General features: G+C 49.8%; 1 protein-coding gene across 1 annotated transcript; it reads left to right on the top strand.

Annotated features, from left to right (window-relative positions):
• Positions 1–2,276: 2,276 nt before the first annotated feature.
• LOC112868156 (O-acyltransferase like protein) lies at positions 2,277–56,610 on the top strand. The gene is made up of 15 exons (XM_086682860.1): positions 2,277–2,313; positions 3,555–3,694; positions 5,019–5,097; positions 12,835–12,976; positions 13,970–14,187; positions 17,781–17,963; positions 18,915–19,017; positions 24,209–24,310; positions 31,258–31,423; positions 32,849–32,928; positions 38,669–38,782; positions 40,297–40,429; positions 43,749–43,935; positions 49,684–49,826; positions 50,595–56,610. The coding sequence occupies exons 1-15, from the start codon at positions 2,277–2,279 to the stop codon at positions 50,718–50,720; spliced, it is 1,953 nt and encodes a 650-aa protein (XP_086538986.1). The 3' UTR covers positions 50,721–56,610.
• The last annotated feature ends 651 nt before the right edge of the window (positions 56,611–57,261 follow it).

A 57,261-nucleotide genomic window follows, 5' to 3' on the forward strand; every position in this document is an offset into this window, starting at 1 on the left:
AGATGATACAAAGTGTATCAACTGTACGTGCAGGTTTTAATTTATGGAGGTGACTGAGTGCCAACATCGAGAGGTCAATGCCCTTGAAAGATTTTTATTACGTTTCCCACGATGGGGGCCTGCCACGCTGCGGGGGCCACATGGGGAGGCATTTGCTGTCTCTAAGAATCGGCTAACCGTAGAAATGGCCACGGAGGCCATAAATGTCAGAGCATCACAAATATAGAAAAAAGGAAAATATAGTTAATATAGATATTGGCCCCATGATGAAGGGATGCCAAATGAAAAAACCCAGAATCTACGAACACAGAATAAGAGGGGTCCCCTATCTTTCATTCACTTCTCCCGGATGGTTGCATCGAACATAATCCTAGTACACTATAAAAAAAAAAAATCACCATTGGTACAATGCGTGTGTATAGCTCTATGCCATTTTAGCGATGTGTAGATTTTGTAACCCACATCACCGTCAAGACCCAGAACTTTCCATCACCACCAAGATCTGCTTCGTGTTGCCACCTTACAGGTGTGCACAACCCCTCCCTCCGCTGTCACCGACCCCTGGCAACCAGTATTATGGTTGTTCCAGAAAATAAAAAGGGCAAAAGTTGTGTACCACGCTTTATAAATTCTATCATAGCTTTGATTCCAAAACGAGAAAAGGACAAAAAAAAATGTGGCCTAAGAATTGATGAGGAAGAAATATGACTGAGAAACTGATCAGAACGCTCAGCATATGGGTCAGAGACCAGAACCAGTTATAAAAATCTGTAGCATTTTTCCACACCCGCAACAATCAATTGGAAAATATATTTGAAAATAAAACACCAAGAAAAATAGCCAACTCTACACTATCTGGGAATTGTTTATATAATCTGTTTTCAGATGACCAAGGAAAAAATGTGAAATTTTAAGTAAGGACGCAAAAGAGCTGGGGTAAATTGTCTGACATCCAATGATGGCTTAACACAAAAATGATGTCGGGGCGCCTGGGTGGCTCAGTCAGTTAAACGTCCGATTTCGGCTCAGGTCTTGATGTCACGGTTCATGGGTTCGAGCCCCACATCAGGCTCTCTGCTGTCAGCGCAGAGCCCACTTCAGATTCTCTGTCCCCCTTTCTCTTTGCCCCTCCCCCACTCATTCTCTCTCTCAAAAATAAACATTTAAAAGAAAAAAAATGATGTTAACTTCCCCCATATATCTATGAATTTGAAGCAATTTCAGTCACTATTCTAGTTGGATGTTTCAAGGGGCTCAATAAACGTTTCCTGAATTTTTTCTGAATGCAAACTTTCTGAAATTTGTATGAATGCTTAATGGTGTGCAAATTAACTAGTTCAAGTTTGAAAAGAAAACGAAAGGCGGAATACTCAAAATACTACAAATCCATAATAATAAAAACCACATGGTTATTATTTATTTATTTATTATTGGCTTCATAGGCTTGTGACCTCTGCAGTCACATAGGACCCCCACTTAAGTGGGCCCCATGCTTGCTTTCAGTGCGATTTGCTGTCACTGTCTCGAAATTCTTAATAATTTTTTTTTTAATTTTTTTAATGTTTATTTATTTTTGAGACAGAGAGAGACAGAGCATGAACGGGGGAGGGTCAGAGAGAGGGAGACACAGAATCTGAAACAGGCTCCAGGCTCTGAGCCATCAGCCCAGAGCCCGACGCGGGGCTCGAACTCACGGACCGCGAGATCATGACCTGAGCCGAAGTCAACCGCTTAACCGACTGAGCCACCCAGGCGCCCCTCGAAATTCTTAATAATTTTTAAACAAGAACCCTGCACTTCATTTTGCATTAGCCTTGCCAACCATGTGGCCCGTCTCAACGGGAACAAAGATGTTTCAAAGACCAGGACAGAAAGTACGGGCTCCAAAGAATGGATTTCTGTCCGGCAAAGGACACCAGGGATAAGGAACTGACAGATAACTGAAACTAAATGCCTTCAATGACTCAGGTAGACGAGGGCCGATATAGAGAATAACCAGGAACTCTTGCAAAGCAAAGAGCAAATCCGTTAAAAACAGGCAAAGGGTTGCAAGCGGAAAACAGAAGAGAAAACTTAAATGGCAGGCTGACCAACAAAAACATCCCAACTGATTTGCAATCAGAGAAATGAAAGGTGCAACAATCGGATGGCATTTTACGCCCATTAATTGCCAAAAATGAGAAAGCTGGAGCAGGCAACAAGGCAGAAATCAGCACCCACCCGGAGGGTGTCCTGGGGCAGTCGCTCTGGAGCACAGGCTGGTGGGAATTACCAGTATGGGTTTACCTTGTGACCCAGCAACCCCACTCACAGGTGCGTGTATGTGAGCTAAAGCCTCACGTAGGTCGGTATGGGGACGCTCTGGGTGCTTCTGTGGGTCGGAGGCCGTCTGTGTCCATCACCCAGGGAACAGCTAAGTGTGAGATGTTGATGAATTATTACGGGTGGTGAGAAGGTCTGGACTCGGTGAGCGCAGGAACGCCATAAGGAGAACAAGAAACACCTCAAACGTAGCACAGCACGACCCGTGTAGAAACAGATCTGAAGCACAAAGTCACGTATATAAATTGTAAATACATTTGCACAAAACGAGGACACCTACGAATAAAAGCACAGACATCAAGCGTACGGGGGTAGGGGTAACAGGGAAGGGAGAGAGGGAAAAAAATGAAAGGAAGTGGATTATTTAAAATGAAGGACACGAGGACCCACAAGGACGTACATGAACATAAACAAAAAAAAGGAGCACTTTGCAGGACCAGGGTGAAGAGTGTCATTAACTGTGCAGCTGATGACTGCACCGTTCTGCTCTTGAGGGTAAAAACAAACAAACAAAATGAACTGTCTAAGGTCCCACAAAACTGGATAAAAAATTTTAAAGACTGAATATTGTCTCTTGGCTGTATGGGGGGGGGAGGGAGAAAGAAAAGCTACTGATTTTTAGCCATGTCTTTTTACTCAAAGCATGTTTTATTTATTTATTTTTATTTTTTAATTTTTAATGTTTATTTTTGAGAGAGAGAGAGAGAGACAGAGAGACAGAGCACGAGCCGGGGAGGGGGCAGAGAGAGAGGGAGACACGGAATCCGAAGCAGGCTCCAGGCTCCGAGCCGTCCGCACAGAGCCCGACGCGGGGCTCGAACTCACAAACCATGAGATCCTGACCTGAGCTGGAGTCGGATGCCCAACCGACTGGGCCACCCGGGCTCCCCAAAGCATCTATTATTTAAAAGAATTCAAATTCTTCATTTTTTCTCAGCAGCAGACCGGGCAACCCACACGAGAACCTGTATCATTCTTCTCCCTCGGTGAAGACGGAGCTGTGGGCACAAAATGCAGGCTCAAAGAGTGGCCTCTGAATTCATCTCTTCCCACCCCCCCACGCCCCCTCCACTCCCTCCCCCCCCCACTCCCTCCCCACCCCCTCACTCCCCTCCCTGCCCCCTGTCATCTCAGATTGATGGTTCTGGAAGGCGGAGCTGAGTGCCTGTAAATTCATTTGAAAGTGACACGAAGAAGCTAACCTTGCCTACTTCTTTTGCTTTGAAATTCAGTGTATGACTCGGTCGGGAAGCTTGGGAGCAATATTCTTAACGGAAACGTGGACAGGCTGGGATCGTACAGCGAGTGCCTCTCCGCCCGGGCTCCCTCGGGGCGCTTCCAAGGACAGTACTGCAAGTTTCAGATCCTGCAGGTGAGTGCGGGATCTGCCCTCGTGCTCTCCAAGGACAACTGAACTTCGTGACCGGGAACCCCAGACAGCTCCGTCGATTGCTTTCCTTAACAAAACACCCCCCAAATCTATTACGATGTTTTGCAAAAAGTTACACCTAAATCGCACCCGCATGTTCTGAGTGTGCGACACTATAGGAGGGCAGTTGTCCGCATTCCACACAGACCTTCAGATGTTCCTCCCGCCATATTGTACGGGGGCAAGACTTCTGGACGACCTTCATGAGGAATCCAAGGTCAAGCCCCAGCGGATGTTTCTGGCCATCAACTCCTGACTCACCATCTGTTTGGGGAATACCAAAGGGAGGGAAGACTTCCCATTACCCATAATCCTGTCCCAGAAACAGAGCTCTGAGACATGTGTTTGAGACGGGCCTGGACTTCTGTGAACACATCAGTACATCAGTTGACTGAGGTCACAGGGCTCACTCCCTGCAAGGCATGTTAATTCTTCCACTGCTGGAAAATAAAACCAGGGACAGCACAGCCTCTTATTCGATACAAAAATAGGCTTGATGATGTTGTACGACACTAGAAGAAAATACACGTTGGCTAAAAACAGTCATATAAAATAGCAGTAAGAAATCCACTCTTTCTGATATTAATGCTATAAAACGGTCTTGCGATGGTTGAGCACTGGCCATCGACAGATTCTCACCCACTTGTCCCCCAGAGGGCTGTGACAATGATTGCTTGAGGGTTTAATCAGCGTGTACAAATGTCACGTCCTATTTTCGAAGCAGATTAATGGTTTTGATATCAGAGCCAAAGGCCAGGCCCATGCAATCATGTAAATTGCATGTTTAGAAGCAGCATGCCAGAAATTTTTATTTATAATTTGATCTTTCCTTCATTGGGACAGGCATTCTCATCATGGGCTTGATTTATGAATAAAATCTTTATTTGATATGCTGTGTCCTGTTACAAAGAGATGGCCACGTGGCAATTCTGTTGAAAATCCTAAGGACCGTCGACCCCTAGGACAGTTTGCCCTGTGGGAGAGAGGTGAACGGGGGGCGGATTACCCCGCACTGGTGGCGGCTTTTAAACTAATCAGCTGCGTACTTTGATGTAAATACAAGTGCATCTGACCTTCTGCAGGTTTACTCCAACCACCCTGTAATGGGGAAACCATCTCCAAAGATGTCAGCACACGTCTTTCGACACCTGTCTCCCCCCCGTCCTAATCTTAATTCTTGGGCAGCACAACAGCAGCCTTAGAAATGATCGTGTGCATGTGTCACGAGCACCAACACGAAAGAACGTTGTGGCTTCGTGTTTTTCAGGATGGAGCTGCATACAGCGTGGGAGTGTGTGTCCCTGATTCTTGCACCGAAGAGGACGTGACCGTGATGTCTCGGCTGGGTAGGTCCTAGTGAGACTGTTGTCTCCGCGTAACGTTTGAAGACCCCCAACTCCTTGGAGCCGAGAAAGGCCCTTCTTTCAGGAACGAACTAACCTTTCGTCCTGATTAAGGCCAACAAACTGAGTGAGAATAATGGGGTTTTGGGGATTTGGAAACGGAGGTGTTGGAATAGGCAAGGGGTAGGTAGGAAGGAGGATGGAGGTAGGATTGAGAGAGAGAGAGAGAGAGAGAGAGAGAGACAGAGCGTGAGTGGGGGAGGGGCAGAGAGAGAGGGGGAGACACAGAATCCGAAGCAGGATCCAGGATCCAGGCTCTGAGCCATCAGCACGGAGCCCGACTCACAGACCGCGAGATCATGACCTGAGCCGAAGTCGGACGCTCCACCGACGGAGCCACCCAGGCGCCCCCTGCACAATAAAATTTTAAATTTCAACAATCTTCCCTCACCCACAGTGGCCTGGTTCGGCCTGAAAAAAGGAGGGGGCGGTATCCGGTTCCATATTGTGAGTGTTCTCTGCTGTGGCCCACGTGTGGAAGTCTGGCAGCTGCCAAATCCAGAAGGCCATTCTGAACTGGGATCGTGTGACGCCAATGTGTTACGAGGGTTCAGGGCTGGGACCCCCGCGTTTTTTCCGAGTCGTCACCTCCCAGCTGTGTGATCCTGGGCAAATCGCTCCCACTCCCCGTGCCTCAATCCCTTCCTCTGCAGGGAGAGGGGTGGACAACGAAGTTCCGCGTGACTCCAGCTCCCCGCGGCCTTGCGGTCGCTTCTGACCTTCGCCTCTCAGAGTGAATCCATTTGAGTCCTCATGGACGCTGGGTTGATTTCCTCTCTTTCAGAATTTTCAAAGGAAGAGTTTTGAAGCCCAGAAGTTTAACTACTAGCATCTCTTGTATTTATTCTGGTTGTCCAAATAAGAACTAACACGACACGTTAAAAGGAAGACACTATTTCTCTACCCGCAGGACACTTCGGACACCACATGCGTGGGTGCCCCCCTCACGTTGTACAGTTCTGACGCGAACTACCTGGAGGCCGTGCTGACCCCACAGGTCAAAGGCTCATTCCCACAAGACCGTCCCCCACTTCAGACACCAGTCCCAAGTAGTGGGTCCCGAGGTTGCCCACGCTTCGGTCTGATGGAGCGGTCAGTCAGGGGTCCCCACCGTACCCTCCTCAGGTTTGCGAATTTGCTATCCTGGCTCACAGAACACAGAGAAACACTTTACTGTTACTTATTACTGGCTTGTTATAAAGGACAAAACTCGGGAACAGCCAAATGGAAGAGTTGTGCAGGGCACGGAATGTGGGAAGGGGCGTTGAGCTTCCCTGCCCTCTCAGGGTGCACCCCCATCCCAGCACCTCGTATTCCTCAGCCCAGAAGCTCTCTGAACCGCTTTGTTTAGGACTTTTATGGAGGTTCCATTACGTAGGCACGATTTTTTTTTTTTTAATATTTATTTTTGAGAGAGGGAGAGAGAGAGCGCACACAAGTGGGGGAGGGGCGGAGAGAGAGGGGGACAGAGGATCCGAAGCGGGCTCCGCGCTGACAGCAGAGAGCCCCGTGTGGGGCTCAAACTCACGAACTGTGAGATCATGACCCAAGCCACAGTCGGACGCTCAACCGACTGAGCCACCCAGGCGCCCCGACGGGTAGGCACAGTTGATGAAATCACAGACCATTGGTGATTGACTCAATCCGGTCCCTCTCTCCCTCCAGAGGTGGGGGATGGGCCGAAGGTTCCAATCTTCTAGTCCCGACTGGTGCCCCCCAGAGTCATTTTATTAGGCATCAACTCAAGTCTGCTTGAAAGGGGCTTATTATGAATGAGAACAAACACTCCTCCTATCCGTGTCACTCAGGAAATTCCAAGGGCTTTATGAGCTCTGTGCCAGGAACCCGGGACGAAGACCAAATTTAGATTTCTTATTATATCACAACCTCACACACGTATTTAAAATCTTTCAAGTGTCGATGTTGCGGTTAGTTTTCAATAAGCTTAAATTGTCCTCTGACTTTATGATCCCCCCTATAGCTTCAGGTACGGGGTCTGTCTACCCAGCCAAATATTTTATGTGCTGTTGAAAAGAAAGCCAATTGTTATAAATTAAATTTCAATTTCAATTCTTGCTGGATAGGCCATAAATAGCCTAGCAACAAAGATAAATGCGTGGAGTCGTTATTAAATTAGCAGTTCGAGTGAATAAATGGCTCGCTAAGTCTGAGTTAACGTTCATTATTATTTAAGAGATTTATCAGCTAGCCTGGTTTTTCTGGCCAGTGCTAAGCTCGTTAGCCAGAGTGGACATTAGAATAAAGTGGAAGGTTCCATGCTATTGTGGATACAAAGATATTCTGATGAGTGTCATTGAGGAACCGGAAAAAGGAAGGGTCCTGCTTAGGGAGGGCAGGGCTGACTGATAGGGTGGGTATATTAGGGAAGCTTCGTTCTCCAGCTTCTGCACGGAGAAGTGGGAGCCTCTTTGCCTAGGAGAAAAGGTCTCCATCCGGAAAGGATTTGTCAGCTATTCCCCAAAGCTTTTTTTTTTTTTTTTAAACCCTTTTGAAAAAAATGTTTATATTTATTTTTTGAGAGAGAGCCTGAGCAGGGGAGGGGCAGAGACAGAGGGAGCCAGAATCCCGGAGCAGGCTTCCCGCAAAGCCCGACGTGGGGCTCGAACGCACGAATCGAGAGATCAAGACTTGAGCGGAAGTCGGGCGCTCAACCGGCTGAGCCCCCCCAGGTGCCCCGGCTGTTCCCCAAAGATTTTTGATGGAGTTGCCAGTATTTCCTCTACAGATGTGGGGGCAGACAGCTCGGCAATAGCGGGCGGAAGCTGTTTGTGCAAGGACTTAACACGTGGCGACCGTAGCAGACAAGCCAAGAAGAAAAGAGCACAAGACTGCAGACAGAGGGGAAAAGATTCTGGGCAGGTCAGGGTGTGTTACCGAGTAATACTCCACTGTATATATATATGCCTCATCTTCTTTATCCATTTATCCATCGATGGACATTTGGGCTCTTTCCATACTTTGGCTATTGTCGATAGTGCTGCTATAAACATGGGGGTGCACGTGCCCCTTCGAAACAGCACACCTGTATCCCGTGGATCAATGCCTAGTCGTGCAATTGCTGGGTAGTTCTCTATTTTCAATTTTTGGAGGAACCTTTTCCAGAGTGGCTGCACCAGCTTGCCTTCCCACCCACAATGCAACAGTAAATGTCAGGCAAATCTGACTGGAGTTTAATGGAGAGGCAAATAATTACCTGGTCACAGGGACAGCGCAGAGCTGAGAAAGAAGGGGCTTGGGTTAAGGAAGGGTCTGTTAATGCTGAGGTAGCCAATTTAACCCAGACTCAACTATGAAGAATTTCCCTTCTTTTTTTTTTTTTTTAACATTTATTTATTCTTTTTTTTTTTTATAATTTTTTTTTTAACATTTATTTATTTTTGAGACAGAGAGAGACAGAGCATGAACAGGGGAGGGGCAGAGAGAGAGGGAGACACAGAATCTGAAACAGGCTCCAGGCTCTGAGCTGTCAGCACAGAGCCCGACGCGGGGCTCGAACTCACGGACCGCGAGATCATGACCTGAGCCGAAGTCAGACGCTTAACCAACCGAGCCACCCAGGCGCCCCAACATTTATTTATTCTTGAGAGAGAGTGTGAGCAGCGGAGGGGCAGAGAGAGAGACAGAGAATTCGAAGCAGGCTTCAGGCTCCGAGCCATCAGCACAGAGCCCAACTCGGGGCTCGAACTTAACCGACCGTGAGATCATGATCTGAGCTGAAGTCGGACGCCCAACTGACTGAGCCACCCAGGCGCCCCATGAAGAATTTCCATTCTTAGGAACTCACTCTCAGTCTGCCTCCTGTCCTTACGGAAATTTCATGACATCGTATGGTGGCCACAGTGTCTCTCCTGGCAGTGGCCGAAAGCAGTGAGAAGTGGGCTGTTCACAGTCAATGTGGAACCATCCCTTATATCCGTCCTCTTTCTTATGCTCTGTTAGGCTAATTTCATCTCCCCTTGCCTATTACAATTAGGATTATGAGGCCTCCACGGAACCGGGGGCGTGGCACTTCAAGGAGTGACTTCTTCCCCCTCCCCCCACGATCTCACTGGAAGTCCCCGAGCCCTGATTGAGCAAATGGAGCTATTTTAATGAATAACTCCCTGAACTACCCACAGAAGCGCCTCGGAAGGACTGAGGATCAGTCCTGAGGATCACAAGGAATCCAAAACATTTCACAGGATACCATTTTGTGTTCTCGGTTCAATGCAGAAAATATGTCCTGAGGACTCTTACATCTGGCCTCTGTGTGCCATCGCGTGCGTGTGCCGAGGGGGGAGAATCAAAAGAATTGGGAGTTCTCATTTTGAGAACCCTATAATTTAGTTAGTAAGGGGAGTGTGCGTGCCCGACGTGAGCCCCTGTCAGGAAATACACGCTGGAGCTCATGCCAACTGCTAGGGACAGGTAGCCGTGCAGAGGAACTTTGGGGGGGCCCGCAGGGTTGAGGGGGAAAGAGCCACCTGGGATAGCGTGAAAGGGGACGTTTGTAGCGTGGGCTTGAGCTGCCTGTGTCAGTGAAGGGGGTGCTGATGGTATGTGGCGAGACATTGGTGGGAAACAGATCAGACAAAGGTTCCCTATTCCCCTGTAGAGGCCTAGAATCTGACACAGCGTAGACCCTTCTGCACAGGCTGCCGATTGGTTTAATCAACTGGCGGGCTTTAGCACGGGGAGTGGGGATTCTCCTCAGTGCTGCTAGGACCGAGGACATTGACTCCGGTCACTTGGTGAGGGAGGACGAGCCCAGGAAACCCAACTGTCCGCAGGCAGCCCCCCATTCGAGAGTCTTGGCCTGGTCCCCCCACCGAGTGCTATCTCATCAAGGGCAGCGATCTGGCGAGTCTCTGTGAGAGCTGGCTGGGGCCGCCTTGACAAATACCACAGACTCCAGGGCTCAACAGCGACATTTCTTTCTCATGCTTCTGGCGACTGGAAGTCCAGGATCAAGGCGTCAGGAGGGCTGGTTTCTTCTGAGGGCTCTTTCCTGGGCTTGCAGACGGCCACCTTCTCGCTCACTGTGGGCTCACCTACGTGTGTCCAAACTTCCTTTCATTTAAGGACACCGGTTGGATGAGATAGTGTGATGGCTCCGTTTTCATTTAATCACCTCTCCCTAAAGGCCCTGCCTCTAAATACCGTCACATTCTGAGGTCCTGGCTTCAACATATGAATTTAGAGGGGACACGGTTGTCTCTAGGGGGTCTCTTTTCAGAGCCCTTTGAACTTGATTTTGGGACCTCCGGGGCTCAATTCTTTTCTACTCATTCTCTTCCTCTCCTGCCCCTGAGGCTTTCCTGTGATCACCTGCAAAGAGGGTGGGCACCTTGGAGGAGGGGAGTGGTAGCTGCAGTGTAGCCCTTAGACCTAGGTAAGAAGGACCCTGTCCTCGGCGCCCTGCTTTAGAGACCAGGCCTCCGGCTGGGCCTCCTCGTGGGATGTCTGTAGGGTCACGGGACATGCCCACCTTCCCCTTCTCTCCCAGTCACGCTGAGTGTCTAGAATTCCCTGCCCCTCTGGCTCCCGGCCCCCCTCCAAGGGGGGGGGGATGGGGGAGGGCTAGGGAGGTGGAGCTTAGGTTATCCACACCCCACAGCTAAGGCACTTGGTGGTGTAGGAACAGGGAAGAGGTGGGGGGAGAGAAAAGTGTTGGAGGTAGACGGGACATGAGACTCCACTGTGTCCAACCCACCCTTCCTCATTACCCAGAGGAGGAAACGAGACCCAGAGAGGTGAAGTAACTTGCCCAGGGTCCCACAGCAAGCTGGCTCAAACCCAAGCCTCCTGCACGCAAATCTAGCCAATACGTTGCGCTACGATGGGGTGGCAGGAGGACGCAAAAAGGCCACACTCTTCAGGTTCACGCGACCCGAGTGAGATTGTCCCTGCCCCTTAGCAGCAACATAGAGACAACCAACATTTACTGAACGCTTACCCTTCCAGGAACTTGCTGAGTGCTTTCTAGTTAGTGCTGCACCCCTCGCAACAACCCTGTGAGGGGCGATTGTTTTCATTTTACCAAGGGGGAAACCGAGGCACAGAACCGCGAAGTAACGTGTCCCACGGTCATAAAGGGTAGATGCGGGCTCTCAATGCAGAGGCTGCATTCTTTAAATTTTTTTTTTTAACGTTTATTTATTTTTGAGACAGAGGGAGACAGAGCATGAACGGGGGAGGGTCAGAGAGAGAGGGAGACACAGAATCTGAAACAGGCTCCAGGCTCCGAGCGGTCAGCACAGAGCCCGACGCGGGGCTCGACCTCACGGACCGCGAGATCGTGACCTGAGCCGAAGTCGGACGCCCAACCGACTGAGCCACCCAGGCACCCCCAGAACCTGCATTCTTAGCCACCATGCTTAGGTTCGTGAACTTATCCAAGGAGAATTTTCCTTGTCTGTAAAATAAGATAAATAATGGGCGCCTGGGTGGCTCAGTCGTTAAAAGCGTCTGACTTTGGCTCAGGTTCGTGAGTTGGGAGTCCCGCATCAGGGGAACCCTGTCTCTCTCTCTCTCTCTCTGTCCAGGACCCCCTCTCTCTCTCCCTCAAAAAAAAAAAAAAAAAAAAAAGAAATGATGGATTAGAGACAGTGATCAAAACACGTCTCATACCTAATGGGCGCTTAATATCTATATTTTTATTTTTTGTTATTTATAATTGGCATTGCTATTTAATTAAACTACACTGTGTCCCCCCTCCTTTGCTGATGTTTTGGAACATCTGTGGGTCTCAAAGTGTGTGCCCTGATTACTAGGTAGCCTGAGCACCTGATTTCTTGTTAGAAATGCAAATTCTCAGATCCCACCCCAGACCTGCTGCATCGCCCGGCTGAGAGGGGAGGGGAGGCAGGCAGTGGTCTATTGAGCAGGCCCTCCGGGTAATCCCGGGACACACTGAAGTCTGAGACCGCTGCCCTCCTCTTACCACTAATGTCCCCACAAACTACGGGGATCCCTACAATCAGTGACTGATTAGGCGCGCCCCGAGTTGGTGCTTCTGTGTTTCACTTTTATTTATTTATTTACTATCTTTTAATGTTTATTTTTGAGAAAGAGAGACAGAGCGTGAGCAAGGGAGGGGGCAGAGAGAGAGAGGGAGACACAGAATCGGAAGCAGGCTCCAGGCTCCGAGCGGTCAGCACAGACCCCGACGCGGGGCTCGAACCCACCAACCGCGAGATCGTGACCTGAGCCGAAGTTGGAAGCTTAACCGACTGAGCCCCCCAGGCGCCCCCTTTAGATACAGCGCCTTTCTCCAGCCTGCGGCCTTTCATTGTATTTTTTTCATCTCATATTGCATTTATGTCTCTTGCGGGAACCTGTTTACGAACAGATTTAAGCAGATTTAATGGTGCCTTTTAGGATTGTCATTCCCAGCGCTGTGCTAGGAGGGACCGAGGGAGTCTGGGCGGGCTAAGCATTCCAGAGACTCCGGTCCACTTCGCGCTGGGCTGAGTTCTTCCTTCTGTGAGTCTCAGCATCTTCGTGCCCTATTTTCCCCATCTGTAAATCAGATATAGGAAAGCCAGCTGCCCTTTTTCATATCAAAGTTTTATTTTGAAATAATAGGTATGAAAGCTCTTGGAAAAGTGTATTTGTTGCAGAGTAAAGTGTCATTAATACAATCTCTCTTTTTTTTTTTTTTTTTCTTTCCCTTGGTAGATATTTTCAGATTCAGAAATACTTCGTTTTTGGCCCCTTCTCTCTCTCTCTTTGCAATCAATTCTTCCTCCTCATCTGGCACGGGCGCGGCTAGATGTGCTACTGGAACGTTCCCCCTCGACACCTTTGTGGCCGTGTGTCTGTGAGTATGGGCATCTGAGGTACCTGGTCGGGATGTATACGTCGGGACTGTGTAATTGATTTCCACTCACCACCTACGCGTGGCCATTTCATTTTCATTCTTGAATGATGTCTGGCCAGTGTTCCCTGAACGATCACCACGTACCTTACACAAGAAAATTCAGCAGTGGTCGAGAGGAAGGCTGGCCACACCCAAATGTGATTGAGTTTCAGAGTCACGGGGAAACGTATCCCGATCCCAAATTGTCCTGTTCCTATCACGTGACCCCTGAAGATTCGTTTCTTTTATTTGAGGTGTGGCTTCTCCCTCAAACACCTTAGCCGTCCTGTCTGTTACTTTTTGTTTGCATCCTGCACACAAACTAACGGAAGTAGAATTGCCAGGGCGTAGCCGGCATCATTGGGGAGGGGCTTTCCTGGAAACCTCACTTATTTAACTACCCCCCTCTGAGACGTCCGTGTCTATATCACCATCCTGTCCCCCGTATCACCGGCTACCTTTGTAAAAACGACTACCAATCTGACGGAGTCAATACACTGGTTTAATTTACCTTAAAACCTTGGTAACGAGGAGGTTTTTTTCCCCCGTCAAGTTTATCTGCTATTCATACTTTTCACTCCTGTTTCCATGTATGTGGGTTAGCTGGGTTCTTACTGATCTTTTAAACTATCTTATATACATGAAAGATACGAGTTCGTAGTCCAATCAGCTGCAAGTATTCTCCTTAGGGTTTGGGTGTTTCCGTTTATGATTTTTTTTTTTTTAGCAATTATAATAAGGAGTCGAGTGAAATCCATTAATCTTATACTTCATTAATCATTTCCTTCATTATCGATTCTTACGAAGCCACTCCCGCCCCTTTAAACTGTTCGATACTTGTCTGTATTTTTGTTGGGGGTTTGCGTGGTTGGTTTTTCCCTGGGCTGTTTTCTCTGCCTCTTACGGTGGCTTTGGTGCGACGTAAGGCTTGCTCACACCTGTCTTCCCCTGCAGCTGCCTCACCTCGCTGGGCCTCCTCCTTCCCCTGGCTGGGACTGTCTATGTGGCGGCCAGGGGGCGGGGGCCCGACTACAGGGAGTCACCCTCACATCGGGCACGACCGGCCACCGACGGGAGCCTGCCTCTGAGAGAGACACAGAGGAGTGACCCAGGAAACAGAGCGGGTGGCCTGGCCCACCTCTCACTCTCAGGAACCCCGAGCAGAGGACAAAGTAGGCATTTTGATAACCTAAGAGCGCGCACTAGAGGTGGCTTAGAGGAGCCGTATTTGGAAAATAATTCCGACGGTGCTGGGGTCTGGGGAACGTCCAACAGCGTCTAAATGCCAGTGTGGAGGTTGGGTCTCTGTTCTTCACAATTCCGTCTTTGTTTGCTGTCGGAGTGTTACGGCGAGTCACTAAAAATGCTGCTTTCTTTCTTGGGTACAATGACCCAGTGTGTTTTGTGCTACCCCGTGACCAGGGCAGAGCAGGGCTTGGGTTTCGCTGCAGTCATCCTCTAAGAAACAATTCCATGACCACAGTGTCTATTTTCGGTGTCACAGCGACGCAGATGGCTCACAGAACCTTGCTGGCATCACTAAGGTAAAGGATTGACGTCCACATCGAAGCCAGGGGAGTAAGTGTGCAACACGTTAAAGCCTGGCTGAGCGTATCTGAGCCAGAACTAAATAACCCACTTAGTGAAGGGCGAGCTGGACGGCGCTTAGCAGTTGGTCACGTTGCGTTGTGTTGCAGCTGAAAATCAAAAGCATTATCTTCATTTCCCCCTGCCCATATGGCAAGGCAAAGACCACACACACACACACACACACACACCCTGAAACAAGGGCCGCTTCGTCATGCAAACAGATTTAGCACATGGGGAATCGTTTCTGGCAGAGTCCCTGGACCTGCACACAATTGATCTTCCCTTACTCCAACTCGGGGGATAAAGATAAGACACCATAGCAATGAATGGGCCAAAAGATTATGAATACGTGATCAAGCAGCTGCAGGGGATATGTCCACTGTGGAGGGCACGGCGATGATTTTATCAGATCCTCTTTGGATCTTCGGGCAAAAATAAAAACCGCTGTAACACTACCACGAGCTCCCAGCAACAAGCTGGTGGTAACACTACCACGAGCTCCCAACAACACGAGCTCCCAAGCAGCTCCCAAACAACAATATTCTTTTCTTAATTTTTTTCATGTTTATTTATTTATTATGGGGGGGGAGGGGCAGAGAGAGAGGGAAAGAGAGAATCCTAAGCAGACTCCACGCTGTCAGTGCAAAGCCTGACTTGGAGCTGGAACTCACGAACCGTGAGATCATGACCTGAGCCAAAGCCAAGAGTTGGACGCTTAACCGACTGGGCCACCCAGCAATCCCTGCTCTGTCATTTCTACCGATGGGCCCTTGTTTTGCCCTCCTACTTACTCTCTTGTTTCATCAGATACTGGGGACAGTTATGATGGCTTCTCCTGTCATAGTCTCCGAGCCCCTCAGTCACTCCTCACGTGACATTGTTCAAGAACTTGGCTCCCCAGCTGCCATGTAGAGAAGGTTCCACGAGCGGGGAGCATGCTTAGCGACCTCCGCTCAATCCTGCCTGGGTTTCTAACTCTGCCCTTGGTGGGGTTGTTTGACCCCTAAGAACCTCAGGTTCCACATGTGTAAAACTGGGACATACAGTGGGATTTGTTGAAGGCATTAAATGAGGTAGTGGAAACTTACCTCCTGCTACGTTGCTTTTTTCCTCATTCGCTGCCCTTAAGCCAGAAGGAGGAAAGGATAGTGGCTTTAACTGCCCAAGACCTCTCGCTAACACTGACCTTGCTGAGGTCAGCTGGGTTCCAGGCACCTGCCACGGGCTTCTAGTTGTCAGACTGAGGGCGAGCCTACAGCCACCGAAATTCACCGCTGCCTGTCATTAGGTTGAAGACTAAGCCACGGAGCCTGGCGTTTTAAGGCAGATGCACCTGATACGGTGTCAGGACCCAGCCACCGATACGTTAGGGTTTCGGCCCAAGACAGGACTCTCTATGATCAGGACACGAAGGTTACGTTCACTTTTTCAGCAGCTATGTTTACCTGTGGCCTCAAAATGGCAGAAGTGGGGGGACCGTGTTCTCTTGCTGTAACTTTTTGCTTTTTTTGGATTTAATACCATCAGAGTAAAAGATCACATCCTGAATGTTTGGAAACAAAAAATCGAGATGCAGAGAGCCCTAGGGTCAGCATCTTTTTCGTCTCCAGATTTGCACTCACCAGCGAGTCAAATCAACATAAGACTACCGTGTCTCCTAGAAGTTTAGAGCCAAATTGGGTATTTCAGATTCCTGGTTCTTTATCCTCCAAGTAATCATTGCGTTCGCTTAGAGAGGTTTCCTGTTACAAGAGCCTGCCCTTTCCTACTTAGATGAGAAAAAATACCAGCACGTGTTGGAGGAAGTTTCCACGAAGCAAACGGCTATAGATTTTAGCCCCTGGAAGGCAGGGCTCTTACTGTGTGGTCTGTCACTTCAAGTGGGCTCACGGTAATAATCGCTGAGAAAATCCAAAGGGGCCACAAGGTCTTTCAAAGCGCCACGACACCTTGTGGTTCGCAAACTTTGGTCCTCAAACTCCGGAAGCACCTGGAGGTCTTGTCGCAGCACAAGCACCTTTGCGGGGCCCGGCCCTCAGAGGTTCTGGGTCGGTGGGTCTGGGGTGGGGCCTGAGACCGTGCATTTCCAACAGGTTCCCGGGCGATACTGAAGCTACTGGACTGGGGACCCCCTACTTTGAGAACCTCTGACCTACATGCATCCTTTCAACTGATCTTCCCCATCCCCCTTGGTTTATCCTTTCCACTTACCAGCGAGTAAACGGGACTCAGAGAGGCCGTCTTCTCTACAGACCGGTTATTTTCAGACACCGTTACAAGCTGCTACTAGTTACGGGGAGCCACAAGTAGAATTTAGATGCAAAAAAAACCAAAAAATCGAATGATAGCAAAATGCATTCAGGGCTCGCTTGCCAAGGTGGGCAGGCGTCAGGCCAGATGTTTGGCAAATATGTTCAAATGCTCACCGCAGCCCGGCCAAAAAGGGTGCTCAGTTTAAAGGTGAGGGAAGAGGTCCCGAGAGGTTGAAGAGAAGGCAGAACCGGCCAGAGCCCGGGTTCTGTGCGTGTCTCTCTCTCTCGTGGCACGTGGCTTCTGGGGAGCCGAGGGGAGCCGGGACTCGGGGTGCAGGACACGACTGGCCATGCTGTGCCAAGGGCCGGTCGGTGAAAATGCCCCTAGAGGAGAGGGTGAGCTCTGTGATTTCAGGCAGGCACACGGGAGAGCGACTCCGATGGAAAAACCCCTATTCACGGCCGAAACCTCCGAAGGTTTGACAATGACATTCCCCCAGTTCAGAAACTGATTTTAGATTTGCAGAGCCGGGTTATCCGCCAGCTCTCATTTGTAAATAAGTCTCAGTTCTGCGGGGACTTCTTGAGCCTGCAGTGTTTAAGCACCAAGCTTCGACCAAGAGAAACCGTGAGTCTCTTGGAGCGGCTTGCGCCTTCCTTTGGAGGCTCCTGGTTCACAGGTCCGGCTGTTTGGAATGCATCCCAACGAGTCCGATCAAAATTTTGTAGACATGAATCGGAAGAAGGGACGTAGAAGGGACGAGAGCAATTGGGCTTCAAATAGTGAGTGTGGCAGGTGTGATGGTGTCTCCTTTGCTCCTCATGACAATCCTCAGGTTATGAGATGGACTTTGACTCCCGTTTTGTAGCTGGGGAAACGTAGGCACTTCAGGGCGGGCGGTAACACCTGTGCTCTCGTCCAGGATTTTTAGGAGCCACGGAGCACGCTCTGAAATGCTTTTCGTGGCAGAAGAACGTGCCGGCCATCCGGACCACAGAGACGCCCGCGGGGGGCGTGTGCTCTGCGCTGAATGGCATCCGGGCTCTGAGCCTCCTCTGGATCATATCCGGGCACACCAGTCAGATGACTGCCTGGCTGTCTTTGGGTGAGGAGAACTCCGAGCAGTCGAGGAAGAGGGCCGCTTTCGCGCGAGGGGATCGTGTTGGGCCCGGGACGCGAGCCTGCAGCCTTCCTGCTGTTTTAGACACGTAGCCGTGACCCCCCCCCCCCGCCACAAGTGAGTTTTGGGAGGGCCCAAACCGATGCCCAGTAGTTGCTCCCCCTCCTCATGGGTGGAAACCAGGCACCTGATGACCAGGTGAACAAGCGACACCCGAGGATCACACATGCGTCGTCCAAAGAGCCGGATTCCCTCCTGTCCTACTCGACGAAGCCAGAAACTAACATGTTTTTTTCCCCTGGAAAGGTAGTCAAGCATAAACAGATAAATATTATGCACCGGTGTTAAAGCCGTGTTTCTCGGCCCTGCTGCCTCACTCCGGAAGCAGCACGGGAGCCGCTCTGGTGGGGGGGATGTGCATCAGGTCAAGGGGATGTTGCTGCCCCCCCCCCCCCAGGAGCTGTGGGCACTGTGAGAACAAGAAGCAGTCCAAAGCCTGAGTTACGGTGGTTCCGTGGCAGATACTGTCAGGTGCCTCAGTCACCATTTCTCATTCCGATCTGTGTTCTCTTCAGTAAGTTGTGGGGATACACAAAATCCTCTTTTTTTTTTTTTTATGTTTATTTATTTTTGAGAGAGAGAGAGACAGAGAGTGAGCGGGGGAGGGGCAGAGAGAGAGAGGGAGACCCAGAATCCGAAGCAGGCTCCAGGCTCCGAGCTGTCAGCGCAGAGCCCGACGCGGGGCTCGAACTCACGAATTGTGAGATCACGACCCGAGCCGAAGTGGGACGCTTCGCTGGCCGAGCCCCCCAGGCGCCCCGAAATCCCCTCGATACTATGAAAGTCGAAGGTGCTCCTCTTGCTTTTTTTGAAAACGTAAATCACATGACTTTCTTCGGTGAAACAGAAAGACAACTGTTTTTATGTTTGTTGCAGATAATGTGCTTGAGTGGAAAAGCAGAGTGCTTAAAAATCCACTGTACCTTTATTCTCGGAGTGGCCCATTCTATCTTGGGGTTGACACGTTCTTCCTGATCAGGTAATGTGGTGTTGTGTCTGCTGTTGTGCATATTGCTGTGTGTGTGTGTGTGTGTGTGTGTGTGCGTGTGTGCGTGTCCAGCAATAAGCAAACAAATAAACAAGAACAAAATCGGATAGTAATAGCTACTAGGAAAGAAGAGCACAGCAGTTGTGAGAGAGAGCAGGTAGCTGTTTAGACTTGTTGGAAAAGGCTTGTCTGATGAGGGACTACTGTGGCTAGAAGGAGCTGGCCCTGGGAAAATCCTGGATAAGAAAGATTTAGGCCAAGGGAGCCACCAGTGCCGAAGAGCTAAGGCGAGAGAGAGAGAGACAGAAACAGAGAGAGACAGAGACAGAGATCCTTGTTCAAGGAGCAGAAAGAAGGCCGAAGCATAGTGAGGGTGGGGAGAGAGGGAGTGAGCCGGGCAGGGCCAGACCGCAGAGGACCTTGTAGCAAGACTCAGGAGCCCGGACTTTAGTCTTGGAGGGACGGGAAGAGGTTGGATTGCTTTTGTTTGAAAGCGATATCATCTGACATTTTAAAAAATGATCAGTCTGGCTCCTGTGTTCACGGCAGATCTAAGGCAGGCAGGGATAGAAGCAGGGAGATCCATCAGGTGACCTTTGCTATACTTCCGATGAGAAAGGATGAGGCCTGGAGGGGAGGGGGGGAAGGGGAGGGCCGGTGGGCGGGATAGAGTGAGAAGGTCATGTGCAAGATAGGCTTTAGATATGGAATTGTCAGGTCCTGTTGATTGGATGTGAAGGGCGAGAAAGAGAGGACTTCAGAAGGACTTCCGGCTGGGCTCAGGAGCTGAGATGGGGGGTGGGGGGGGGTCTGTGTCCGGAGGGGGGTGGGAGGAGGAGGAGGAGGGGTGGGGGGTGGCTGGCATTCGCTGAGCAGAAAGCCTGGAGCAGAAGAGAGTCTTGGCGGGAAAACCAGGCCTTCTGTTGGAATCAAAGGGTGCCAACCCGGTGAAGATAACCCAGACACCCAGGTAGTGGTGTTCACTCAGCAGGGGCTCCGTGTGCCGGGAAATCAGTGGAAATGTCCAGGCCAGAGATGGGAACTTGGGGGCCTTGGGTTACAGGCGGCAGGGAGGCCACAGAGCTGGCCCGGATCTCGCGGGGAGGAGAGCACAAGCAAGGACAGGGCAGGGGTAGATGCTAGGACCTCCGCCGCCCCAGCCCGCAGAAGTGGGGGAGAAGGGGACCCCCCACGGAGTCTGAGAATGAGCGACCGGGGAAACGAGACGGGACAAGCGAGACACTGCGGGGCCCAGGAAGCCAAGCCAAGGCAGCGGATCAGGAAGGAAGGGCAACTCTGTGGGAGCTGAAGAGACGCGGAAGTGCCCCCCGTATCTGGCGACGCAGAGGGGTGCCGGTGCCCCTGTCCGGGGAGTGGCCGCGCAGCCTGGGCCCTGGGGCCAGATGGCAGGGCGTGGAGACTGTGGCCGGGGGCTGCGCCGTGCGTGGGCGGCAGGGAGCGATCAGGAAAGCGAGGGATCTGAGAACGCGTCCCCATCGCGCACGCTGACACGGCGGAAGAGAAAGCGACCCCCCCGATGAATGCTGCGGAGGTTGTTGGCCCAACAACAACGGAGCAAGCTTCCGATAAGTGCCCCATCGTGCTTCTTGTGCTTTGTGTTTTGTTTTCTGGTGGTTTTGTTTTGTTATGTTTGTAATTTAAAATTTTTTTTAATGTCTATTAATTTTTGACAGAGAGAGAGAGACAGAGCATGAACAGGGGAGGGGCAGAGAGAGAGGGAGACATAGAATCCGAAACAGGCTCCGGGCTCCGAGCTGTCAGCACAGAGCCCGACGCGGGGCTCGAACTCACGGACCGTGAGATCATGACCTGAGCCGAAGTCGGACGCTCAACCGACTGAGCCACCCAGGCGCCCCGATGTTTGTAATTTTAAAGCCCGTGAAATTCAAAAGCGTACAAACCGCCGGATTAGGAGAGAACCAGCCTGCGAACAGGGCAGAGCAGCAGCATGGGGGGACGGATGACCATCATTTTCGGCCACACTTACTTCCCCGAAGTCCTCGTGGCTTTCCCTCCCTCCCTTCAGCGTTTGCCCAAATGTTAACCTCCCAACAACGCCTGGCTCGTCTCCCTTGTTTAACACGGACCCACCACACTCTTGCCTTCATTTTCCCTGATTTATTTCTCCTCTTTACCTAACCTTATAGATGCCACATGTTTATTATTCATGTATTTATTGTCGGTGTCTCTCCACTGTACTATAAGATGGGACTTCTTTCTGTTTTGTGTCCTGCTGTCCCTGGAGCCCAAAGCAATGCCAGGCATACGGGTCTGCCCAATAAGGAGTTGTCGAAATGATTTCTTAGTTGTTTTAGCTCAAGCTTCTGGTGTGACAGGTTCTTGGGGGTAAGGCAGAGAAAGGAGGGTACGGAATGAGCTGAGACCCGGTCACCAGGTGGCCAGGGTGACAAAAAGGGGCCCAGACAGGCGAGGGTCAGAGGCCACTTCTGCAGTGAAATGGGAACCACTGGGCACCAGACTTGCCGGGAGGGCATAGCTGGGTCTAACCAGGCAGGCAAACCCGACTGCAGAGACCTGGGGCAGGCCCCCGCTGGGCGGGGAGGTCGGCCCAGGGGTCGGCCCTCAACGTCCAGAACTCTGTTCCCTGCAAGAGGACCTAGCAAGAACAAGGCCAAAAAGATGGGACTGGCTGGCAGAGCCCCGAGCCGTGGGAGGGAGGCTGGCAAGGACAGATCAGCATGGCTGGAATCAAAGCCAAAAACTCAAGCTGGAGAATTGCCACCAGGAGGGAAGAATGAGGGCCTGGAAAGCCACTGGTCATGCCTGGACTATCAGTGCGAATCCCTGAGACACCAGAGCCGCCGTTGGGTCAGCCCTGAAATACCCCAAAACCCCGGGCCAAGGCTATGAAATTTCAGAAGTCCAAGACAACTGCAACCCTGCACCCTTTTATTGGTAAAAAGACGACATATCCGACCCCTGGCTCGCTCTGGGGCCCGGGGAGTGCCGGGCCTTTTATCAGTGGTTCTCAGAGTATGGTCCCAGTCTGGCTGTACCCGCGTCATCTGCAAGGCTGTCAGAAATGCAGGTTCTCAGGCCCCACCCCGGGCCTCACCCAGCTAAGAGGCCAGGACTCCTGTTTCCTTCCCGTCCAATGTTCATTTTGTTTGCTTTCTTAATTTGTTAATGTTTATTTATTGATTGTTTATTTAATGTAACATAATGTTAATGAGAGAGACAGCGTGCCAGCGGGGGAGGGGCAGAGAGAGCGGGACACACAGAATCCGAAGCAGGCTCCGGGCTCCACGCTGTCAGCACAGAGCCCGACGCGGGGCTCGAACTCACGGACCGCGAGATCGTGACCTGAGCCGAAGTCGGACGCTCAACCGACCGAGCCACCCAGGCGCCCCCGTTTTGTTTACTTTAAAAAGTGCGCACTGGGGCTCCCGGCTGGCTCAGCCAGAAGAGCGTGCGACCCTTGATCTCGCGGGTCACAACGTCAAGCCCCACTATGGGTGTACAGATTACTTACAAATAAGTACACGTAAAAAAAGAAATGCACCGATTCTTTTTAGAGAAACATTTCATTGGGACAATGGAAATCTTACGAAGGGACCCCTAGTATCGCCATCGTGCCAACGGCTTTTAACCTGTTATTCCGGACAATTCTCCCATTAAACCCGGGAAGCTGGGGCCGGTATCATCATGCTCGTGTTTACAGATGAGAAAGTTGATGTGCAGAGATGAAATCAGTTGCCCAAGTCCCCCCAGCTAGGAAAGTTCGAGTGAGAACGGGAGCACGATGCTTGTTTCACGCCAAACGCAGGTCTTTACCGCCACGTCACGCACACGTTTACGGAGCGAAACCAGACTTCTGACCATCCCTGGTGACGGCTCGGGAACCTTCCTCTACCTCTCTGGCTGACTTCACCCATTCCTGTGGCGGGATTGTGCTCCCCGCGGCGGGGTCGGGTCTCTGCATCTTCCCAGCTTCCTCCAGCAGGTTCTCCTGCTGGCAGCCTGTTTCCCTGCCAGCCTTCTCTTTGTCCTCTCTCCGCGCTGAATGGCTGGGTGTTGCATGGCCACACAGGGAGACCCTGATGCATTCTTTCCCGAAATTAAGAGGAGCCTGGAATCGGAATTGGCTGGCCTACTTCCACATCTCCACACTCCCTTCTACACGTCTCTATAAATTGCGTTCCTGTTATAGTGAATCCAACTTGCTGCGTTTCAAAAAAAAAAAAATCACGCTGGCGGAGAATCAAGACATTCTCTAACCCTCCCTGATCCCCTCCAACACACACGCAGCCTTTTTTTTTTGGCCACAGGAAATGCATTTGTTCCTTAGAGAAACACCCACGAGGCCCATTGGCGTAAACGTCGGAAGGTCAGGAAGCTCACTTGCAGACTCGCTTATCATCAAGTTGTAACTCAGAGATGTAGCCTGTTTCTTTAGCTGAACATCCTGGGCAACAAATTTGTCGTCAGGATGTGTCGGTTGAGAATCTTGGGCAACCCACTGACCCTCTGAGCCTCGATTTCCTAGTAGGCATGCAGGGATCGTAGTATCTTCCCTTCTACCGATCACTCACTCAATCGACATTTATTGCAAAGTAGGTCGGTATGACTGGAGAAGGACAAGCGACACCATTAGTGAAGGTACTTTGAAAACGGTGTGGCCCTACAGAAGTGGAAAGCTTTGACACTGTCATTTCAAAAGGCCAACGCGATAGCGCTTAGTGTTGTTCACCAAATATTTCTGGCTCTCTTCCTTCCGGGCACTTGGTAACAGTCAACTTCCCAGACCCGTTGTGGTTAGGTGGAATCCAGGTCTGGCCAAGGAGGGGTGCCTGGGGTTGCCGTGATGCTAAGAGCTTTAAACATGTCGCTTCTGGGCTAGGACATTTAATTGCCGGTTTGAAGCCCTCCAAAATGCTCTTTTCTCTGCCGTGGTCACCAGTGACCTTTCAGACAGTGACCGCTCCTTCAGCCCGGGTCCCCTAGTTTGGAAGACACTGAGGTCAAGGCGATTGGCCGTGGGCATGTCGCGCGAGCAAGAAAAAACTGTTACTGTTTTCGTGTTGGAGATACCTTGTTACTGCTGCATAACTTATTGTACCCTGATGGAGACAACCAAATTAATCATCGGATGAACTGTATCATTGATAAGTAATTCCTGTGGCTCTTCTCTTTCTCTCAGTGGTTGGCTAAGCGCAAGGTCATTTCTAAGGATGCATCAGAATTCGGACAAAGGAACAACCCTTAATGTCATCCTCAGATACTTCCTCAGCCGCCTTACAAGGTAGGTCTGTTTATAAAATGTCTCAATCCATTATTGCTGTGTAACACCGTATTGCTTTTTAGTCTTTAACCCTCTTCTGAAGGAACGTTCGAAGCAATGTAAACGGAGAGAAATCGTTTTCTTCATGAAGTTGGTTTTTGCTGTCTAGCAGCTTTTGCCAGCGGAAGATGCCGATTTTCGTGATATTTGCCCTAATAGAATTTGAACTATATGAAACCAGCAGAAACCTCCTTATTCCTCCGCTGACGGGCAGCAGATTTCCATAAATGTGCTGTCCGATTTCCATGGAACGTGTCTTCAACGGGAGAATGTGTATGTCTTGTACGAACTAGTGGTAATTGTGTCCTGTAAATAAGAGTACCGATGGTGATGATAAAAATCAAATAGGATACAGCAAAGAGAGGGGCTGGTGGAAGCTTGGGGTGATGGTGGTTCTGCTGGGGGAGGGGGGGTGGACGTGGCCCTCCTTACGAATGGGTGGTTGGTTGACGCAGGAGGAGATAGAGTCCTGGGACGGAGGATGGAACCCGTGATGCAGTAAAGACACAGGGAGCTTGGGAAGCAGAGGAAACTTCAGCTGATGGAACCCACCCCTCCTTTTGTACAGTCTCTAAATCACGGTTTGTTGCTGACTGAGCTAGAGCTGGCTCTCGTTACTTATGGCCGTTGCCTCTCTTGTCACGCTTCGTTGTCACAGAGCGGGAAGGGGCTGTTGCAACAATCTTGTGGGCTAGGAAAATGGAGTGGGTAAGTTCTGACTCTGGTTTGTCAAATCTTTCATGCTGGCTCAGTCCTCTACCAGCTACGTGACCTGGAGGCAGTGCCGCACCCTTTCCGGGCTTGAGTTTTCTCATCTCAAAAAATGGGAAGAATGATGGCACTCACTCCACGGGACTCTTGCGAGGATTAACGTTTATTTATTTTTGGGACAGAGAGAGATGGAGCATGAACGGGGGAGGGGCAGAGAGAGAGGGAGACGCAGAATCGGAAACAGGCTCCAGGCTCTGAGCCGTCAGCCCAGAGCCCGACGCGGGGCTCGAACTCGCGGACCGCGAGATCGTGACCTGAGCCGAAGTCGGCCGCTCAACCGACTGCGCCACCCAGGCGCCCCTCTTGCGAGGATTAAATGAGAGCACGTGTGCTGAGAACTCAGAGGCACGTGTGACACACAGTAAGCCCTTCTGCAAGTAGAAGCTGTCGTTGTTACTGTGGTCGCCACTCACACCTTTTAACTTTTCCGGAAAATAGGGTAAGAATGAATATGGGGTACGGAATGGGCCTCTGTTGATTTCTTTTCACCGTGGCCTTTGCGGTTTCTTCCAAACTCCGTTGAACCTAGCCCTTGTCCCGGATGCTTGACAGACTCCTTATTCCTTTTTTTTGGGTGCGTGGTCCTGGGTTTAGCATGTCGTGCCCTGTGGTCTTCTGGAGGAGAGGGACCGATTGACATTCAGGCCACAGGTTCTTAGTGATAAATGCTGATGCGGTGTTAGGGGGTGGGGCGTGGGATCCAATGGTGGCATCCGATCCAGGGCACGGTGGGTTCTGCCTGGGAAATCTGCTTCAGAAGAAAAGTCCTGTTCTGGGGGACTGAAGGACAGGAAGTGTTTTAGCAGGCAGATAAAGCAGTAGTGTGTATGTGTGTGTGTGTGTGTGTGTGTGTGTGTGTGTGTGTGTCTGTGTGTGAGAGGTCTTATGGGTCAAGATGGTGGTGAGGATCCCCGTGAGGAAACTATTGCAATATTTGGGGAGGATAGCAGATCTGGACTGACAATTGGCCGTGGGAACGGAGAGAGGGCAAGTCAAGGATACTCAGAATTTCCAATCTGCACAAGATGGCGGACGGTGGTGATGTTCTTGAGGAGGGAGCTCTGAGAAAGTGGCAGATTGGAGCCAGGAAGAGAGAGTCCAACCCGGGACATAACTTTGTTGAAAAATCGGGGGAAACATCACCAGCCCAGTTTGAACTCACTCCGTAAGGGAAACCCAGTGCGAAAGCAGCCACACTCCCAGCCTCTTTGATGGTCTCATTCTTGTCACCAAAACCCACTGTTCTTACTCAGTTATGATCAATTACTTGCCTACTTATCTCCAAGAGGACTGGAAATGAGATCATTTGTTCACTCACTCATTCTGTATTTTTTATACGTTTATTTATTTATTTTGAGAGAGAGGATGTGTGCATGCAAGCACACGCAAGTGGGGGGACAGAGAGAGAGAGAGAGAGAACCCCAAACAAGCTCCACACTGTCAGTGCAGAGCCTGATGGGGCTTGAACTCATGAATTGTGAGATCATGACCTGAGCAGAAATCAACAGTAAGGCGCTCAAACGACTGAGCCACCTAGGCACCCCTCTTTCTGTATTTATTAAGGGCCCACTGTGTGCCAGGCACTGTTGTAAGCCCTGGGGATTCAATAGTTAATAACCACGCAAGTGCCTTCTGGCCTGGAGGTTACGTTCCAGTGACCAGAGATGGATAATCCATGAATAAATATGCGACATTAAGTTGCAATATACAAATGCATTTCTAGCAGGTCAGGGACCATAGGTGGCACAAAGTGCTTATTTGGAGAAGGAGGCAAGATGGGGTCTTCTTCTGGAAGGGTAGTCAGGGAAAGTGACCTGTGTCAAAGGAAGTAAAAGAATGTTCTAAGCAAAGAGAGTGCTGTGGGGGAAGAAGGGCCCATGTGGGGAACAGGTGTTAAGGTCCTGAGAAGGGAATGTGGCTGGCATGTTTGAGAGACCGCAGAGAGCCCACTGGAGTGGAGAGAGCAGCTTGGAGAACAGGAGGGGACGAGGTCAGAGAGGTGGAGCGGGGCCCCGTGGCCAGGATCGTAGAGGGCCTATATGCTGCTTTAAGGACCTTCTATTTTACTGGGGCACAAGAAGCCTTTGGAGGGTTCCAGCAGGGGAGTGGCACGGGCCGAGTCACATTCTCTAAGAATCACGCTGAGAATAGACAGTAAGAGGACAGGGGCAGGAGACGGGGGACCCGGGAGCTACAGCAGCTATAAGAAAGTGCAAAACGCCAGCTTCCCGGGGTAAATCGGAGCAAAGATTATGTCACGGGAAACAAGGAGAGAAGATGTCTCAGACCCTTGAGACTGTGTGATTATTCCAACTAGGGGTAACATGTTAAAAATCAGGGGTTTGGGGGCACCTATGTGGCTCAGTCGGTTATGCCTCTGACTCTTGATTTCGGCTCAGGTCATGATCGCATGGTCGGGAGACTGAGCCCGAGCTGAGCTCTGTGCTGAGTGTGGAACCTGCTTAGGTTCTCTCTGCACGCACGTGTACTCTCTCTCTCTCTCTCTCCTCAAAAAAAAAAAAAAAAAAAAAAAAAAAATCGGGAGTTTTTGTTACAATAAAAACATTACTGATAAAAATATCTATCACAGAAGGTTATACACTAAAATTAAAGGTACCCACTGCAGTCTCACTCCCCCGCAGGGCACCTTTGTTAACGGTTTCTTGTAAATTCTCGCAGATACTTTCCATGTACTTACATAGTTACAGGCACTGGGTTTTTTCTTTTTTTAATGTTTATTTATTTTTGAGAGGGAGAGACAGAGCGTGAGCAGGAGAGGGTCGAAGAGAGAGGGAGACACAGAATCTGAAACAGGCTCCAGGCTCCAAGCTGTCAGCACAGAGCCGGGCGGGACGTGGGGCTCGAACTCACAAATTGTGAGATCATGACCTGAGCTGAAGTCGGACACTTAACCGACCGAGCCACCCCCCTGCCCCTGGGTTGGTTGGTTCTTTCTTTCTTTCTTTCTTTCTTTCTTTCTTTCTTTCTTTCTTTCTTTCTTTCTTTTGTTCTCTCGTTCTCTTTCTTTCTTTCTTTCTTTCTTTCTTTCTTTCTTTCTTTCTTTCTCAAGAATATGATTATACTATAAACCGTGCTATTTTACAGGTAGCTTTTTTCACATAATGATTTCATGTTGGCATATCAATCTGTTGCATGCAACGACCCACCTCACTGATTTTATTTTTTTAAAGTTTATTTATTTTGAGAGAGAGCGAGTGGGAGAGGGGCGGGGGAGAGCAAAGAGAATCCCCAGTGGTCTCCAAACTGTACTACAGAGCCGGACATGAGGCTTGGACCCACAAACCGTGAGATCATGACCTGAGATGAAACCAAGAGTTGGATGCTTAACTGACTGAGCCACCCAGGCACCCGGCACCCCACTGATTTTAAAGGTGGCCTGGGATGGCTCTGTGTGGGTGGACAGTCGTGAATCTAACGTGCCCCTGTTAATGGGTGTGGTGGTAATCCCAAGCTTTTGCTATCTTAGACAATGATTCAATATCAATACACTTTTGTGCACATGTTTGGGGGTAAATTTCTAGAATTGGTGGTTTAGTGCATCTCACATTTTGATGGACATTTTCCACTTTCCCTTCCCACCCACCGGCTAAGAGAATGCCTGCTTCTTGTACCTCACACGACAGCCAATATTGCACTTTTTAATCTTTGAAAACCCTCCTAGACTTTCAATCTCCCAGCAGCTTGGACAAAAATGAAGAACAATTTACATTTATGCGATTCTTTCCATGTTGCTGGCTGTTTTCTTATTGATCTCCTTTGATTCTCAAAAACCCTTAGGAGGCAGGAATCATGATGCTCCTTAAAAGAATCTGAGGAATCATCATCCCCCCCCCCCCACCCTGTCCCCCTAGAAGAGGAAAGAGAGAAGTTACATGATTTTCTCAGTAGGAGCATTTTGACAGAACTAGAAGCCACATATCCGTAGCTCTGCTCCTCAAGGTGAGGCCCAGCCTCTGCCCTGCCCCCACGCCCCCACCCCCCCCCACTCAGAGGCCGAACTGGGGAGGACACAGCCTGTACGGTGCTCCCCCCTGAGGGCATCTGACCTGAACTCCGTTCAGAGGGGAGCGGGGGGGGGGGGGGGGGGGGGGGGGGGGGTGACTTACTCTCCCCAGGGAGGCGACAGATGGTGGGAAGGAAGGCTTGGGAGGCGGAGCCCGAGGCCTGGGGGAGCAGCTGTAGGACAGCTCGGTCAGATGGCTAATGTGGCGGGGCCCGGGGCCCAGGGAGGGCTCTGTGGCTGTTGTCTGAGCTGATCTGGGGAGATGCATTTTGGCCCAGTCAGCAGCCCTTTCTCTCTGACCGTGATCTGCGATTCCAGGCTGCTTCCTGCATGCCCCCAGCCCTCCTGTCTGCTAGGCACGCCTATGAAGGATGTATCAGCGTGGGGAGCAGCGGGGGCCGACAGGTCTGGGTCCCGGCGCCCACGGAGCAGCTGGGTGCTGCCCTACGACCCTGCTGGAGTGTGGACCTCCAGCAGTCCGGCCCTTCCCATCTGTCACAGCCAGCCCGGGTCCCTGACACCCTCCCCTCCCCCCTCCCCCCACCTGAGATGCCCGGAGGTGCTGCTGGGCCCTGTGCTCAACTGGGAATTTCTACATATGTCCTTTTAAATTTTTTTTTTCAACGTTTTTATTTATTTTTGGGACAGAGAGAGACAGAGCATGAACGGGGGAGGGGCAGAGAGAGAGGGAGACACAGAATAGGAAACAGGCTCCAGGCTCCGAGCCATCAGCCCAGAGCCTGACGCGGGGCTCGAACTCACGGACCGTGAGATCGTGACCTGGCTGAAGTCGGATGCTTAACCGACTGCGCCACCCAGGCGCCCCTACATATGTCCTTTTAAAAGACGGCTGTTGATCGTAGCTCATCCGGAATCCGTGCCGGGATTGCGTCCGCCCCCCTGCTACGGCCTCGCTTCGAAACTCTGCACCAGCGATGTCCAGTAGGTGGCCACCAGACATGTGGCCCGCTGAGGTGTGCCGTGAGCGTACAATGCACGCGGGATTCTCAAGACTCAAAGAAGGAAGGATGGAAAACTGCTCGCTAGTTTTTTTTTTTTTTTAATTTTTTTTTTTTCAACGTTTATTTATTTTTGGGACAGAGAGAGACAGAGCATGAACGGGGGAGGGGCAGAGAGAGAGGGAGACACAGAATCGGAAACAGGCTCCAGGCTCCGAGCCATCAGCCCAGAGCCTGACGTGGGGCTCAAACTCACGGACCGCAAGATCGTGACCTGGCTGAAGTCGGACGCTTAACCGACTGCGCCACCCAGGTGCCCCACGCTAGTTTTTTTTATAGCGATTACCTGTCGATAACATTCGGGATACGCTGGGCTACGTAAAGTATATTATTGGACTTCATTGTGGCTATTTCTTTTGACTGACAAATGCGGCTGCTGGAGAGTCTAAAGCAGGTGGCAGATAGGGCTGGCATTCTGTTTCTAAAGGACACCTGTGCCTTTCCCCCACCGTCTTTGTAGCTGGGAAGGAGGTAGGGTATGAAGGAAGGGAGGGAGAAAGAAAACAAGGAGGGAGAAAGGAAAAGAGGGAAGGAGCGAGAAAAGGCATTGTCTCCAGGGTGGCCATAGGGGGAAGGATGTGAGCTGGTGGCAGATCTCAGTGCCACTGGGTGGTTGGGCCACCTTGGCCAAGTCACCCAACTTCTGTGATTTCCCCATCGGTAAAATAGAGGTACTTTTCCCCTGACAGGAGTATTTCTTTTTTTTTTTTTTTCCTTAATGTTTATTTATTTATTTTTGAGAGAAAGAGAGAGAGCACAAGCGGGGGAGAGGCAGAGAGAGAGGGAGACACAGAATCGGAAGCAGGCTCCAGGCTCCGAGCCGTCCGCACAGAGCCCGACGCGGGGCTCGAACTCACAAATCACGAGTTCATCACCACCTGCTCAGTGACTGACGTACGTTTGCCTCAGCAGCACCGGAGCCCCGGGGTGGGAGCTCAAGAATTTTTACCCACGAGCGTAGGAACGTTTGAGGGGTGGGCAGCTGGTCGCCCACCCAGCACAATCCGTTTCAGAGCGTCTCTGTCGCTCACCCCGGGGACTGAATGGAACCAGGGTGGAGAGTCACCTTCTCTCTTCTGGCTCTTTCCTGCCAGGTTGCAGCCCCTTCACATGTATTCGGTGTGCTTGCTGGCTGGATTGTTCTCTCTTGTTCCCTGGGGACCCGTCTGGGAAGTGCCCAAGTTCCACGTGGATAACTGCCGGCGAGCGTGGTGGACGAATCTGCTGTTGCTAAATAATTTCCTGTGGGTCCAAAATGCGGTGAGTCCTGCGTCATGGGCTGGGAACAGGCAGATGGGCACGAGCCCACGCCGGTGTCACTTCACACGGTTCGTGAACTTTCCAAGGGCCGGCCTGGGTCTGATGCCCTTTCTTCTGGCACTTTCTCTGGAGTAACAGTGAAGCCATAGGAAGGGGGTGGCTGGGGGCAGGGAGACTAGCCTCTCGGGATGGGTGAGTGTTACCAAACCCGCCTTGGCAGGGGCAGTTGCTGTGAAAAGCAGAGGGAGGGAGCAGGGTAGTGGGCACTGAGGGGCCAACCGTGCAGGTGCGTGTCCGGAAGCGGCCAACCTTGCTCCATCAAGGTTCCATGTCACACCCCACAGAGAAAGGACACTTGCCTTACCTCCACGCAGACGGCCTGTAACTGGGATGGAACATTGCACCATTGCACCTCACCTGCGCCATAATGAGTCGTTTTTTCTGTTTCAAGCCAGATCAGACAGAGCCACAACATCTGTCTATACTGGCTGAGGCTTCCCCCGAAGCCCTCGGATCCTCACGATGACATCCGAGTCAACGAAAGTGAAATAGGGGTAATTGAATCGTGTGTGCCAGGTGCGGACCGGCCTGGGCCCCACGTGGGAATCAGTGGCGAGGACATGAGCCAGCCACCTGTTTGAGGCAAAGCCCACCTTGGTCCTTGAAAGTGGACGTGTGAGGGCTGTCTGGCCTGGAGGTCTCACGGATGCCCCACCTTGGGCACTTCCCTTTAGCTGGGACAAGGAAAGCTGTCGCTTGTGCTGGATAAGTCTGGGCTCTCGAGGACCGGATTGGGGACTGGAGGGAGCAAGGAGGCTTTTACCTCCGGAGCCCTAGAGGGAGCTGCCCCCAGGAACTTCGTCACGTTGAAGAAGAATGAGGCAGGTAACTGGCTCATTTCACACCAACCCGGACAGCCTGCGGAAAGATGTGGCTTTGGCCAGACGACCGCACGTCTGTCACGCGTGGGAACTCTGGGCTCTCCGGCACAAGCTCGTCTGGAGCCAGGCTTCCAATCTAGATGAGCACATTCCTTCCCCGGGGCTGGGGAGGGCCGGCAAGGCAGGGAAGAGAGGACAACAGGGACCCTTACCGGCTCTGAGGGCACCAAAACGATAATTGTCCCTTACATTCGTGTAACGGGGTGGAGTTGAGTTCCTCCAACTGCCTTGGGAGCTTAGCTTTTACTGCTTTTTTTCAAGAGAGAAAGCTCTGCATTTCCCTTTTGTAACCTGGCAATAACAATACTCACCACCTAGGCTCCTTACAGGATTAAGTGAGATGAGGTACGTGAAATCCTGTGGCCCCAAATTCCTTTCTCTTCCCTTGGACCGCCCCCCCACCCCCCCCACACCTCCCCAGCCTCCAGCTCCAGGAAGGTGAGCGAGTGGCCCCGGTGAGTGACCTCTGCTCCTCTCGTTTCAGTGTAATGGCTGGACGTGGTACCTGGCCAACGATTTTCAGTGCCATCTCATCACGCCGGCGATCGTCCTCATCCACAGAAAGTGAGTGTCCCCGGGACCGGCGGGTCTGGCCACGGGACCTCTCCCACGGCACTCCCAGCAAGCGCTCCAGCTCTGGGCAGAGCAGCCTTTGCGATTTAGGAAACGAACTTTTCAGAGCAGTGTGGACACCGAATCCTTTTCTGTTTATCTTTCTCCACGTTCTCCTCCAAGCTTCGTCCTGCACACACCCCTCTGTGTTTTTGCAGGGTCGTAATCAGGGCGTGTGTAATCTCTAGTCTCAGTCTTTTCCATTCACCTGTCTTTGTAAACATTTCCGCGTAGCGACACGATCCACATACTCCGCGGTTTTAGGATTTCTATGCCATTGTTATGGTCGGGCATCTACATTATTTCCAGTGGTTCATGACTCCAGATGGCACCTCAGTGACTGTCTTTTTCCTCCTGTTCATTTCCTTGGGGACCCATTTCCAAGTGGAATGACTAGGGCAAAGCGCAGGAACGATTTCTTGCTGCTTGTTGCATATTGTGCGGTTGTTCTCCAGAAAGAGGGAAGTAATTACCGCGCCCCCAGCGATACATCAGTGTACCTGTTCCCCCCATCAGATATTTATTACCGTAATTTTTGTTAGTTCTAGAAAAGCTCTCAGGCCTCAATAATTCACGAGGACACTTATAGCTTGTGGAATATCCATGCCATATCTTAAAAGATTTTTCCCTTTTTTTGTTGTTAACATACACGTTCAGTTTAAGAGGTATGGGAAGATAGTAGGATGAATAGAGGGGAAAACCATCACCCTAGACCCATTCCTCACTCAAGAAGAGGTGAATTCCCTGTCAATATTTCTGTGTTTATCTTTCTGATCTTTTTCCACACCACTTTTTAAACATGAAAGGCTTCTGTGTATATACATCAGTATCTTTCTTTTAATAGTTACATGACGTAAGTGTTTTCTAAGCGTACTTCTAAGAGACACAATTTTATCTATTTATTAAAAAAACTTTTAGGGGCGCCTGGGTGGCGCAGTTGGTTAAGCGTCCGACTTCAGCCAGGTCACGATCTCGTGGTCCGTGAGTTCGAGCCCCGCGTCAGGCTCTGGGCTGATGGCTAAGAGCCTGGAGCCTGTTTCCGATTCTGTGTCTCCCTCTCTCTCTGCCCCTCCCCCGTTCATGCTCTGTCTCTCTCTCTGTCCCAAAAATAAATAAACGTTGAAAAAAAAAATTAAAAAAAAAAAAAAACTTTTAATGTTTACTTTTTGAAAGAGAGAGAGAGAGACAGAGCATGAGTGGGGGAGGGGCAGAGAGAGAGGGGGGGAGACACAGAATCCGAAGCAGCCTCCAGATTCTGAGCTGTCAGCATAGAGCCGGACGCAGGGCTCAAACCCACGAACCGTGAGATCATGACCTGAGCCAAAGTCGGTCGCTTAACCGACTGAGCCACCGGGCGCCCCTATTTATTTACTTTAAGTAAACATAATTTTAATGTGTGTGTAACGTTTCATTCTATGGAATGAACTGTAATCTACTTATACCTTCCCCTGGTGTTAGATACTTGGATTATTTCCAATTTTATGCTTGCTTCGTGAATAATCGTCTGATAACTATTTTCGTGGTGATCAGAGTCTCCACTCTGCTATTTCTTTAGAATGCATATCTTTAAGGGGAATCCCTGGGTCAAAGAGCATGAATGTCTTCTAGGCTCTTGAAGCATAATGACAAATTGCTTTCCTTAAAGCTTCTTATCAATGTTCAGTCCTCTGGCCACCAATTACACGGTTGCCAATATGGAATGTTCCCAATAATACAAAACAAAATATAAACCTTGCTATTTGGATATGTAAGAAAATAGTCATTTTTTCCTATCTAACTTGCAAGTTTTTATTTTTATTTTTATTTTTTTTCAACGTTTATTTATTTTTGGGACAGAGAGAGACAGAGCATGAACGGGGGAGGGGCAGAGAGAGAGGGAGACACAGAATCGGAAACAGGCTCCAGGCTCCGAGCCATCAGCCCAAAGCCCGACGCGGGGCTCGAACTCACGGAGTGCGAGATCGTGACCTGGCTGAAGTCGGACGCTTAACCGACTGCTCCACCCAGGCGCCCCTAACTTGCCAGTTTTTAACTCCTAGGGGTGAAGCGGAGTTCTAAATATGCCTTGACCTGCTCTATATTGTGGTTACCTGTTACTACTCTTTGTAGGACAGACCTTTGAATCACAGGCTGACCCATGAGGTTGCCTGTTCTAGCCAAATGCAATCGTTCAAGCCATCCTGATTTTAATTTAATCTAAGAATTAAACACCAAAAAAAAAAAAAAAAAAAAAAACAAACAAACAAAGGGAAATCTGCTTTTTCACATATCTTAAACACACAATGCTTTCTAACTTTAAATGTACAGGAGCTGTTTTTTGGTTTTTGGTTTTTGTCTTTTTACTAACCGTTAAAAAAATGTTCCATGGATTCCACTCAGCACAGAGGCGGTTTTGCTGGTATAGTGAGTTTGAGTCAGAAGATGTGGCAAGTTCTTCCCTACCCCGTCTCCTGAAACAAAAGCATCTGAATCAAATGGCTTATTTTCTCAGAGTGGGGGCTGGGAGGTGGAGAGGGCAATTTTGGATAGCATAATAGAACTGATAAGAGCATATGAGATTGAAATAAAATCCGACGATAAGATGGAAATGAGATCTAAGAATCACATTGCTTTCTATCTTGGAAATGAAGGTTTAAAAAAAAATAGCTCCGAACATCCTCTGGTAGAAAGACGTACCACTCTGCCTCCTTGATTTTTTTTTTCAACGTTTATTTATTTTTGGGACAGAGAGAGACAGAGCATGAACGGGGGAGGGGCAGAGAGAGAGGGAGACACAGAATCGGAAACAGGCTCCAGGCTCTGAGCCATCAGCCCAGAGCCTGACGCGGGGCTCGAACTCACGGACCGCGAGATCGTGACCTGGCTGAAGTCGGACGCTCAACCGACTGCGCCACCCAGGCACCCCTCTGCCTCCTTGATTTATACTCACACCTCCCAGGATGAAATCGCTGAGAACAGTGGGGATTAGGAATTAGTGTGCCCTCCCACTCTCACCTCAGTGTGGATCAGACAAGGAAGGTTGAGACTAGGTCAAGGTGGCTTTGGGATGCTGACCTCCCTTCCTCTCCCCTTCCCTCCCCAAGCCCCTTAGAGAGGGTGGGGATTCCTGGGACACTCCTGGGTCGCTGATCCCTGCTGCTGCTGGAGAGGGGCTCCCCGAGCAGGAGGCTAGACCTGTTCAGGCCCCCAGGGCCTCCACGGGGGTGGACTCTCCCTCCCACAAGGCAGTCAAACCCTCAGAGCTCCAGGGGCAGGGGAGCACCTGGCCCAATTCTCTGGGGCTGTCGCAGGCCTCGGCTCTGTGACGGACTATGGCTGCTCCAAGAGCTCTGGAGACCTTGGCAAGCGCCTGCGGGGAACAGGTGGGGCAGGTGTGAGGCCTCTGCAGGCCCGGCAGCCCTGGCAGAGGAGAAAGGGCGAGCCTCCACAGGTCTCCTCGGAGGTGGCATTTGCAGCAGGATGTGCTCCTTGCTGGTACAGGTATTTGTGAAGAAACGGCGAGAAAAATCCTGTGGGGCATCCTGGCCAGGGTGCTGGGGGCTGACAGGCTTTCAAAGAATACCAGGGTCTTTTCAGACCATTCCTTCCTCCTCTTGGGCTATATGGCCCCTGAACAGGCCCTTCTGAGGCACCAACCCTCTTGAGAGAATGGGGATAGTGTGTGGCACTTGAAGCTCTGGGCTTTTCTCAATCCCACGGTCGTAGGAGGAGTCCCCTCAAACAGGCAGAAAATACAACCACTGATCCGAGCTGGCAGAGGGGACCCTTTGGCACAGGGTTGGTTTCTTCTGGGGCGTCTCGCTGTGTCTTCATGTGGTCGTCTTCACACGGTCTTTGCTCTGTGGTTGTCGGTCTTCTCATCTCTTCTCATGAAGGTACCAGTCACGTTGGATTAGGGCCCATCCCAATGACCTCATTTCACCTTCATTATCTCTTTAGAGACCCTATCTCCAAATAGAGCCACATTCTGAAGTGATGGAAGTTAGAATTTTGGGGGGGGGGACAAAATCCAGCCCATAACAGTCTAGATTAGGAGGCTTTATTAGTTTTATTATAGAGGCAGTTAGCCCGTGGAGACTTGTCTGACTCCTGGGAGGAGGTGCCATGGGTTGGGCTCAAGTCTCCCAGGGAGTTAAACAAATATTGACTTGGGTACATGCAGGTTTTTATTGGATGGCCTTACTGGATGGTTAACCATTGACCTAAGACAATGAATTCTTAGTACCTCCTCACTCTAGACCTACTAGAGTAGGTAGTAGGTGGGGACCTACTTGAGTGTCCTTGTGAGTTAAGACCCCTGAGTCCCCAATGTCAGCATCTTTCCTAGAGGCTGTCATGGAAGGTAGATTTTCAATTCCTCAGCTAAAAACCAGCACTATACAAGCTTGTGGCCGTGCAACTACGTTTAGCTTCTAAATGGTGGGAGGTATATAAAAGGTAGAGCTGTTTTCCTTTAGAGAACACACTTGTATAGAATGCCAGTAATCCAAGGAGGGCAGAACTAAATGGTCTGGCAAAAGGAACAGTAAATAGACAGCATTGTTTTCATACCTTCCCAGCCCACTCTCACAGCAGACATTACCAATCAATCACAGCACCACCGAGCTAACACTCCTCCATTCCGAGCATTAACACTAAACTAGAATTGGCACTCTGGATGAAAATCATTTGCCGTTTGCCTCACTCATGATAAACGAACGGTCCCTTATCCCCTCCTCATGAAGAACCGTGGCAACTTCACGCAGTGGAATGGGATTGTCAAAGGCACCATCTGGGCAGGGTTATGCCTGGATAGTCTTGTCTTACGCCTGTCAAACACGCCTGTGTTTGACATTCCTTCTGTACTGCTGCACATCGTCTTTGTCCCGACCCTCACGATTCTGAGGAGGTGCAACCAGTGCCTTACTCTAACTCTAAAGCCTATGTCCCTAAATCTCATTTCCTGCCCCAGAACCTCCTACATACTACAGCTGGGCCTCCTTCGGGACCCTTCTTGGCCTTACACATGTGTAGTCCCAAACTGTGGAGGAATTAACTTTCGTGGAGCCACCCTTGGCTCATGGGGGATAAAAGACACTGGGAAAACGCCTCTTTCTTTCATCTTCCACGACAGTTTTCAGGCGCATCTTCCACAGAACATTCTGGAAGAATTGAGTACTGGCCACCTTGACAGCACATCCTTGTGTTAGTTTTCCCTGCTTCCCTGTTCTACATGCCATCCCTCATTCTTACCCCCACATCAACTCCCTGCACCCAGATGTTTGTCTCAGATTGCATCTGGGTGGGGGGAGAATCCCTGGACCGCCTCTTACCCTAACCCTGTCCCTGCGTCCCCCTGCGCCTGACAGTCCTTTCTCTCCCGAATCAACCACCATTTATGTCCGCGTAATGCTTCGTGGGTGGCAAGGAACATTCCCAAGCATGGTCACATCTTGAGCCGCACAGTACATTTCAGGGTGAAGATGAGGAAAATCAAGTTCAAGGTCCTGCCGAGGGTCGCACAGCCAGTAAATGGTCACATTTAAAGGCTAAGCCCGTTCTCTTAACTCACAGCTGCCCCCACATCAGCCTCTCTCAAAGGCAGGCCTGGCAGGAAGTGCCTCTGATTGCCAAGCTTTCAAGTCTTTCGTGGCCACAAATTTTGCAGCGAAGGAAACTGAAGAGTGCTTCTGTCAATGTCCTCTCTTTGCAGAAGTAAACATGTCCTTGTCCTCCTCGGGGCCATGCTGTTCTTGGCATCTTTCACTGCCACAGCTCTGCTCACCCTGGCTTACTCCCTTCCGGTCGCAGCTCCGTCAGAAGCAAGGTAACCCACGGTTCCCAGCCGGGCCCTCTTGCTTGCCTGCCCTCAGAATGGCCAGGACCTCCCAGGGAGGCTGCTCAGCGAGTGCCAGGCTGTTTGCGCTGTGTGCGGTGGCTCGTGGAAAAACTGGGTGGGAAATGTTCAGCCTGGATGGGAAAGTTGATTGCGTTTTTGTTTCCAAACTTCTGACCCTTTCAACTTGCGCTGGGGGGTCTTCTCTGAAAGTACCGGGAACGCGTGGGCTGCCCGTTGAAATGTTTCTCGGAGGAAAGGAGCGCCCCCACGCGGCTGTATTGGGTTTCTCCTCCCGCCGCCGACTTGCAGCTCCGAAGCTCAATTATTGGCTGGAGAGACTGAAATTTACGGAAGTGGGGGTTATCCCTTCAAGGTCACACGGCTAGTAAGCGGCATAGGTGTGAGTGGAACCGAGGACCTTAGCTGCCATGCTATTTTGCTTCCCCAGTGAGGTTTATATCACGATTTTTCCTTATCACCACCCTGTGCATCACGCGGGAAACAGCGGCACGATTTCCTGCTGATCTGTTCTCAACGCAGCAGGCAGAGTGATACAAATGGGAGTCAGATGCTGTCGGTCATCTGCTCAAATTCCTCCAAAGGCTGCCCACTGCTCTCACGGTAGAAGCCCTGTCTGACCTCCTCCATCACTCCCCTATGTGCTGCCTCTGGACCAGCCACACCAGCCTTCTAGCCTTCACACACCAAGCACGCTCTCTCCTCAGGCCTTTGCACTCACTGTTCCCTCACGCTAGGATGCTTTTCCTTTGAAGTCCGGATCTTGGCAGGGCTCGCTTCTTCATTTCCTGCAGGTGTCAGTGCAAACGTCATTTTCTCAGAGCAGCCTTCGCGGACCTCCCGATGCAAAATAGCCCGGCACCGCGACTCGCACACATTGTGCTCCACATGTATTTGCGAGGGGAATGAATGAATGAATGAATGAAGACACCCCAGGTTTTTCACTATGCCCTTCCTGTCATATCATTGGCCCCTGCGGGCCCTGCCAGGTGACTGAGGGAGAGGCTCATTCCCATCCAATCCCATCTAATCTAATAGAGTAGGTCCTCAACTCTAGAAGCACATGAGAATCACCTGGGGAGACCTTAAATCCCACTGATGCTTCCAGCAAGCATCATCTCAGACCACAATCTCCGGGGATGTGGCCCAAGCAACCACTAAGACGTTCCACGAAGACGTTCCCTTCTGAAAACCACATTTTTAGAGCTATCGTGATGTGCCAGCTCCTTAAAATGGACTCGGTCATCGTATTTCCTTGGGGTCCAGGGTGGAGGGGCCCAGGGGCGTTTGCAACTTGAGCAGGCCAGCTGTGGCACAAGGCAGGACCCTGAGGGTACGGCCCGTAGGTCCGACTGAGGAAATGAACAAAAGTACCCCAAATTTTCCTTTGGATTTGCCGATTGTGCCGATGGACATCTGAGACATTCCTCTCTTCGTGTCTAGATCAAACATGACCTTTTGCCTCATGTTCTTTTGTTTTTCAGTGAAAACGTGACTGTGTTGTACTTCTCCGAGTACTACACGAAGCCCTACTGCAGATTCGGACCATTCCTCGTGGGGCTCTTTCTGAGCATTTTCATGCACCAAAACCACCAGGCAAACATTCTTAAAACCAAGGTAAGTTTGTCCCATACTTCACTGTAAGGGCCGCGTCTGTTTGGGACTGGAGTGGCCCGTTCGGCCAGGCTCTTCCAAAGCCATGGGCAGGAACCAGACTGCTCAGTACTTTATTGTGTTGTGTTGCGTTAGCAATGTCTCTTGGTGCCAGAGAATAAGAGAGACCTTATCTTCTCGCGAAAGCCTGGTTCTCTGCTTTCTTCACGGAGCTCCTTTAATTTAATTGGAACCCAGCGGTAGAACACCCAGCGGTGTTCTACCCGTTGGAGCCTTGGTTACAGACCCAGAGAAATCCCTGACACGGGAAAAACATACCCAATGAGATTGCAATGGCAAGGCCCTCTTCTGAAAGAACATAGTTACTTGTTTGTGTGTTTTCATAATTAATTTTTTAAATTTTATTTATTTATTTTGAGAGAGAGTTGAGGAGGGGCAAAGAGAGAGGGAGAAAGAGAATCCCAAGTAGCCTCCAGAGCCCGATGTGGGGTTCAATTCCACGAACCATGAGATCATGACCTGAGTTGAAATCAAGAGTTGGACGCTCAACTGACTGAGCCACCCAGGCTCCCATAGTTACTTGTCTTACAACTTTTTAAAAATGCTTATTTATTTATTGAGAGGGAGAGGGCGAGAGAGAGCATGGGCAGTATGGGAGGGCAGAGACAGAGGGAAAGAGAGGGAATCCTAAGCAGGCTCTGCGCTGTCAGCACAGGGCCCAACGCGGGGCTCCAATCCACGAACCGTGAGATCGTGACCTGAGCGGCAATCAAGAGTCCGACGCTTAACCAACTGAACCACACAGGTGCCCCTGCCCCATAGTTACTTTTTAATAGCACGAGCTCCTTGGTTTCTACAGATAGGATTCTTGGTCAGATTCATTGGTTCCATCTGAGAATCAGGACATGCGGTATCTAAGGGGGAAGAAGCTGTTACTTTACCTTGCAGGTAAAATTCCTTCCCTGGCTCCTTTGCGGGTAATCACTCTGATTCACCAACCAACCTCGAGATTCAAACTGGAAAGCCGGGTTCGTCTTCCTCATTGACCACTCCTCCCATGCAATCTTCCACCAGTCCCTGCTGAAGCGCCTCTTTAATGGCACTCTGTTGTAATCTACAAGTGAATCGTGCATCTACAGGGCAATATCATAACTCAAGCCTATAGGAAAAGTCACGTAGCCCTTGTATATCCACTCTTTCCGGTGAAGCCCTATGCTTCCAGTGAATCCCTGCTGATCGTTTCTTCTGCTGTCCTCTCTTAGCTTGTCCAGCTGACTTTGGTGAAGCTCTTCTCATCTCTTGATCTCAAATCTACACTTGGGGCAATCTATTTATTTATTTTTTTTTATTTTTTTTTTCAACGTTTATTTATTTTTGGGACAGAGAGAGACAGAGCATGAACGGGGGAGGGGCAGAGAAAGAGGAAGACACAGAATCGGAAACAGGCTCCAGGCTCTGAGCCATCAGCCCAGAGCCTGACGCGGGGCTCGAACTCACGGACCGCGAGATCGTGACCTGGCTGAAGTCGGACGCTTAACCGACTGCGCCACCCAGGCGCCCCAGGGGCAATCTATTTAAAACACTAGCTGGTGTTGCCCTTGAACTGCACAAAAGTTCCTCTGGTGGCAGAGATGAAATCTAAGATGCGGGGAGAACATTTGTTTATTTTATTTTATTTTTAATGCTTATTTATTATTGAGAAACAGAGCATGAGCATGGGAGGGGCAGAGACAGGAGGAGACACAGAATCCAAAGCAGACTCCAGGCTCTGAGTTGTCAGCTCAGAGCCTGAGGCGGGGCTCGAACTCACAAACTGTGAGATCTTGAGCTGAGCCAAAGCAGGATGCCCAACCGACTGAGCCACCCAGGCACCCCTCATTTTATTTTATTTTAGAGAGAGAGTGAGAGTGAGCAAGCCGGGGAGAGGGGCAGCAGGAGAGAGAGAGAGAGAGAGAGAGAGAGAGAGAGAGAGAGAATCTCAAGCAGGCTCCACACTCATCACGGAACCTAATGTAGGACTTGATCCCATGACCCTGGGATCATGACCTGATCTGAAACCAAGAGGCAGACACTTAACTGACTGAGCCACCCAGGTGCCTCAAGGACGGAGTATTTGTGAACCACTCCGAGGGCTGAGTCAGGACCAGGAAGCATAAAGCCAGAACACAAGTCAAGCTGAGCTGGAGAAACAAGGTGGAAGGGACGGGCAGACCAAACACAAACCTCTAGAAGCCAGAAAATAAGGACACAGTGTCCAAGCTGGAAGCAACAGGGGGCATATGTTATATGCTGGGAATGAGATGGGGCAGTGTGCATTATGAGTGAAAAGGTGAAGGGGATCCTAGCCTAAAAAGGGGGGCTTCGCTTCGGATTCTGTGTCTCCCTCTCTCTCTGCCCCTCCCCTGTTCATGCTCTGTCCCTCTCTGTCTCAAGATAAATAAAAACATTAAGAAAAAAAATTAAAAAAAAAAAAAAAAAGGGGGGGGCTTGTGGAGAGCCCCCGAGGAAATGCCTTTCCTTCCATGTAGCCAGAGCCTACCGCAGGAATCTGAGGCCCAGGGGGGGAGAGCTTCCCTTTAGAGACAAGATGGTAGACTGATAAGATGCTAGTTTGGTTCAATGGAGACGTTATCATAGCAACCTGGGAACTGAAGCTTAGAAGCAAGAGAGACTCTTGGAAGACAGATCTGGGTCTAAAAAGGTCGAGTTAGATGACCTAAAATCTAAGATCTTGAACTGAGCCCCACAATAGAACTTAACCCATGGTGCTATTTTCTGAGCTAGAAAGTTCTCCATTCTCCCACTCCCGCTGCCATTTTATGACCCCAGTGACTAGGGTACAGCCCATGTATGGATTGGGTGCCGGAGGCCCTTGAGTTGTTGGTGGGGACAGAACCAATCAAGGAGCCTTACTAGGTTAAGGAACAGAATGGGAGGTCAAGAGCGGGCTCCAACATTATCTTCTCTTTCTCCCTTTTTTTCCCCCCCTTGAACTTTCATTTAATAATTATTTGGGATTCACGGCCATTTTGTGCAATTTTATCACGTGGGGATTTGTGTGACTGCCACCACAAGCAAGGTGCAGAACTTTGCTGTCGCCACCAAGATCTCTCCGTGGTCACACACCTCACTCCCCCTCACTGCACCCCAAACCTAACCCATCGTAACCAGTAATCCGAACCTTTTGTGTTAGCGACATTTTGGGCACCGATCGAGGTTTACAAATAGATACCGAAAGTGACCAAAAAGTAAATTCGTGTAAAAGGAAGTAAATAGACAATGGCCAGAACGAGCTTGACCCGTGTCTCTCCTTTCCCTGTAGACGCAGGCCCTGCTGGGGTGGACTTGCTCCCTGGCCACCCTGTTCGCAGTGGTCGCTCTGGCGTATGCAGTGGATGATACTTCTGTCACCTCTTCACCTGCCGTTGCTGTGTACCAGGCCCTCCACCGGACCCTGTGGGCGGCAGCCGTGGGCTGGGTCCTGTTGGCATGTCAGGAAGGCTATGGAGGTACAACGCAGCACGGGGGGTTGCTTATAGGTTCACACTGTGTCCTTTTAAAGGGGACAAATGCGAAAACACAGTGTGCGCAGACGGGCTTTTTTATTTGTTGTTGAGCGACTGATATTGACTCAAAGACATCAATTTGTTTGTATCCCGGGGGAACCCCCCCATATTCTGTTTTCGATTTCTACACTGGTTTATGTACGAATGTGGGTTCTGAGCCTCTCCGATGAAGCTACTTTAGAAGCTGGAGGAGAACAAAGAGGGTCCTACAGTAAGAACAAAATACCAGTGGCAGGGACCAAAGTGGTGGTCACACCCACCCTGGGCCTCGGTTTCCTTATCTGAGGGTAGAGACCGAATAGTTCCCAAGATCCCCTTCAGCCCTGTGACAAGCTGGGGAACTGTCTATTGAGCCTGGCTCTCAATGTGTGGAAAGTCAAGCAGAAAAGGGGCCGAAATGGCAAGAAAGGGGTTTTCTTCACGTTAGAAATGGCTGTCCAAGACACCTGATGTCTTTTTCCCTTTCTTTTCTAGTTGGCATGAGATAGGGACTGGCTGCTTGGGGTGTCATAAAGTGACAGGAGAAAGACTGGCAAGAATCATCCAGAAAAAGTTCTGGCCCCGCACTGCCCAGAAGCCCTGAAGGGTTGGAAATAGAGCCAGGTGCAGTCATGACACCTTTATATACCCTAGGGAAATAATCAGGATGAGCTTAAAGTTTGGCCTGTGAACCCAACCCACTTAGCCTCAGCAAAGGCGTCTGGGATTCATGGGTTAAGGAGGAAAACGATAAATTGATCACAACAACTCTTGCTGACGGGGCACAGGCTGCCGCCGGGTCTCATGGAGAATTTCACCCATGTGATCCTGGGTGACGCCGGCCACACCGCTGTGGGTACAGCTATAACGTGCTATTTCTCTGTGAGAAAGATGGCGCCTGGAGATAACACTTGAAGGTCACGCAGCTCGGTAGTGGTTGAGCTAGAAAACGAACCCCGGACCGAGTGAAAAGCCGATGCCCAAAGCCCGTGACCGTCGTTTCTGTGCAATAGGACCCCTCTCAGATGTTGGATTGGTAGAACTGTTTCTGAATTTGATGAGTATATAAGGATGAGGAATTTGTTCTTTAATATTTTAATTTTAAACGCTTTCCCTTCTATGGAGAAATGATGTTAAAGAAGAAATGGGCCGCGTTCTCGCTGACGGATGTATTTGCATTTCTGGGCAGCTGTTTGAATCACAGGACCCCACCCTAACACTGCTCCCACCTGGTGACAATGACCATGAGCTGTCCCCAGAGCCTCAGAACATAGGCAACTCCTCTCCCTGGCCTGGCACAGGCTGCCCACGATATGGTGGTAGCATAACAGTATTCTTGTCTCTTGTAAAAGTCGTGCTAAATGAAGAATAACTTGCTGGGGGGAGAGTCTTAGGTCAAGTTAGAAGATTAATCAAATTGGGGGCACTTGGGTGGCTCAGGCGGTTGAGTGTCCGATTCTCGATTTTGGCTCAGGTCGTGATCTCACCGTTTGTGAGTTCAAGCCCCACACAGGGCTCTGCGCCGACAGTGCAGAGCCTGCTTGGGATTCTCTCTCTCTCTCTCTCTCTCTCTCTCTCTGCCCCTCACCCACTCACATTCTCTCTCTTCCTCGCAAAATAAATAAATAAATATTTTTTAGAAGATCAATCAGGGGGCGCCTGGGTGGCGCAGTCGGTTAAGCGTCCGACTTCAGCCAGGTCACGATCTCGCGGTCCGTGAGTTCGAGCCCCGCGTCGGGCTCTGCGCTGATGGCTCGGAGCCTGGAGCCTGTTTCCGATGCTGTGTCTCCCTCTCTCTCTGCCCCTCCCCCGTTCATGCTCTGTTTCTCTCTGTCCCAAAAATAAATAAAAAACGTTGAAAAAAAAAAAAAGATCAATCAGATTTGCAGCATTGTCATTACCGTGGAGCTAGTAAATGCTAGCAATTCTTAGCCTGAGCATGGACAACGCCTCCGTTAATCCAGACGACAGACAAGTCCTTTGATGCATTCTTGAGTGATACATGTTTTCAAAGAGTGTTGTCGTTAGCCAATCACAACTGCAGGCGCGACTGATGTTCTAGGTTTGCATCTCTGGTGCTATAAGATAGCAAGATTGGTTAGCAGGTCAAGGTAGGAGGTGACAGGTGAGGTTCAATCCTAGAAAATATGTGTCCACCTGGTGACCTTTAGAAAAGTACATCTGTAAAGGAACATTTGAGGAAGTGTTTCACCGAGACTCTCAGGGTGAGAAGGGGGTTCCTGATGCCTCAAATCATCTTTCCGTCGTCTGAGTCAGGGCCAGTGTAGACCATGAGGGTTTGGTTCCATGCTGAGTTGCCAGAGTCATCTTCTGACCACGTGACGCCACCAGTTAAAACCTTTTGGTGGTGCTGTCTCTCCTTCAGGGGTCCTCGAACTTTAGTAATACGTGGACCCATTCCAAAGGAACAAGAAGTCTTTGGGGATCCTTAGTATTGGCTTAAATTATTTTAATTCTAATTTTACCTAAACATGAGCATACATAAATCTAGATATAAATTTTTATGTTTATAATACATAGATTTATAAAGTCAAAACAAATGTGGTTATAAAGTAACCACAAAAATGGGGCACCTGGGTGGCTCAGTCAGTTAAGCATCCAACTTTGTCTCAGGTCATGATCTCACGGTTCATGGGTTGGAGCCCCATGTCGGGCTCTGTGCTGACCGCTCAGAGCCTAGAGCTCGCTTCGGATTCTGTGTCTCCCTCTCTCTCTGCCCCTCCCCCTGCTCACGCTCTGTCTCACTCTTTCTCAAAAATAAAGAAACATTTAAAAAATTTAAACAAAAGGGGGCATCTGCCTGGCTCAGTCAGTGGAGCATGCGACCCTTGAGCTCGGGTTTGTAAGCTTGAGCCCCATGATGGGTGTAGAGAATACTTAAAAATAAAGTCTTCAGAAAAAAATAATAAAATAACCATAAAACTACAAAACAAACAAGGTCTGAATTAACAACATTAATTTAATGTGATTAACAGTTGACTGGAGCCAGTTGTGGCTCATGATGTGACCAGGAGGTTGCTTGCTTTAAGGATGTTCTTTTGTGTTTCGTTTACCTGCGTGACACGGGCTCTCTGTTGCCTTAATTTTCCTATAACTATATTGTTTGCTCCCCAGAAATGTCTTGGTTGATCTTATCCCTTGACATTCACTTGGGGCAAAGGTATCTTTGGCCGGTGACTCCATCTCTGTTCTCTCAATCATATAAAATACTTCCGGAATGCTCGCTTTACGCCAAGCGCTGTTCAAGTTGCACAGGATGTGGAGCAGTAGACAAGAAAAAACGTCTCTGTTGTAGGAGATCACAGGGGGGTAGGGGACACAGCCCGGGAGACTCTAGTAAGCTTCATTAACGACCCCTGGTATATCAGGTCCAACTGGGACTTTGCAGATGTGATGGCGGCGATCACGAGATTGGGAGGCGGGGAGATTATATGGGCCCTAAATGTGGTCACGTGTACCCTCCAAAGAGGAGGATAGAGGGACACTCGCAGAGGAGACAGCGACACGAAGATGGAGTGGGGAGACATTTGAAACCGCTGATGTTGTTGGGAGGGGCCACAAGCCAAGGAGAGCCAGAAGCCGGGAGGGGTCGGAGGAGACAAGAAATGGATTCTCCCCTAGAGCCTCCAGAGGGAGTGTGACCCTGTCCACACCGTGATTTCAGCCATACTGGTTTGGGGCTTCTTGTCTCTAGAATGACGCAAGAGTAGATTGTTGTTTTGAGCCACGATATTTGTGCAATTTGTTGCAGCAGCCATCGGAAACAAATCTGGAGCCAGGTTAAGTAAATATGTGTATAATTCCAGCGTGGATATATATAGGGAATAAAAATAAAGCCGGGATTGGAGGGTAACTGGAGTAGGGGTGAGTTTGCAAATATTTGCAGGCAAAGGGATGGTGTGGCAGAGGTCTCAAGACTGGAACGAGCTTAGTGGGTGGGAGAAGCAGCAAGAAGCCCGGTGAGACAGGAATCAAGATCAAGGTGGGAGAGAGATGGGAATGAGAACACAGAGGAAGGTAGCAGCCAGGTCATGCAGGGTCTTCAAGGCCCAGGGGAAGGACTGGATTTTATTTTAATTTTTTTAACATTTATTTATTATTGAGAGGCAGAGTGAGACAGAGCATGAGCAGGGGAGGGGCAGAGAGAGGAGGAGACACAGCATCCGAAACAGGCTCCAGGCTCCGAGCCGCCAGCACAGAGCCCGACACGGGGCTCCAACCCATGAACCGTGAGATCATGACCTGAGCCGAAGTCGGACACCCAACCGAGTGAGCCACCGAGGCGCCCCGGATTTTATTTTAAAAACCATGTAACGTAATCTGACCTGTGATTTAAAAGAGCACTCTGGGGGCGCCTGGGTGGCGCAGTCGGTTAAGTGTCCGACTTCAGCCCGGTCACGATCTCGCGGTCCGGGAGTTCGAGCCCCACGTCGGCCTCTGGGCTGATGGCTCAGATCCTGGAGCCTGTTTCCGATTCTGTGTCTCCCTCTCTCTGCCCCTCGCCCGTTCATGCTCTGTCTCTCTCTGTCCCAAAAATAAATAAATGTTGAAAAAAAATTAAAAAAAAATAAAAGAGCCCTCTGGACGTTGCATGGAGACTGCAGAGCAGCAAGAAGGAGAGCAGAGAGAGACCAATGGATCCATCTGGAAGCTACTGTACAGGTCCAGGGGGTAGGAGCTGGTGGGTTTGATGCGGGGGTTAGTGGAGGAGATGGGAAGAAATGGTCCAGTTTGAGATAGACAGTTTTAAAGACAGATGGTAGCACTCTGTGGGATATGGGAGAAAGAACAGAATTTGGGATGGCAAAGATTTTGTCCTGAGCAACTGATACGACAGTGATACATGACTGAGCACTTGAGATGAGCCTTGTGCAAAGGAGAAACGAGTTTTTTCTTTTCTTTTTCCTTCCTTCCTTCCTTCCTTCCTTCCTTCCTTCCTTCCTTCCTTCCTTCCCTCCTTCCTGTCCTTTCTCGCCTTTCTTTCATGGCTTGAAACAACAGAAATCAATCCTCTCATAGTTCTGGAAACTAGAAACCCAATATCAAGGTGTTGGCAAGGTCCTTCTGGAAGCCCCGAGGGGGGATCTCTGCCATGGCTACCAGCAAGCCCTGAGTTCCCAGCCCGAAAGTGCATCACTACAGTCTCTGCCTCGCCTTCACACGGCTTTCTCGCCCTGCCTCTCCCCTGTGTGTCTGTGTCTCCTCTTCCGCCTTCTATAAGGACATTCGTGGCTACCGCGTGGGACAACGCAGTTCTAGAAGTTACACCGAGTTACGGAATATTTGTCCCAAAAGGGACCTACACGTTGACCAGACGCGAGCCTCTCAGTAACAGAGGACGAGCCTGAGGCCAGGCGACGCGAACCACCTCGTCCCAGGGCCCAGCAGCTCCCATGCTGCATCTTGAGCCAGAACCCAGGCCGGTGGAAGGACTTGGTTCCTTGTTTCCCACGCGGAACGGTCGGTGCTCAGGGCTTGAGGTCGTACTGAGGAAGTCAACTGACTGGAAACGCTGTATTAACGTCTCTTATTTTTTCACATTCCTGCAAAGTTTGGTTTGGTGTGGGGCACCTTCTCTTAAAAATCAGGAGAATAAAGGCCTTCTTAGAAGTCCACGCACACAGGTGCACAGCGCCCAGAGGGACTGGACGGAGTCATGGCTCCGTAAGTCAGGCTGTCCGTTCCCTCCAGGGCTGGTGAACAGGCTCCTCTCCTGCCACATCTGGGCTTTCCTGGCCAGCATCAGTTACGCTTGCTACCTGGTTCATCCGATCCTCATCATGCTCTACAACGGCCTTCAAGAAACGCTCATTCACTACAGCGACACCAACATGGTGAGTGAGTCCCCACTCTCCGCTCTCGTATGGCTCCACTGTCCCTTCTCTGCTGGAGCCACCATGCAGCCCACTGGCTCGGGGAGAGAAGCTCGCTTTGTTGTGGGGGCTGCTAGGGGCCTACTGTTCTTTGCTTTCTTTGAGGGAGGGCTTTGGGATAACATCTTTCTTCGATTTTATTCATCCTATTTATTTTAAGTTGATTTTTATGTATTGGTTTTTTTTTTTTTTTACATTTATTTTTGAAAAACAGAGTGAGACAAAGCGTGAACGGGGGAGGGGCAGAGAGAGTGGGAGACACAGAATCCAAAGCAGGCTCCAGGCTCCGAGCAAGTGGTCAGCACAGAGCCTGATGCGGGGCTCGAACCCACAAACCGCGAGATCATGACCTGAGCCGAAGTCGGACGCTCAACTGACTGAGCCACCCAGGCGCCCCTATTTTTATGTGTTTTGAGAGGCAGTTAGAGAGCCGGTGGGGGAGGAGCAGAGAGAGAGGGAGAGAGAGAATCCCCCACAGGCTCTGCACTGTCAGCACCGAGCTCGATGCGGGGCTCGAACTCACGAACTGTGAGATCGTGACCCGAGCCGAAGTCAAGAGTGGGATGTTCAACTGGCTGAGCCGCCCAGGCGCTCCTACCTTAGTTTTAACGTTCAGGGCTGGGGGTCTTACAGATCTAGATCATACGGCCGGGATGATGCCCTTTAAAACCAAACATAGTACGAATCTGGTAGTAGGATTGCATTTACTCTGCCCCTCTTTGTCTCCAGTTCTACCTTTTCTCTGGACACTGTTTGCTGACCTTCATCACTGGGCTGGCCCTGACACTGTTCATTGAGAAACCATGTCAGGAGCTGAAGCGGTACCTGTTGGGACCAGTGCCTGCTGGGCCATGAACGTTCTGGTAAAACCCTAGAGAATGACTGGGTTTTTTTCTGCTGGCAATGAGCTCAAGTAGACAGGGGCTCATTTATGTAACAAACGCTTGTGTTCCCGAAAAGCGGTGTGAATTCTGATTTGGTGAATGCTTAAGATATACAAGTTCTCTCTGTGCTTAATGCAAAGAGTTCTGAGTGTTTATTTACTATATAAAAGAGTTCTGTGATAGCCTGTTGGGTAGCACAATAATCACTCTCTGATGTACCTTTTTAGAAAAAAACAAAAAACAAACAAACAAAACCAAAGAAAAACAATCTAGATTTGTGATATCTTGTTCGGCATGTACTTTCTGTACCAACGATCAGAGGAAAACATCAAATCTAGTGAGTTTAATGCAACTTGGGTTATAATCACATTTCTTGGTAAAGTCACAGTATGTAGTTTTTCACATCATCGTTATCTTTGTGTTATCATGATACCTTTGAGGACTTGTAACTTTATTTCGGAGCCTCAGGATTGTGTGACCCACTAGCGTGCCCAGTTCATGGGTGTGTCGTTACAAGCCTTCCAAACATTATCTATTTTACAACACGGTCGCTGTTATGGGTTGAATGTGTCCACCGAAAAAGATACAAAGTCCTAATCCCGCCATACCTTAGAACGTGACCTGTTTGGGGGGGGGGGTAGTGTTCTTACAGAAGTAATCAAGTTAAAATGAGGTCATGGGGGGAGGTGGCTCTAATCCAGTATGACTGGTGTCCTTGTAAAACAGGGAAATCTGGACATAGAGACAGATATGCACAGAGGGGGGAAGACGTGAAAACAGACAGCAATAAGGCAGCCATCTACAAGCCAAGGAACACCAAAAATTTTGGGCAGACACAGAAGCTAGACGAGGCAAGGAAGGACTCTCCCCTAGAGTGTCAGAGAGAGCAGAGCCCTGCTGACACCTCGAGTTAGGACTTGCAGCCTTCCAGAACAGTGAGATGATTTACTGTTGTAAATCAGCCAGTTGTGCAACCCTAGCAAAGAATACGGTCCCTCAACAAAACTCCCAACAGAGAAGGACGAGATCCAATCAATGGCTCCCATCCCAACTCTTCGGTTTCCAGCAACAAGGCCTGGAAATGGAGAGATTTATAAGGCCAGGGTGTCCAGGCTCTCAGGCTTGTGTTCCTTCCCGGGTGTGTGATTTCACGTTAACCATCCCTACTTGCATTTGCGTAACATCACTTAAAACAACGCTCTCTTTGTGTACTCAATAAATAAAGGGTTTATCAGCAATCACGGGGCTATGAGGAGCTAATTAGCACAGAAGACTCCCCATCTCTGTACTGTGTCTCTCCAAGCGGATCTGCTGAGACCACCACTGGAGGGTGGGGAGGGCTGTAAGCCTCAAATCTTTTGCCAGGGCAACCGACAGCGAACCTTATCCTTTTCCACCCCACCCTGGGGACCCTCATCTCCCGGAGGCTTGGTCTGTTCTCCTGGTAGAATCTGACCTGAGCCAGGAGACAAGTCCCTGCCCGGCATGTTCAGTGTCTGTATCAGAATGCACCAAGTTGGGTTTTTGGGTAACCCCCAAGTTCATGGAGTTCTTTGGGAGCCCTCTGGTGGCTGATTTGGCACCTCTGACTTAATTAGGCCTCAGAGGAGATCTTGAAGGCGTGTGACCTTTGCAGGAGGAACCCTACAGTCCGGATGGATGCTGGTGGGAAATGACTCCCCCGCCAACACTGATGGGCAGTCAAATTGCCAAGTGCTTCTGGTTATGAGGCTAGAAACTTGGGGCCGTGGAAATAGCTTTCATAACGACTAGTGACATTGCCTTTGAAAGTTTTTTTGTTTTTTTTTAATAAGGAAAAAAAAAATACCCTCTCCACGCTTGCAATTTCACAAAATATAAAGTAGGGATAGAGAAATCCAATTTTGTTCTGGCTTTTGTTTCCATCTGGAATTCCCGAGGGGTTTAAGATTTATGGAGTATGTGGAACTTCTTTCGATCCCGAAGCAAACTGTAAAAAAGCATATGACATTTACGAGACAGCTGGAAATTTGAACACGGCCTGGATATTCGATGATACTAAGGACTCACTGATGTTTTAATGTGGTAGTGGTATTGCGGTCATGTTTTCGTTTTTGTTTTTTTAAGAGGCTTTATCTTTCAGCTGCATCCTGAAATATTTATGGACAGAATGATAAAATCTGGTATTTGCCTCAAAATAATACCAGGAGGACGAGGGAGACCAGAAACAAGATTGGCCATGTCGTGATACTTTTTGAAGCTGGGTGATGGGTATGTGGGGGCTCATTATACTGGGTTGTTTTTTTTTTCTCTATTTTTGTATATAATAAACTGAAGCAAATTTCTAGAGGCGGCAACATCAGCATAGAGAATTGATGGGTGACTCCTCTAATTCTCCCTAAATTCTGAAATTCATGTTTCGTCCCCACATACCAACCCGGGGACAGGTCACATTGACAGTATAGTCACCCCCGCAGGTCTAAAGGAACTCCAGCCGCCCTTAAGTTCCTCCCGACTGGTGTTGGGAGAGTCCAGGGATATCTCGCTGGTCTTATAAACGCCTGGACCCTCCCCGCTGCCCCTCCCCCACCCCGCCTGGCTCCGTGCTCAGCCTACTGCGTCCATCCAGAGCACAAATGATCTCCATAAATGTCACAAGCAGGTAAGTCCCCTCTGCCCCGCCTTGTGCCACCTGTGCTCCCTCATTGAGGCTTTGATGCAGTGCTGCTAAGTGCTCAGCATGTTGTTCCAGAAACTGCTCTTGCAGATTTTCCTTATTCTAATAGAGGTCGTTCTCCCTTGGGTGCCCCATGAGCCGATGGGCGCTGGGATGGACAGTGACAATTGTTTGCCCTTTGCATTTGTGCTGTTCACCACTAGCCCTGATCACCATGGCTGGCACACAGTAGGTGATCAATAAATGGCGGCTGAGGCAGTGATGGAATTAACCCCTTCTTTTTTTAGGTGATTCCTTTTCTGGGAGGCTTCTCGTGCCTACAGGCAGGCACCTCTCAACCAGGTCTTAGATATGTTCAGTTTTGTAAGACTCTTATCCCCAAATGGCCCAAGCAGGCCCCCTTCCTGGGAAGGTCAAAGCTGAGAGGCTCCCAAGTACTTTTAAAAAGGTGAGAAGCCTTTAGAACTAGAGTCCGTAGACCCCACCTGGGATGGAAAACAATGCTGTGCTCATATCGCGGAGGCAGCCATTTTGGGTGGCCTCCGAACATGCCTATTCCCTCCTCCCTTGCGAAACCAAACTGACGTTCCAGCATCAACACTGGGGAGGCCCCATACTTCGTAAAAGCCAATTTTGTCTCCCTCGGTGTTCTTGCCGGTGATTGGCCCGAGTGTGGTCATGTGACCCAGCTCTGCCCAATGAGACCTAAGGAGGCGTGTGCCGGGGACTTCTGGGAAAGACTGTCCTCGCGGGAACGGGTGGGGGTTGGGGAGCGTCAAGGAGAAAGTCCTTCTCGTGGTCGCGTCCCTCAGCCTTGTGAGGACGTGGTGCTGTTTGGGGTTGTGGCCGCATCCTGTGAAAATGGAGGCGGGCCAGGCTGGCACACGGAGGCTGACAGAGGGACTGAGGGAGGCCAGGCAGAGTGAGGGTGGTGACGCTGTACTGAAACCAGAACGATTAAGGGACTGTCTGGACATTGTATCCTGAGGGCTCGCGGGGCTCGACTGTCCGGGCAGAAGATTGGAAGCCGCTTCTCTGGGGATTCTGACGGGCCTGAGACCAAAGCCCGAAAACCATTGACATAAAAGGCTCTCCCCAAAACGTCCTCACCCGGTGCCCTCCGGTGAAGCTCGGAGGTGACAGGTTCGAATCACAGGGTCAAAGCAGGGTGACCAACGCATCCCCATGTGGCCGGGACTTCGTCGGTTTGGGCACCGAACCCTCCCCCGTCCCGACGCCCCTCAGTCGTGGGCAGACGGACGCGCCACTGTCCTTGCAGAGGTGAGAGAAGGGGCTGCCTCCACTGAAGATGCCGGGACAAAGAAGTGACTCCTCTTTCGTTCAGTCGTTCAGTCAAGAAGCGAATGTTTCTAACGACCACCTATTGGCAAGGACTCCAGGACTACTGATGCGAATGTCAGGCATCCTGTTGTGAAGGAGCTTCCGGAAATCTCTTAGGGCGGCCAGAGCAGCCAGGAATGGCCCAGAGTTGCTTTGGACTAAGGAAGGGGCCAAGTGCTGGGTATCTCAGCAGATTGTGCAGTACAGATAGATGATTATCACTTAAAATGGCGGTTGACTTTTAAAAATTTGTTGATGATGACTAGGAATGCATTAATATACTCTTCCAAGTAACTGTAATTTTATGTAGTATTTCATTTTTATTAGATAAGAGGCTCATAAAACAAGGTCCAATGCTGCACCTTTTGTCCTACATGTATTAGATGAATTCTTTATCTTTCTTTTTTTATTTTTATTTATTTATTTATTTATTTATTTATTTTTTCAACGTTTATTTATTTTTGGGACAGAGAGAGACAGAGCATGAACGGGGGAGGGGCAGAGAAAGAGGGAGACACAGAACCGGAAGCAGGCTCCAGGCTCTGAGCTGTCAGCACAGAGCCTGATGCGGGGCTCGAACTCAAGAACCGTGAAATCATGACCTGAGCTGAAGTCGGATGCTCAACCGACTGAGCCACCCAGGCACCCCACTATCCGTTGAGTTCTTTTTTTTTTTTTTTTTTTTTTCATTTTTCATTTTTGGGACAGAGAGAGACAGAGCATGAATGGGGGAGGGGCAGAGAGAGAGGGAGACACAGAATCGGAAACAGGCTCCAGGCTCCGAGCCATCAGCCCAGAGCCTGACGCGGGGCTCGAACTCACAGACCGCGAGATCATGACCTGGCTGAAGTCGGATGCTTAACCGACTGCGCCACCCAGGCGCCCCTATCTTTCTTTTTTTTTAATTGGGTATAATTTCTATACAATAAAATTTACCTTTTTCTTTTTTTAATGTTTTATTGCTTATTAATTTTTTTATTTTAATTTTTTTTATTTATTTTTAAGACAGAGAGAGAGCATGAGTGGGGATGGGGCAGAGAGAGAGGGAGACACAGAATCCGAAGCAGGCTCCAGGCTCCAAGCTGTCAGCACAGAGCCCATCGCGGGGCATGAACCCACAAACCATGAGGTCATGACCTGAGCCAAAGTCGGACGCTGAACCGACTGAGCCACCCAGGCGCCCCTTAATGTTTTATTTCTTTTTGAGAGAGAGCGTGAGCAAGAGAGGGGCAGGGACAGAGGGGGACAGAGGAGTCAAAGGGGGCTCTGCGCTGAGCACTGACAGCAGTGAGCCCAACGTGGGGCTTGAACTCATGAGCCGCAACATCATGCCCTGAGCCGAAGTCCGATGCTCTACCAACTGAGCCACCCAGGCGCCCCTAAAAATTCACCTTTTTTAAAAGTGTGCACTTTTCGTGAGTTTTGACGGATGCATACACTCACCGCCAGCTCTTAGCAACTGTCTCTCATCCCTGTAGTTCTGCCTTTTCCAGATGTATTTATTTTTGAATGTTTAATATTTACAAATGTAAACTATTTCACAGTCCAAGCCTAAAGAAATGAAGCAACTGATAGCCCACATGTCCGTCATCCCTAAGAAACACAGGTTAACAGTTTGCATTTTTCTTTCAGATGTGTTTCTTTTTGTTTAAAAATAAAACATTGCGAACACAGTTGTAGACCTCCCGCATCTCATTGCCTTCCCCGCTTCTTATCCAAGTTTCCGCCATGTTTTTATGTTTACTAATAACATGCAGATGTCTATAAATGTTATATAGTATGTTGTGTTTAAGCATTATACAATTAGACCCATGCTGTAATATCCTTTCGAAATATGATATCCCCATTAAACATAGTTCGGCTAGCCAGTCAATTCATTGTTAAGCGTTCGTAGTGTTTTACTGAGTGCACGTGTTCCTTAAATATTTATCCATTCACCAGTTGGTAGGTAGACATTTGGTATGTTTCCAGTTTTTCATGGTTGCAAACATGGTTGTAACAAAACTCTTTGTTTGTGTTTCCTCATGGAGATATGTTTCCCGGGGTGTATAGTCAGGAGAGTAATTACAGGGTTATAGGGTATATGTATATTCAACCTTGGCTGATAATCCTATACAGTTTTCTAAAGTGATTTTGCCAATTTTCACCGTCACTAGTGGAGGAAGGGGAGTAGATACCATCAGTCAAGACCCTCCCCAGCATGTGGTTCTATCAACCTGTTAATTTACTGTTAAATCCCTGATGAATGTAAGGTGGTATCTGATTACTTCAATTTGCATTTCCCGGCCTACCAATGGGGTTGAATGTTTGTTTTCCATGTGTGTAATGGCCCCATGGAGCTTCTCTTTCAGAGACTGCCTACCATATCCTTTGCCCATTTTTCTCTTGGGTGTTTGCCTTTTTATTATTGATTCTAAGCTGTCCTTTATTTATCCCAAAGACTAATCTTGTTGATTATTTGTGTTGCAAATACTTTCTCCCAATCTGTGGCAACTCTGTATATGATACATGCTTT

The sequence above is a fragment of the Puma concolor genome, chromosome D3 (genome assembly GCF_028749965.1).
Source record: "Puma concolor isolate L17-30 chromosome D3, mPumCon1.1.hap2, whole genome shotgun sequence".
Taxonomy (NCBI): Eukaryota; Metazoa; Chordata; class Mammalia; order Carnivora; family Felidae; genus Puma; species Puma concolor.

Bases quoted from the DNA above. Each gene is read 5' to 3' on its own strand.
- LOC112868156 (XM_086682860.1), top strand. From the start codon at position 2,277: ATGGGTTTACCTTGTGACCCAGCAACCCCACTCACAG. The intron at 24,311-31,257 runs GTAGGTCTGTTT...CTTTCCTGCCAG, and splicing joins TTCCTCAGCCGCCTTACAAG to GTTGCAGCCCCTTCACATGT. The intron at 49,827-50,594 runs GTGAGTGAGTCC...CTTTGTCTCCAG, and splicing joins ACTACAGCGACACCAACATG to TTCTACCTTTTCTCTGGACA.